Source organism: Peromyscus maniculatus, chromosome 9, assembly GCF_049852395.1.
Source record: "Peromyscus maniculatus bairdii isolate BWxNUB_F1_BW_parent chromosome 9, HU_Pman_BW_mat_3.1, whole genome shotgun sequence".
Lineage (NCBI taxonomy): Eukaryota > Metazoa > Chordata > Mammalia > Rodentia > Cricetidae > Peromyscus > Peromyscus maniculatus.
In genome coordinates, this window is record NC_134860.1 from 54,797,690 (window position 1) to 54,869,778 (window position 72,089).

At 46.7% G+C, this 72,089-nt stretch overlaps 1 protein-coding gene across 1 annotated transcript; it reads right to left on the bottom strand.

Moving 5' to 3' along the window:
• Positions 1–8,744: 8,744 nt before the first annotated feature.
• Positions 8,745–34,810, bottom strand: Gja3 (gap junction protein alpha 3). Its single transcript, XM_006988425.3, has 2 exons — positions 34,642–34,810; positions 8,745–11,289 (listed from the first exon to the last, which is right to left on the bottom strand). Exon 2 carries the CDS (start codon positions 11,273–11,275, stop codon positions 10,019–10,021), a length of 1,257 nt encoding a protein of 418 aa, XP_006988487.1. The 5' UTR covers positions 11,276–11,289; positions 34,642–34,810; the 3' UTR covers positions 8,745–10,018.
• Between the last annotated feature and the right edge of the window lie 37,279 nt (positions 34,811–72,089).

A 72,089-nucleotide genomic window follows, 5' to 3' on the forward strand; every position in this document is an offset into this window, starting at 1 on the left:
CTCCTATGTACCAGCCTTGGGATCATGGCATCTCTGTACCTTCTGGAGATTCTCAGGGAAAGGAGAAAAAATTCATAAGAGGAGCAAAATTATAGTTATGAAGTAACAATGAAAATAATTTTATGTTTTGGGGTCACCACAACAGGAGGAGCCATATTGAAGTGTCAAAGCTTTAGGAAAGTTGATTACCAGTACATTAGAGGCCACTTTGAGATTCTGGCATATGCTGAAGACCAGTTGAGACATTCAGCCTCAGTGAACCAATACTTACCATATTGTAGGATGTTCTGTTCATGGGTAGTCATTGTTGAATTAGCTGGACCACAGCCTATAAATCATTCTAATAAATCCCATATATACGTTATAAACTTATATTCATTTGATTCTGTAAATTTTATTACTCTAGAGAACTATGTCAAATACAGTCACCTAGGCTGACCTTGAACTTATGGCAATTCTCCTGCCTCTACCGTGGGATCATAGGTGTGTGCCACGACACCCCGTTTCAGCTTTATTATTTAGTTTGCTGAGTCTTTCCTTAACTCTGTGTCCAACCTACCCATTGAGTTTTCTTATGTAATCCGTAAGCTTTCATTCAGTCTTCATTCATTATTCCTTGTTCTCCACCTGCATTTCCAGTCTTTCAGTTCTTAAAACATATGCTGCATCAATAATTCTTACATCAAAAGTCTCTGTAGGTCTCTCCTGTTTACTCTCACTCCCTGGGCCTCATTTCTTTGTTCATAAGATAAATTTTCCTGAGAGTTGTGTAAAGATAAAAAAAATACAATTCTTGCTCCTGGAAGAGTTGCCTGAGGCTTTTTGCAGGTGGCTTATTGGAGATGGTGGAAAATGCTGCCTTCCTCTTTAAAGATTTGCAGGCATCTCTCCTGGTATATAGACACCTGAAACCCAAGTCTCAGCTTGGAAGTATTTTGTCCAGTTGGTGATATGGAGTCTGGATGCAAATTCCTGTGAGTGCCAGTCTATAGCAAAGTCACCTGAGCAGGAAGACCCCTTCCCACTCAGCACCAGGAATCAGCACAGATGAAGCTGGCTTGCAGTCCTTGGAGAGATTTCCAATTTTAAGCTACATCCTTTGGGGTGCTAGCATATTGAACTATTTGGAGGCACCCTGGACTGTACACTTGGCTCCTTGGGTGCTAGTGTTCTATGAGTCCTCGTCCACTGAAGTTCTAGTTCATCCTAAATACCCTTGTTTCCATTCATTGCTCACAGTGACCTTGACAGAACAGCAATTACCTCCAGACTCTGATTACTTCTTTGCTTCCCTTGGGCTAAGTAATCCTCTCCTTTTCTTTCTCTGCTTTCTGAGTGTGGTTGCAATGTGATCAGCCAGCTTCCTGCTTCTGCCTCTCGGCCTTCCTTGACTATTTCCATATCTTCCTCCCCATGATGGGCTCTATCCCCCTGAAGGTGCATCATAATAAACCCTTCCCCCTTTAAGTTGTTTTTATCAGGCTACTTTATTATTGCCACAGAAAAGTACCTAAGATAGAACCTCTCTGATTGGATCGTGTGGCACTCAGTTAGAAACTTCCCTCCTGGGACTGCTTTCACCATGACCCATACGTTTGGGTATATTGTGTTTTTGTTTTTATTTGATTTAAAGAATCTTTTATTTCCTCAGTGACCTCTCTATCGTTCAGTAGTAACTTGTGTTTTTGGTTTTTGAGACAAGGTTTCTCTGTGTAGCCTTGGCTGTCCTGGAACTCGCTCTGTAAGCTGGCCTTGAAGAGATCCGCCTGCCACTGCCTCCTGAATGCTGGGATTAAAGGCATGTGCCACAACCACCCAGCTCTTGCTTAACTCATTCAAGAGTGGTTTTATTCTTCCCTGTGGCCAGGTGGATGGTTTACTTTTCTGTTCATTCCAAAGAATCTCTTTAAGTATCTTCTGAAGAGGTTTCTGTGAAGCCCATGTTTGTGGAAAGCTTTCTTTTCTCATTACTATTATGATTGAGTCTGAGTCTTACCTTGTAATTGTGAATGGCCTGGAACTCACAGAGATCTGTCGGCCTCAGCTCCCCCAGTGCTGAGCTTAAAGGCATGAGTCACCACACCTAGCTTTATTTATTTTTAATGGCCCAATGAGATGAGGGGTGTGTGTGTGTATTATGTATACAATGTTCTATCTGCATATATGCCTGCATACCAAAAGAGGACCCAAGAGCTCATTACAGATGGTTGTGAGCTACCATGTGGTCACTTGGAACTGAACTCAGGACCTCTGGGAGAGCAGCCACTGCTCTTAACCACTGAGCCATCTCGCCATCCCATGACTCCATTTTGATCATAATTTCCTTCCATGACAATTGTTCCTTCTCAGAACAATTTTCTGTGAAGACATCACTGATTAACCCATTTCGTGGTTTGGTTTGGTCTGGTCATCCAACAAGGAGGGAGGCCCTTCCTGTTTGATCTGATCCCACGTTCTGTGTGTGTGTGTGTGTGTGTGTGTGTGTGTGTGCAGATATTCAAGGACAGAATGTCAAAAGCCTTTTATTCTTGGCCAAATTTAAGAGACTAGGAGTTCTAGAGAGTTCCAGAAAGAAAGGCTCTCAGGCTGGGTTTACCTAAAGTCTGCTATGAAATATTAAAGAATATTTAGTCTCTGTTGAGTGCTCGGTCTCCGAGGCTCAGGGTACTTTGTGGAGTAGGGGCAGAAAGAATGTTCCAAGCAGGACTGGTGAAGAGCACTGCAAAATGCTATCTTCAGGACATGGCATGTCTTTTTGTAGCAGACTATCAACATACTATGGCTACAGGACTCTCTAAGAGGATTCCTAAGCAAATCCTAGACCACAGTGGGGTCAACAGCACAGCACAGCCCTGAGCATTTACTTTTGAGCAGAATCTGGATCTTCAAAATGTTTAGACCTTTCACAATTTTGTTTGATTACAATTTACAATTATCAACGATTACAAGTAGACATAACCTGATGCACACACGACAGCCGTACTTAACAAGTAAAAGGATTTTCTGCTCAACCAGAAACTTAACTGCCTGAAAAAATTAATAGGAAACCCAGAGTATTAAATATTTATTGTTTCCTTTGTTTTGTGGTCCTCCAGGATGTGACTTATAGAATGCAAAGCTTAAAAAAAAAAAAAAAAAAAAAAGGGCTGGTGTCATCAAAACATTGTCGATAATGACAACCCTTTTAGACATGTTCCTAATTAGATCATTTTAGCTGTACTAGGCTCCATGGTACTGGGAGGTGGTGTGACATCACCCACCTAGCCCTCGGCATCTTTTTGCTCTCTGGTTATGCCCGAGCTGTGTCCTTCAAAACAAATCGGTGAAGGTGACTCATCTCTCTCCTGGATATGACAGCCAGGATAGAGGTGGTAGGATATGAAGAAGTTCTTCCTTGGGGTGGGGGTACCATTTCCAGACTGTCCTGAAATTATGTAGCACTGACTGGCCTCAGACTCACAGCATCTTCTTGCCTCAGCTTCCCAAGTTCCAGGACTACTTGAACGAGCCAGCATATCAGCAGGTGTCAACAGGAGGGCTATGTAGAAAGATCCAGGCTAGTTTGGAGTGAGGTCTAGTAAGTCATTTGGGTTGGTTTCCCTGTGGTTCCTGCAACAAACCGCAATGAGATTAGTGTAGAAATCTCTCATCCTAACCATTCTGCAAGCCAGAAATCCAACATCAGCACCGGGCTCCAATCAAGGTGTCAGCTCTGCTGGGCTCTGTGCTTCCAGTGGCTACTTGCCCTCCTTGGCTCTCGGCCTTCCTCCGTCTTCCAAATCCATCACTTCAATTTCTTTCTTCTTTGTGGATGTGTGGATGTGCATGCACATACATACGTAGCATGCACTGTACATTCATGCATCGCTCTCATTTCTGCTTCCCCAGTCACATGGCTTTCTCTTCTCTTCTGAGGACCCTTGAGATCATATGTCTTCCACCTTTAGAGCCCAGATCATGTGCCCATTCAGGAGCCTTAATTTAGACAGATCTAGGAAGTCTCTTTGGCAGTGAGATAACATTCATAGGTCCCAGGAAAGGGGATGTGGACACAATCCAGTGCTGTCGTGTTACCTGTTCCATTTCCTCACTCGGGAAGTCACTCTGAAACTCAAGGACGCGGATAAAGTATAAAAGAGGGGGCAGCAGCAAGGTTCCCAGCTCTGGGTAGAACGTCTTTCTCTAAAAAAGATGTATTTATATTACACAAGAGCATTTTGCCTGCATGTACGTATGTGGGTGCACCATGTGTGTACAGTCTCAGCCTCCCAGGAAGCTGGATTAGAGCCATGAGGCTCAGTTCGAATGCTCTGTTTAAAATAAAAGTTGCTGGGCATGTGGTGAGTCACCCGAGGAATGACATCCAAAGAGCTCTGGGGGGGGGGGGGGCGGTGTCTTATGTCAAGGTGAGAGGAGCCTGAGGGATGGCAGAAGGGGCACAGCAATAATTTCTTAAGCTTCTACAGGAAGCAGCTTTCTGCTCCTCATTTTAATAAAACGGAACTTGTTCAGGAATCCTGCTCAGGGAGTCTATTCAAACACCCTGCCCACTAGCAATTTAAACAGGGCACTTGTTACTGCTGGTTTTTAGAAAATGCTTATTTTCCAGTTACAGTGTAACCCAGGAAAGACAAAAGATGTGTTTTGACACAAATAAGTAAATTATTTTTAAAAGATTAAGAGTTTTGTAAAGATAGGATCAAATTGAGATTGACATGTGACTATTGTCTAATACTACTCTAATAGAATTCTCTAGAAGCAACTCGCTCTTTCTAGTGTCATGAAATTCCTAACTGGCCCAAGAGTATTAGTCAAAGGTTTTGTAAGGGAAAAAAAAAATCTTTTCAGTAGTAAGAAATCTCAGAGTGGACCTGAGGTTTGCAGTGTAATGCAGATACAGGAAGAGAGATTTTCTCCTCCATGGCTTTTTCTTTTGGTGCCAGGGTGGAGCATTCAGGCTTGTGCATGCCAGGCCGGTGCTAACCATCAAGCCACGCCTCCTCACCCCTCCTCCCTGACTGGAAATGCGTGATGCCCACACCTGGTATTTAAAGGATGTTAGACTAAACCCAAACTGTGGCAGAAACTTACTATCCTTTTGTTTCTCTGTGTAGCCCTGGCTGTCCTGGAACTTGTTCTGTAGACCAGCCTAGCCTTGAACTCAGAAATCTGCCCGCCTCCGCCTCCCAGATGCTGGGATTAAAGGCGTGCACCGCCACTGTCTGGCTAACTCATTGCTCTTTACTGAACACGTCTGCACTCTTAAGTCATGCCATAAGTTTTGAGTATTTATCGTGGTGGAGATCCATGAACTGATTAATAACAAAGATCAGAAGAAAGACAAAAAGCTCAAGAAAAAGGATTTTATTCAGGAATTCCCTAAGTGTTAAGAAAAATATTAATACTGACCGTAATGAGCTTAACTGCAAACGATACCTCAACCCAATCAGGTCAGCTTTAAAGAGGACAATGTTTGAGTTACTGTCTTACTGCTACTCTAGGTACTCCCTGTTCTCTCACTCCCTTCTCTCCATTCTGTTCTGATCTGTTTATTTGCTTGTTTTTGAGACAGAATCTCAAGCCAGGCAGTGGTGATATACGACTTTTATCCCAGCACTTGGGAGGCAGAGGCAGGCAGATCTCTGTGAGTTCGAGGCCTGTCTGGGCTACAGAGCAAATTCCAGGACATCCCAGGCTACACAAAGAAACTCTGTCTTGAAACACAATACTCGCACACGCACAGGATCTTTCTACATAACCCTGGCTGTCCTGGAACTCATTATGTAGACTAGGTTGGCCTTGAACTCAAAGAGATCCTCCCTCCTCTGCCTCCCAAGTGTTGAGATCATAGGCATGTGCCACCATTCCTGGGTCCCATTTTGCTCTTTTGAGACAAGGTCTCACACTATAGTTCAGACTGGTCCAGAACTCACAGTCATCCTCCTGCCTCAGCAGCCTCCCACATGCTGGAATTATGTGCATGTGCTAGCATGCTTGGCTCTAGGCACCTTTTGTAAAAAATTCTATTCTCTAAGGGCTGGGGACATAGCTCAGTTTGTAGTGTGCTTTCATAACAGGCAAGAGGCCCTGGGTTTAATCCACTGCATTTCGTAATCAGGGTGGCACACACCCATAATCCCAGCTTTGGGGAGGTAGAGTCAGGAGGATTAGAAGGTCAAGGTCATGCTTAGCTTTGTAGTGTTTTTGAACCATCCTAATGCTGTGACCTTTTAATACAGTTCCTCATGTTGTGGTGACCCCCAACCATAAAATTATTTTCATTGCTACTTCATAACTGTAATTTTGCTACTGTTATAATCATAATGTAAATATCTGATGTGCAGGATATCTGATATGTGATCCCTGTGAAAGGGTCATTCAACGCCCAACAGGGTTTTGACCCACAGGTTAGAATTGCTGGCATAGGGAGTTCAAGGCTAGCCTGGGCTAGAGACTCTATCTAAAACAACAACAGACCCCAAGAACCAATACTCTTAGCCAGATGTGGTAGCTCATGTCTGTAATTCTAGCACTAGGAGGTTGAGGCAGGGGAATGTCCATGAGATCCAGGCCAGCCTAAGCTGCAGAGTGAGACCCTGTCCCAAAACCACATATGAGAATGCATGTGTACACATCTCCTGCACTCTGCTCCACCCACTTACTTAGCCAGAGCCAGGATTTGCCAGAAGTGTGCATTGCTACCTGACCTCTCTTTTTCTTTTCTCTATTGGATTTAGTTTTATGAAAAAACAAAACTAGCTTAGTAAAAACAATCTTATAAGGTGGTAATATAAGGAATGTCTAGAATTTAAGAATGGGTTGTGTTCTGTGGCTATTCCTGTTCACATTTTATCACCCCTTAGCTTGGGCTCAGGGTCAACTGATGTCTGAGAGTCTAAATAGTTATAAGAAGTAGGCAGGGTGGTGGTGGTGGTGGTGGTGCATGCTTTTAATCCCAGTACTCAGGAGGCAGAAGCAGGTAGATCTCTGTGAGTTTGAGGCTCCTGGTCTACAGAGCAAGTTCCAAAATAGCCAGGACTACACAGAGAGATCCTGTCTCAAAGCAACAAAACAAGACAAAAAACCGCCGCCGCCGCCGCCGCCGCCGCCGCCGCCGCCACCACCACCACCACCACCACCAAAACCTCAATTTTTTTTTAAAGTTTCTCAAGACGGGGTTTCTCTGTGTACCCACCATGGCTGTCCTGGAACTTGCTTTGTAGACCAGGATGGCCTCGAACTCATGGGGATCCACCTGCCTCTGCCTCCCAAGAGCTGGGATTATAGGCATGTGCCACCACCACCTGGTCCCAAAAATTTTTAAAGGGACTGTGTTACATGGTATTGTTGAAACATATATGCTTAATTAAACATTATATGTAAATACAATAGCTATATATAAGCATATGCATTTTAATAAGCTTAGGAATTAAATTTTTTCTATTAAATAAAGAGAAAAACAGTGTTGGTAAAATCTCTAGTTCATGAAATGGCCAGAGAACATTTGTGTGGACTCTTGCCTACATAATCAATTTCTATTTTTATCACACAAGTACAGAGTGATCCCACACAGCCATAGGGGACAGGCAGCCCTGCCTCCAAGATACCATATTTCAAATAGCAACACCATGCAAGACAAGTCTTCTTTCTTCTCATGGCCTGCACACTGACCCAAGAAGAAGGCTGTAGGTAATGTCTATGTCAGATCATGCCTAATCAAATAATATTGGCATTTTTGTGAATGTTGTGTTTGAGTATGTGTATGTAAGGATTCACATGTATGGAGTGTTCTTCAGTTGCTCCTCACCTTAGTTTCTGAGGCAGGGTCTCTCACTGAACCTGAAGTTAGCCTATTTGGCTAGACTGGCCAGCCAGCTCCAGAGACCTGCTACCTCTACCTCCCCAGCTTCAGATTATAGGCACATGCCACCACAGCCCATTAAAAAAAAAAAAAAAAAGGTTCTGGGCACCCAATTCAGGTCCCAAAGCTGTCTTTCCAATCCCAGTCTTTAAATGTGAAAACTAAATAAATACTCCGTCAAAAATCAACTGTGGGTAAGCGCAGGGCTCATATGTAACATTTATTTCAGTCCAACTTGCAGAACTCAGGAAGCACCCACATCTATGTGCGACTGAACGTTAGCTCTTTGGTGACTGCTAATGCATTTTCTAAGAGAACCAGGTAGTTTGCTTGCTTGTTTTATCAGAATTCTCTAGCACCAGGATTTCTCATAGCCCTTCTCTCTCAAGAGAGAAGTCCGACTCCCCAAGTCAAAGACTGCACGTGCCGAGCTAGTATTTATGTATCTAGAATTTTCCAAAGGACTTAACTGTGGCCCAGGCTCTGTATGGAGAGTCAGTGTATTTTAAACAGCAATGATTGCCCATCACATTCTACAGCAAACCTAACGAACTATACATGTATGCACACAAAAGGCTCAGTCTTGAAGTTCCTCTCCACCCCTTTAACATGGGAGACAGAAAGTATGTGGGGTGGTGCCCCAAATTAATCATTAGATTAACTTATAAAAATAAATGAAGCGGGGGAAATACACGATGTTTGCTGAGTAAGGATGTACTACTCAGAGTGGAAGTGAGTCGGGTGGGGGCAGGCTCTGCAGGACCATTATTCACTGGCTTCTGACAAAGGGTGACAGCAACAGAGACAACGCAGTGAGAACCACAGAGGGATTCTGCCCTCTTCCTGCCCAGCCCAGTACATAAATAGCTCCCCTGCAGGACAGTACTTAAGTGGGTGGAAACAGAGTGGACACCCACAATCAGCCACACGCTCTTACACAGGCAGTCAAATCAAGACAATTTTATTTACACTTTAGAAAGCAAACAGGCACCAAAAAAACGGTTAGGGAACTTGAAGTGTTTTATTTTGTACTTTTAAGTGTAGGTCATCAGTGATTCATCTGTATAGATATTTGTCCTGGTTATAGTGGTGGAACCTCCCGTTCGGAAACTTTAAAACTTCAAGTATTCAAAATGCACGCGAATCCCCCAAGTTTTATCTAGCGTACATTCTCACAGTGATTAACTTATTATCTAGACACCCTCACAGTGATTAGTCAGATGACATGGAAGGTGAATTTGTTTTAAAGCAAAGTTCAAAATCTCAACTAATTAAACATCTTCCTGATCAGCAGTCATTTTAACAGTGCTATGTTTTTTAAATGAAAGATAAAATCTGTGTGTGTGTGTGTGTGTGTGTGTGTGTGTGTGTGTGTGTGTTGCAAATAGTTTTTTACCATTCAGGCTAAGCACAAAATGTCACCAAAGAATAAATAAATACCTACGGCATACCTGCCACACTGTGGTCATTTTCCTCATCTGCTGAGGGCTTTCCAGGGTCTCTGCATCTCCACCTGCCTCTACCAGTAATGGCTGTGGTCCTGCCCCCCAGAACCGCCCTCTGGAGGGCAGCTGCTCTTTGTCGATTTGCTGTGCAGCCTGCAGTTGGATAGCCTGGACCTCACAGGCAATTCCAGAAACTCAAATGGCACTAGATAGAGTCCCTCTAAATCTTTTTTTAGTACAGTTTGGCAAATATCCCAAATGAAATTCAACTCTAAGTTAAAAGTATCAAACCGAGATAGAGCTAAGTGCCTCTGCGACTCTCTGGGCTGTTTGGAGAGCTTAGGAATGGAAACCCAATTGTCTCCCCCTGAAGGGGCTGCAAACACCTGTTGCTTTATCACGGCAGAACAGTAACTGCAGATGGAGGAGTCCGAGAGCAACCGCTGCTGGGAGCATCTTTAAGAGCCAACGACCCCGCCCCCTCTCAATCTCAGACACGCTGGTGTCAGACCCACTCTATCCCACAGCGACAGGAACAGCAAGCATTAAAACAGACACCTGACTGGGTTTGTTCGGTGTTTCCGGGGACTCCAGCGCTGTCAGGGTTTCTCTCTCTCTACCTGCTGATTTGAAATGCATTTTGGTTTTGTTGCTGTTGTTTGTTTCTAAGGAGGGAAGGGAAGGTTTATAAGGCTGTCTGGAGAGACTATGGCTAGATGGCCAAGTCACCAGGTCTGGCCCGCCCGATGCTGGCCTTGCTGGACCTTCCTGGGTCCAGGAGGGCCAAGGGTGGGGAATGCATCTCCACTGTGGTGGCCAAGGCCTGCTCTCCCTCCTCTGGCGTCACCACCAAGGCACTCTCCTCTAAGCTGCTGCCACTGCTGTCCGTGAGCCCCTTCCGACCCTCAGGGCTGGACGCTGCCGAAGAGGCCTTGCTGGCTGGAGTCTGCCGCTCCGGCACTCGGCTGGTCCAGTTCTGCTCTGTGACTAGATGGTGGCCATTACAGTGCTTGACAGGGGGGTCTCTGCCTTGTGCATCATTCAGGGTTACCACTGTGAAGTCTGCCGGTGGTGGTGGTGGGCCCCCAGGGAACCCTGTGGCCCTGGCTTGTATTGGGGGACAGGCGGGGTGTGTGTAGTAAGGTGGGAGCCCAATGGAGGCGCTGGGCGGATCAGAGCTGGAGGCCTGAGGTTGGGGTTCCAAGGGCTTGTGTTTGGTTTCTGAGGCATCTGGGCTGAAGTGGTTGGTAACCCCCTGCTTGAGCTTCTTCCAGCCCAGGTGGTAAATCTCCAGCATGTTGAGCACCAGTGACGCACAGGCCACAGCAAGCATGAAGATGACGAAGATGGTCTTCTCCGTGGGCCTAGAGATGAAGCAGTCTACCGTGTTGGGGCAGGGCCAGCGGTCACAGCGGTAAAGTGGCTGCAGCTGGAAGCCATATAGAAAGTACTGGCCCGCGATGAAGCCCACCTCGAAGAGCGTCTTGAAGATGATGTTGAAGACGTAGGTCCGCAGCAGCGCGCCGGCAATGCGCACCTTACCGCGGTCATCACGCAGTGGCGGGTCCCGCGGACTCGCTGTACGCATCGGCTCGCGGCCACGGCCGTGCTGAGGGTTGTCTCTCCTCAGCAGCTCCTCCTCCCGCTCCCTCTTCTTCTCCTCCATGCGCACGATGTGCAGCACGTGGCCCAGGTAGATGAGGGTGGGCGTGGACACGAAGATGATCTGCAGCGCCCAGAAGCGGATGTGCGAGATGGGGAAGGCACGGTCGTAGCAGACGTTCTCACAGCCGGGCTGCTGCGTGTTGCAGGTGAAGTCTGACTGCTCGTCGCCCCACACCTCCTCGGCCGCTGCCCCCAGCACCAGGATTCGGAAGATGAACAGCACGGTCAGCCACACCTTGCCGATGACTGTGGAGTGCTCCTGCGCGTTCTCCAGCAGCCGCCCCAAGAAGCTCCAGTCGCCCATCGCTCCCAGCTAACCTGCAAGGGGAACATGGCTGTTACTACTGGGGAGAGCAGGACAAGGCAGCAGCATGCAGCATGCAGCATGCAGCATGCAGTGTGCTGCCAGCCCTCAGTAGCTTCGGGTCCCACCAACCTCAGATCCGAAGCAGGTGGAGGCCTAGGGTGGGGCCGCATGCCTGTAATCCCAGAACCAGAACCAGGGAGGCTCAGCTACCCAGAACGACCTTGTATTATTTATTATTATTATTATTATTATTATTCCTCCTCCACCTCCTCCTCCTTCCTCTTCCTCCTTCTTCCTCTTCCTCCTCCTCCTCCCTGGCAAAACTGTGCTAATAACCTAAGTTAGATCCTGGGAATTCATTTAGAAGAACCAACTCCTGAAAGTTGTCTTCTGATCCCTACACATTGGCCATGGCACATATGCACCTGTACTCACACACATCAGACACATATACACACCGTAATAGTAATAAATAAAGTAATTTAAAAATATTTGCTGGTTGCAATTGTCCTGTATTTGCATTTTGCTGTCATTATCCCCTAAACAACATAATATGGCAACAATTTCCACAGCATTTACATTGTATTAGATATCTTAAATCACCCAGAGATGACATGTGGTATGAAGAGGGATGAGACAGATTCTTTGCAAATATTTCGCCATTTTATAGAAGGGACCTGGAATCTGTGGGGGTCCTGGAGCCAGTGCAATCCCCATAGACACTGAGTACCAATCACCACTACGACTCAGCAGCCGTCACAGAAGGCAATTCTGGTTTAAATGACTTAACCGCCCTCCTGATCCCTCACTTCAGGGATGAGGAAGCCGGGGCACAAGGACAGAAATGCATCCCCTGCCTCTAACTCTGTGTCCCCTTCTCTCCAGAATGCCTCTGCATAGAGTCGGGGGACCTGGCTCAACTCCCGACCTCTGCCTTTCTGCGCCCATGGGATTACAGAACATTTGCCAAACTGCTGCCCTTTGGGGGCAACCATCTAAACTCTTGCCTTGCTGATCTACCACCTCACCCATTATTCATTTTCTCTTTCTCCACATCAATACTTTATATAATGCTAAATCTTAAATACAAGGCTCTTTCCTACTATTATACAATTATAATATTTTAATTATTATAAAAGCATTCATACCAGAAATAGATGGTAGCTTTAAGAAAAAATACACTGACACTACTCAGCAGGCAAGAGGACTGCCCAAAGTTCAGAGTCGCCTGGTCTGCCTAACCAGTTCCAACCAGCTAGGGCTCCATGTCAACAACTATCTCAAAATAAACAAACAAAATACCAATAACAGTATTATCATCATTATTACTATTATTTTGGCCAGAAGCTCTTACTAAACATTCTTGGTTCAAAAGAAAATCAAGAGGCTTAGAGGGGGGTGGGGTGTGTTGGCAAACACCTTAATCTTAGTACTTGATAGGCGCTAGAGGAGGATCAGAAGTTCCAGATCATCCTCGGCTACATAGGACATTTGAGGCCAGCTTGGGATAGGTGGGGCCTTATTTAAAAACATAAAATACATACGAACAAGCATGGGAAAAGATGTATCCTCAGCAAAGATGACTGGCTCCCAGATTCTTCACAGATGATAAAGCCACTGGGTGCTCGGCAGTGTGGGCCTTGCATAGAACCTATGTCTCCCTTCTGTACACTTCAAACCATCTCTGGCTAACGCTATCACACCTGGTACTCCATGATGCTATGCAAATGGTGGCTGTGATCGTTAATCTTCACTGCCAACTTGTCTAGATTTAGAATCACCTAGGAGTTGGGTGAGCCCCACTTCTGGGTATGTCTGAGGGTATTTCCAGAGACGATGAACTGAGTGGGCAAGACCCAACCCTGTACTCAGGCCACAACATCCAAATGGGTTGGGGGACTAGAGAGAGTGGGAAAAAGTGAAAGTGAGAAGGCAGTGGAGCTCGGGTGTCAGTGTGAGCCACTTGGCTCTTCCAGGCCCTCCCCACCATGATGCACTGAACCTCTGAAACCATGAGCTAAATAAATAAGTTGTCTTCCTGTTACCTTGTCATGTGATGAGAAAGATGACTAACGGTTACACCACATTGTTTAGGGAAAAACAACCAAGGTTAAAAAAAAACCCTCTGGTTGGGTCAGTTGGCTGGGAGTCAGGGTTGACTGCTAGTGTGGAATGGACACTTTCCAAGGCCACCATGAAGAAGAACCACAAGAAAGGATCAATTTTATCACCATTTCAATAATTAACAAACCACCTAAAATCACCTCACCTATCATGTATGAAATCTCTGTGGTCCCCATGGAAGCCCAGACTGGATACTTGGGCAACACTGGATGGGACAGCCATAGGCAGAGGCTCATTGGGACCTGAGCACTACTATGTACTCAAGAAGTACCCAGAGTTGGCTGTCCATGGATTCCTCCTTAGGACCAAGGCTCCAGTCCAACACAGCAAGGCCTGCAGCAACTAATCACTCAGTATCATTAGTGGGTACACAGCATGTCTTCAGTACTGTGTTGGCTGTCAGGGGATCACACACACAGCTGCAGTATGGGTATTATTATTGTACTAGCTAAAGGCAAGTGGGAGAGGCCCAGGGGCTTTGGATTTGGGGTGGAGTGTGGTGGGCCCAGACAGGGCTCAAGAAGGCATCTGGTGGTGCTCTGTCTGTGGACATCACTCCTGCAGGGCACACCCTCAGCAAGGTCTGTGGACAGGAGGCCTTCTCTCTCTGAGCCTGGTCACTGAAGGGCTACCATGATGGTTAATCTTGTCAAGTCAATGAGATTCAGAAGCACCATGGGAATCAACCTCTAGGCCTGTTTGTGAGGGAGTTCCTAGATGAGGTTAACTGAGGTGAGAAGACCCACTCTAAATGTAGGCAGCTCCATTGCACGGGCTGGTTTTCTGGGCTGAATAAAAAAGAAGGAAGAGAGCTGAGTAGTGGCATGCCTGACTGCCGATGCAATAGGACCAGCTCCTGGCAAGTCAGCCTAGCCAATTGGTGAGCTTTGGGTTCAATAAGAAACCTAGTTTAGAAACATAAGGTGGATAGTAACAGTGGAAGACATCTAAGGACTTCAGCCCCCACCCTGTATACATGTACATACATATACAATACTAATCTACTTAATTAAAAAAATATTATTTGGATAGGAGAGTTTGCTCAGTGGTTAAGACCTAAAGTTTGATTCCAAGCACGCACATGGCAACTCACAACCATCTGTAACTATAGTCCCAGGGGATCCTACACCCTCTTCTGACCTTGCAGGCTCCAGGCACTCACATGGTACATAGACGTGCACGCAGACAAAATTCTCATGCACATAAAATAATAAAATGAATAAATCTAAAACTTTTAAAATGTATTGATTTGGGTGGAAGTCAGGAAAGAATTCACAGGAGTCTGTTCTCTGCTTCCACCCTGTAGGTCGTGGGATCAAACTCAGGTAGCCCAGCTTGGCAGCAAGGCCCTTTACCCACTGAGATACCTTTTTAAAAATATTTTTCAATATTTATTTTATTATATGTGTATTAGAGTTTTGCCTGTGTGTCTGTGCACCACACGCATGCATGGTGACCTCAAATTCCCTGGAACTGGAGTTACAGGTGGTTGGGAGCCACCATGTGGATGCCGGGAACAGAACCCAGATCCTCTGCAAGAACAAGTGCTCTCAACAGCTGAACCATCTTTCCAGCCCCACCCACCCCCCATCTTACAGCCTCAACACTAGTCTTTCTGAATCAGCTTGGAATTCAATAAAACTTCACTTACTAGCAGTCTAAAGGAGCAGTTAAATGTTAACTCCACGCATGCTTCCAATGCTTGCTTATTGGGTTAAGAACGGGGATGAAATCTTACTCTATAAATTCCACACTCCGATTGTCCCCGCTGTGGCATGCTCTGCATCCTCTCAGGAGATAAAACATCATCCTTCAAAGACTTAAATCACTTAAAGCAGCCACTCTTCTTCCTGAGGGATGTAAGGGACCCATTCTAGCTCCCTCTCTCTTCTCTTCCAGTCAGCCCTCAATCTACCCATTCCTCAGAGCTGTCCCTGGAAAGAGGGGCGCTTGGCTGCCCCAGGCTATCAGGAAGGCACCTTGCCACGGCTTCAGTATGGTTCACCTGTTAGAGGTGTGGTTCCCAAGAGTGGTGGTATTGGGAAGCTGTGGGAATTCAAGTCCTTAAGTCACCGGGAGCATAGTCCTCAAAGACAGTGTGGGGCCGATCTGTCTCTTCTCCCTCACCCTCACTCTTACTGTTTGCGCACACACACATGCACGCTCGCACACATGTGTGCACACACGCATCCTCGTTCTCCACCATGACTATGGCAGGGAGAGGGACAGGGAAGGGAAGAGACGGTGGGGGCCCCACAGAGCTGAACTCACGCCAGTGCCTGCCACTGAGCCTCTAACACTGCCAGCGACAGAAACTCTTCCTAAGCACTTTGTGGTGTCAGGCCTGCGTCACAAGGGGGAAACGTCCACAGCTCTGACTTGTGTCTCGGCCCTTCTACCACCCTCCCTGGGGTCCCCTGAGACTGTGACACACAAGTAAACACGTAGGTAGCACTACACAGACAAAGTCACGGTGGTGGGGCTCCTCCCTGGGCCCTGGCCACAGTCCAGGGTACACTAAATTCCCGGAACCCCCACAAACTGGCCTGTGTGTGCAGTTTCTCCAGGGCCCAGCCTGTGGACCTGTCCTGGCCTCCCAGCCTCCTGCGCAGGCCCACACCTTTCTCCTTATTGACCTAGGACACCACAGTGTCCAGTCTCAAGACCACCAGAGGACTAAAGACTCTGTCCCCTTTAGTCCCCGCCCCCCCCCGGGGGTGGAGCCAGCACATACACCTTCCCTTGAGCCTTCTACGGCAGAACTGGGGCAAACACTGCTAGCCATGGCTAAGGAGAGGCCAGTGCACGTGTTTAAGTCTCTTCCAGGCGCTCATCTCCCAGAAGCACTCTCTGCTAGCAAACATTGACAAGATGTGCTGGAACCACGGGCCTGGGGTCTCCTCCTACACGGTTGATGGCACAGAGGGAAGGAAGGGACTTTTCTGCTTGAAATAGACTGGATACTGCTGCCGGCATTTCCCTGCAGGCTAGGGACGCCAAATGTCCCCGTGTGTGAGCTGACCTCATAGTGAGGAACTGATCCACCCCAGATGCCCATCATAGGCACCTGTTGAGGAACATGAATAGCCCAATAACTATCCTCCACTGGGAAATTGGTGGAGGAAAGGCATGGTGCCAGCGGGGGGGGGGGGGGGGGGGGGGGGGAGGGGGGAGGAGCTGGCTGCACTGCCTGTCACTCTGCTGGCTGGGTCCTCTCTAGAAGAGCCACCAGCTCCAGGCACTTACAACACGCCAGTACATGCTTCTGTGCAACCTATAAGAATAGCGATGTGCCATAAGTATCCTGTCTGTGCACTGGTCATGGCCACAGTTCAACCAAGTCATAGGGAGAGGCCAGTTCTCAAGCACTCTGTGTGTAGTGGTGAATCTTGATGGGAAGGAATTTGGTAACGTGAGAGACACACAGCAATGCAGTACCTTTGGCTGCAAATGAAATCCTCAGAGATCTTCAGGATGAATGGTGCTGAAACAGGTGCCTGCTATAGATGGCAGATAAACAAACAGAAGGACCCTGGTGGTTGCTGTGGCTGACATGGTGATCTGGTCAACCCAGGGTCTACTCTCATGTCTCTGGTCTACCTCTGACACCTTAGTTCTCTGCCCTCCCAGCCAGCCAGAGGGGACCAGCGAAAGGGGACTAAAATCTGCGCATGAAGATGAAGAATTCTGGGAAGTTCTTAGAAAGTTTTGATTTTCTTTTATTTTAAAAAAAATATTTTATTTTTAATTTCGCATGTACATGTGTGTGCTGTGTAGGTATGTATGGGTGCCCGGAGGGATCAGAAGAAGATATCTGGATCCCCTGGAGGTGTAGCTATAAGCTGCTGTGAGCCACCGGCCCCATGAGGGTGCTGGGAACTGGACTGGGACCCTGCCAAGAACAGCACGTGTTCTTAACTGTGAAGTGTCCTTCCAACCAGGGCTGGCTTTCTAAGAAAAGAATGGTCCTCGTGCTGACGGTTCCCCTTCCTCCCAAGTTGAGCACAGATGTGATGTCTGGAGCTGGGCAGCCACCTTGCAAGCATGAATCAGGGAGCCTGAAGGAAGGGTCAAGGAAGTATGAAGGCCATCTGCTGTCACATTGTGAGGCAGCTCAATCAACCCTGCCAGCTGCTCCCAGGGTTCTTACAGAGGAAAGTCCACTATTGGTTCAAGTTATATCTTTTTTCTTATATATAGACAAAGAAAAAAATCAATGCTATCGATATATTATCTTCAGTTCCTAAGAGAGTAAGGCCAGGCATAAATGAGAAATTATGGTTCATTCATAATTACTGAAAAAAAATTCACATGATCCCTAACTACTGAAATGCATACTAATAGTAAATATAATTTCAAGCATATTAATGACGCAGAGTAGATAGCATTCCTAAGGATGACACCAAGGTTATCCTTTGGCTTCCACATGCCACAGATCTTCTTGGGCCACATACACACATATGAGCATGTGCAACCATACATACATGAGCAAGAACTGTACATACACAAACATGCACACATGCACACACGTATAAAAACAAAAACAAAAAGCAAACCAACATGGCAAAGTGGCTCTTGCCTGTAATTCTATACTTGGGAGGCTGGAATAGGTAGGTTGCCATGAGTTTGAGGTCAGCCTGGGCTACATAGTAAGGTCCACACACTCACACCACCACTGTGGGAGCTGAGGTCACAGAGGCCCACCGCCGGTCCTGAGAGGTGTGGGTGACTGACAAAGGTCAAGACAGGCCCTGTTGCCCCTGTACCCACAGGGGGACAGAACTAGGGGAGAGCAATTTCCCAGCTACTCTAATCCTCAGGGGCAAGGTATATCCAGGACACCCTCTGCTGGGCCTCCATGCTGCACTCCTTGGTGAGGGTTTGGTTTTGTTTGGCAAAATGCATGTGTGATGGAAACTTCACCAGAGGCTGTTTGGAAGCCTAATAGTCTGGATCCAGGCTAGAGCCAAGCAGATAACTCTAGAGCCGACAGACGTGACCTTCATTTCCTTCACCATCTCCTTCAGGTGGCTCCAGATGGCACAAAAGCATTCTGGAGGCATCTTATTCATAGCACAATTATTTATTCTTATTTTATGAGCACTAGTGTTTTCGCCTGTTTTGTCTGCATGAGGGTGCCAGGTCTCCTGTCAGTTATGGATGTTATGAGCTGACCTGTGGGTGCTGGGAATTGAACCCAGGAGCAGCCAGTGCTCTTAGCTGCAGAGCTGTCTCTCCAGCCCCATCCACACCATTTTTTAACTCTAGCCCTAACGTGAGTTAGACAGCAGAGTCCGTAGGGATGAGTGGGGCACGCTGATTGAACAAGACAGCAGGGGCCACAGGGTGGCGTGCAGCAGGATGAGGTCCACCTGGACAAAGGAATCCTGCTGGGAAGAGGATGCCGGTGTTCCCGTGGTTTGCTCCTCCCCACCAAGTGTGTTGGGAGGCAGTGGGACCACAAAGAGGGGACTTGCCGGACAGTCCTCAGATAGACTCCGGCAGGCCCCTGGAGGGAACTGTGGGACGCCAGACTTTCTGCTTCCTTTGTGTAGAGACATGATCTTCCTCTCTATAGTTCAGCTGACATCAGCACCACACTCTTGAGACTAGCGCTGTGAGCAGTGCGCCTCAGATATAGGAGAACGTGGCAGACTGACCTCGAAGGCAGCCCAAGCTTATTCTTTTCATAATGGGAACTGCTTAACTCTGTGAGGTGCTTACAACTTAATGACAGGATACTGTACCCAGCATTATAATAGCACTTTAAATAGTCACGTGCTGCATAGCAACGTTTTGGTACTGCAGGGTCCCGTAAGATTGCATCACCTGGTGAGGACGCTCGCTTTCGTTTGTATGTGTAACTCTGTAGTCACACTGTGACAAAATCAACCTGTGGCAGTTGTCAGAGCAGGGTCCTGCACTGTTGGGACATAGGGGGAACTGATCCACAAGGTGGTAGGTAGTAGGGCTACATATTGCCTGGATGTGATCTTTATCCCTGTGAAATGGCACCTGATCTACTCAGTACATCTTAATTGAAAAAAATGGAAGGCCAGGCATGGCGGCACAGGCGTGTGATCCCAGTACCTGGGAAGTGGAGGCAGGAATATCAGGAGTTGAATGCCAACCTGGGCTACTTAGTGAGTCTGAGGCTAGCCCAAGGAACCTGAATTGTTTACTATACTGCTACTACGTCCTCCTGCAAACAACAGCAGCCCTTATCCTTACATTACTGAGCACTAAGCAGGTCTTAGGTTTCCAAAGCTTCTGGCAGCTTTCCTGCCGCTTGGCAGCTCCATTCTTTTTGACGGTGATGTAGTTTTTCACTGGGGCCTCGGGATGTGTTGGTGTTCCTGTCAGAGCAAATGGTGTGTTTACTAAAGCAGGGGCAGCCTGGGGTTCACTCCTGAACCCGGGTTTGTTGGACATGGTCACAGCACATCGTTTAAAATTTGTCTATGCGAACTCAGTAAGGTGGCACATATCTTCAATGTCCTGTAATCCTACCATCCAGGACACTGAGCAAGGGCCTGAAGTTCAAAAACAAAGTAGAGAGGGACAAACACACAGAAAAACAAGAGAAAGAAGAAAAGGAAAGAGAGTAAGAAAGATCTCTTTTTAAAATTTTTGTTTTATGTGTATGAGTGTTTTGTTTGTGTCCTGGCTAGTTTTATGTCAACTTGACATAAGCTAGAGTCATCTGAAAGGAAGGAGCCTCAATTGAGAAAATGCCTCCATAAGATCTGGCTGTAGGGAAGCCTAGGGGCATTTTCTTAATTAGTGAGTGATAAGGGAGGGCCCCAACCCATTGTGGGTAGTGCTACCCCTGGGCTGGTGGTTCTGGGTTCTGTAAGACGGGCTGAACAAGCCATGGGGAGCAAGCTAGTGAGAAGCACCCCTCCATGGCCTCTGCATCCGCTCCTGCCTCCTGCCGTCTGCCCTGACTTACTCTTTGTTGCTTTTGGTCACGGCGTTTCATCACAGCAACAGAAACCCTAACTGCAGGGTTTGGAGTATGGCCTCTGGATAGAAGAAAGCCAAGCCACAGGTGGAATGAGTGTGATCTGGAACGACACCACCAGATCTGAGGTTAGAAAGCAGTCACTTTCCCAGCTGTTTGTGTACCAGAGCCGACTGTGGACCGACTCCGCTCACTGCAGACTGCAGCCCAGAGTCGGTACTAACGAAGGAGTCACTGGGCTGTTCTGAGAGGCGAGAGATAGGTGAGAAGTGGAGTTCAAGAAAGAAGGGGCCTCAGGCAGCTGGCCAGGACTCAGTGTGACAAGCAGAGGAGGCCAAGTGGGCTAGGCGATAGAGGGGGCAGAACAGACCAGGAAGGAACCGAAAGGGACTATCTTCTGAGGACAAACAGAAGAGGATGTGTGTCTAAGTCAAGTCAGGAAATGCATTCAGGGTGAACCTCAAAGCCCGGCCTGAGGAGGTCACAGGGCTCTCTGAAGAGAAAAAGGTTTTGGCTGGGATGCTGAATACAGTCTGGAAGAAAAAAATGAAGGCTTTGCCTTCTGTGATGGCCTGGATTAAGTCATTGTGGAAGAGGCATGTGGCCACAGGCAAGAGGAAGCTGAGTGACCCCCAACTCCGTAAAGCCATACGCTCTAGCGAGAGGATATCGTACCCACATTACCGGGCACATTTCAGGTGCAGTCGTGCGCTGTGTAACATTCCAGGCAAAGTGGACTGAAGACTATGGCACTCCAGAGCTATTGCCATGGCCAGCCTGTGTATGCCCAGCCCGTCTGTCAGCATCAGGACCAACCAAGGTCCTGTGAAGAACGATGCCCTTTGAAGGCCCTGTGACCTGTGTGCGAAAGCAGTACTGGAGTCGGATGGGGTCGGGTAAGGGGCTAAGATGTACTGGAGATAAAGCTCAGAAGGGCGGCGTGCTGAGGACACCAGTGTCTTCGTGGTTGTAGACCGGATGAGGGTCTCCAGAGAAGTCACTGCATTTGGATTTCGAGGTCTTGGAGTCTACGCTCTGAGAAACTGCAATGCTTCATCTCTTGTCGTCATTTCCCTTCAGTCTTGTAGGAAGTCACTTCACAGCCTTTTTCCTTTCCCTTCTCACCCCCTCTCCTTCCTGTTTCTTTGATTTTCTTTCTCTCTCTCTCTTTTAAAAGGCCTTACTCTGGCCTGGCGGTGGTGGTGCATGCCTTTAATCCTAGCACTTGGGAGGCAAAGCCAAGCGGATCTCTGTGAGTTCGAGGCTCGCCTGGACTACCAAGTGAGTTCCAGGAAAGGCGCAAGCTACACAGAGAAACCCTGTCTCGAAAAACCAAAAAAAAAAAAAAGGCCTTACTCTCTGTCGGGGCAGGAGGGCAGAACTGGCCCCGCTCCCTGCTGTCTGCTGCAGTGGGAATGTAGTCGTTTAAAAGTGGCCAGGTATCTCTTGCAGGTATCTCATTTTGTCTAATGTCAAAATGGGGCCATCAGGTGGTACCAGGGAGGGGCTTGAGGGCAAAGGGACACTGAGGAACACCACTCCTGACTCAGAAGCCAGCAGAGGGCTTTGATGAGCCACGGCGTGTCAGTGTCAACGTTTTTCAGAATGTTCAACATGGGCGAAGCAAAGACCCTTTGATCTCGGCAGGAGGAGGCCACCCACAGTCCTCAAATGACCAGTCGAGCAGGAAGGTAGGAACAGCGAGTCTAATCAAGGGTTAAAAGGCGGCGGGCGGGGTTAAGTGGGGTATGGGGGAAGAGCACTTGGTTAATAAACACATAATTAAAAGAGAAGTCAGCACAGTCTCGGGCAGGGTCTGGGCCCCTTCAGAGGTGTTTCCAGGCCCTGGAAGCCATGGGTGGAGAAGTCATAGGAACAAGGAGGATGAGGACACCAGGAGCCTTCTTCCCCCACAGCAGTGGAGAGAGCAAGTGTGAGAGGAAGCCTTCCCTGAAGTGCTGACAAAACTCTTGTCAGGGAGGTCAAAAGGAGGTCGTCTCAGGGCAGGCCACGGTTCCCAAAAAGATGAGTCTGCAGAGAAGGAATGGGAAGGAAGGAAGGTCCCACCTTCTTCTCTCAGCCAGAGGCTGCAGCCATGGGCAGCCAGCCCTCAGCTGAACCTGCCCCTATAACACAAACCAAATGGCCAGATACAGAAGGTGGGCACAGGGGTCCATGGAGCCAGAGGGCAAGACACATAAGGCAAGGACATGGTTGTGAAAACCAAACAGAGGGCCTCAGCTGCAGGGCAGAAGACTCCAGAAGTGAGGGAGTATCCCTCCAGGCATGAAGGAAGAGGGCACAGCAAGCCAGGAGGACAGGCCGCAGCAGGAGGGACAGGTACCTGGTTCTCACTTATGGGAACACTAACACCTTTGAGGGGCTGAACAGAGTGACACAATTTGTCTAGAGCACTCCTGGGACCCCCTCTCTCTGTGTGTCCTGAATGTCCTAGAGGGGAGCACAGAACTTTAGAGGGTCTCCAATGAGGACTCCTGCTGCCATCTATAGAGGCCACTCCCTCCAGGATAGCTGGTAAGTCAGCTGAGCTCCACCGATCATGCTCCTGAGACATGCTGAGGACTGGAGAGGGTCAGGCAGGCCTGGGGAGGAGAATGGAGCTCGTGACTCCAACTACAGGAACACATGTGCTCTTTCCCAAGGTGGGCCATTGGCGGCGGAGGGACAAGTAGGGGAGACCATGGCAATTGTGGGTTCTATTTGGGACACATGAAGTTTGAAATGCCTGAGGTGGGCAAATGTCCAAGCTGGAGGTCTCATCTGGGGTTGTCACCAAGCAGAAGGTATTTAAAGCCTTTAAGCTGGGTGTGGTGGCACACTCATTTAACCCCAGGACTCAAGCTGGGTGTGGTGGCACACTTATTTAGCCCCAGTACTCTAGAGACTTAAGAGAGATGAAAAGTTTCAGACCACCCTGGGATATATGGGGAGACCCTATCTTAAAAAAAAAAAAAAAAAAAGTCCAAGTTGGGGCTGGAGAGATGGCTCAGCAGTTAAGAGCACTGGCTGCTCTTCCAGAGAAGTCTTGGATTCAATTCCCAGCACCTACATGGCAGCTTACAACTGTTTGTAACTCCAGTTCCAGGGGATCTGACACCTTCACATCAATGCACATTAATAAAAAAAAAAAGTCCAAGTAAAAATAAAAAAAATAATGAAAATTTCAGAGTACATGGAGATCTTGCAGGGGAAGAGAAGGAAAGTGGCCGCTGGCGTCTGAGTCTGGAGCACACTGACATCAGGAAGACAGCAGGGGACCTGCAAGGCAGCTGACCATAAGTCTTCCAGTTTTTAAAAAGATTTATTATTTTATGTGTCTGAGTGTTTTGTATGCATGCATACACATCAAGTGTGTGACTGGTGCCCTTGAAGGTCATAAGAGGGTGTCAGATTTCCTGGGACTGGAGTTACAGATGGTTGTGAGCCCCCATGTGGGTGCTGGGAGTTCAACCTGGCTCTTCTGGGAGAGCAACAGTGTTCTTAACCACTGAGCCTTGGGACATGCAAAATTTACTAAGACTCCAGAATGGTATCAGAGCCAAAAAAACTGAATGTGTAGCATTCTTTATTACCTTTTATAATAATATCTTAACTGCTTTTGTTAGTGAGAGGTAATATAATCTGGGGTGGGGTTAGGAAAATCAATTTTGTATGAAGTGTATGTAATGGCATGGAATACCACTCAGTGGAACTTTAAGGGTCCTATAAGACATACAGTTCTATGTTCCATTAGTAATGTCTGCTGGGGTTTGAAAGATGGAGGGGTGGCTCAGGAAGTAGTTTTTGCTGCACCTGATTTGAGACATCCTCCAAAGGGACCTGGTGGGCTGACCTTGTCACAGATATGATCCAGTGATAAATAGGCTGATGTGATGAACTCTTTATTCATGGAAAATGGAAAGACTTCCCCACTAACTTCTTGTATTCCTTATCTACCCATTTCAAGTGTCACTCCTGAGACAGTATAGTTAGGCTTCCAGACTCTCAGATAAGAAATAGTTTATAAATTGTGTCTACAATATACAGACATCTTTGTCATGATTTCCCAAATTCCACTTTATGGTGACTACCTACATCAATGCGATGTAAATAGTTGGGTACTAGAAGTCATCTAGATAGTTCAAGGCACATGGGAGGATGTGTGTATTGGCAACAATGCACATCTCACATATAGGACTCGAGCATCATGGACTTCAGCAAGGGTGTGTGGGTCCTGGAACCCCTCCCCAATGACACCCAGGGATGACTATACCGGATATCCAGCACAGGACTCCCAGCCTTGTTCTCCAAATCTGTCTTAACTATTTTTGGCCGTTTATCTCTTCAATATGAAATTTGAACACAGTAGGTCAGTTTCACAAAAAGGCTAACTATGGTATCCAAAGGAAACACATTAAATTTGTATTTGAACTGAATTCAGTTCCTTACCATGTCATTCCTCTGCAGTAAGCACAGCCATTCTCTGTCAACACAGACATTCTCTTGACCTTGACCCAGAAGGGCTTGCGTTTATTCTATTGTTTGGTTTATTTCCAGATGCTTGAAAAGTGTTCTACATTTTTTTTCTTCTAAATAGTTTTAAATTTCTCTGATTGGTTATCATTAGCACTTGGGGACATGTACTATTGGTTTGTTTAGGGCAGTGCTGTGGACACAACCCAGAGCTATATGTGTGCCTGGCAAGCTATATGTACAGCCGGCCTGGCTGTTCCTGTTCTATACTAATCTTGTATCCGATAGTCTGTTAGGAATCCACGAACAGAGGTGCCAGGAGATCACTTAGCGTTTGCCATCATTCAACTCACCTGCTATTAAACACAGATTGTTCTTTTCATTCTTCCTGCTGTTTGTTTGATACCACGTTTACCTCTTAGCTCAGACTTGCCTGGAACTTGTGATTCTCCTGCCTCGGTCTTTTCCCTCTTCATTTTTTTAAACTATATTTTACCCTTGTATATCTGTGCACCACGTGCATGCTTAGTGCCCAAGGAAGGCAGAAGAGGGTGCTGGATCCCTGGAACTGGAGTTATAGACAGTTGTAAGCTGTCATGTGGGTGCTGGGAATTGAACCTGGGTCTTTGGGAAGAGCCGCCAGTGCTCTGATCTGCTGAGCTGTCTCTCCAGGCCTGTGATTCTGAGTGCTGGAACCAGAGCTGTGAACCACAATATCGAGCTTCCTGTTACTTCTTTTTCATTTGTTTGGTGTTGTTAGCAAGTAGACCAGGTAGCATTGTGGCATCTACACATTTCTGACTTCAACACAAATGTTTCTAATGTGTGATTAGTGTTTCAATTATTTTCATCTTTTTTTTTTTTAGAGCTGAGGATCGAACCCAGGGCCTTGCGCTTGCTAGGCAAGCACTCTACCACTGAGCTAAATCCCCAACCCTTCATCATTTTTTTTTTTTGAGACATGGTCTTATGTAGTTCAGGCTGACCTCAAACTCACTACGTAGCTGAGCCTAGCTCTGAACTTCTGATCCTGCTTTTATTTTCTAAGTGTTGGGAGCACAGATGTGCACTAGCATTGTTGGTGCACATCTGTCTTTAATTTCACTGTGTGTTCATTTTTATCAGGCTGAAGGAGCTTCTGGTCTTGGCTGGCTACAGGCTCCATGCTTCCCTTTATTCCTACGTTATCACTGAGTACTAAACTTAATACAGCATTTTTTTCCTGAATATATTTGAGTTTTAGCTGGTGATCACTGCAAATGTGTCTTCACCAAGGCTTACTTTTAAGATCCAAGGACACTCTATATTCTATCATTTTACTTTAGATTTATTTATTCATATCTCAGATGGACTGTTGGAGCCCACGGAGGTTTCCTAGTGGCTTTACCCAGTAGGACTGTGTAAGAGGATGATTAGGCCACTAGCCTGGGTACCAGGTGTTTGGAAGGGTCTACACTTGGCTGTATCTAACAAGGGGGAGGTCTTTTGCCCCTCCTCTTGGCATTGACATAAAAATCCCTTTTGAATAAAGTTCTGGGCTGGTGGGTTTTGACCCAGGCCCTCCCGAGGCTATCTTGTGTTTCTGTCTGTCTCTCTCCTCTAAATTTCTATCTATATATTCCTCACTTCTCCCTACTCAAGAGTGCCCTGGTCATAAAAGTGGGGGCTGGTCCCCCACAATGGACCACTGTTTGCACTATTGGTATATTTTGGCATATAAGTTAGTAAGCTGGAGAGATTAAGTTCTCTGAATTATCTCATATAAGAAAGTCTCTTACGGGAGTTTGGGACTAATGTCTTTTCCTGAGGAGGTGGCGGAAGATCTGGATAGATCCCGCTTCATTAATAGCTCTTGATATGTGTAAGTTTGCTTTTTCTTTTTCTTTTGGGTTTTCAAGACAGTTTCTCTGTGTAACAGCTCTGGATGTCCTGGAGCTCTCTTTGTAGACCAGGCTGGCCTCGAACTCACAGAGATCCGATAGCCTCTGCCTCCCAAGTGCTGGGATTAAAGGTGTGAGCCATCAATGCCCAGCAAGTTTGCTATTTCTTGAGTTAATTTTGTCTTTCAGAAAAATCTCTACTTCCTGTGCATTTAAAATTTATTAACAAATTATTTGTAACATTAGCTTATGATTTCTAAACTCAGTGGTGGCCAGCCATGGTGGAGTACGCCTTTAATCCCAGCACTCAGGAGACAGGCAGGTGGATGTCTGTGAGTTATATAGCAGGTTCCAAGCCAGTGAAGGTTACATAGTGAGATCCTGTCTCAAAACAAAACAAAACAAAAAACAACAACAACAACAAAAACCAAAAAACCCCAAACAAACAAACAAAACAAACTACCAGGCTGGACGGTGGGAGTGCACACCTTTAATCCCAGCACTTGGGAGGCAGAGGCAGGCAGACTTCTGGATACCAGCCTGGTCTACAAAGATAATTCCAGAACAGCCAGGACTACACAGAGAAACCCTGTCTCAATAAACCAAACCAACCAACCAAAAAAACCAACCACCAAAAAACAACCAACATCAACAACAATAAAAAACTAAACTCAATGGTACTTGTACTGAGGTTCATATTTTAAAATGCTATGTCTTTCAGAAGTTTTATTTTGGCTTTGTTTTCTTTTTTAGAACCAACTTTGGTATCCTTAAAAAAAATGAGTAGTGAATAGATGACAATTTTAGTATTTACCAATATTACTGTAGAATATCTACCAAAGGGCATTCTTTATTTTAATGTAAATGTGTTTATTTATTCCAGTGGTTTCTAGCCCTTATTTTAAGTGAAAAAAAAATGCATATTTTTATCAAACTTGTACTTTTTTTAAAAGATTTTTTTAATTATGTGTCTCTGTGTGTATATGTGTAGAGTACAGGTGTGTGGGCACCAGAAGAGGGCTTCAAATCCCCTGGAACTGGAGTTATAGGTAGCTGTGCCTGGCATGGGTGCTGGGAACTGAACTCTGGTCCTCCAAAGAAGCAGTACAAGCTCTTAAAACACTGAGCCATCCTTTCTGCCCCTCAATGTAGCCCATGAAGGCCTTGAACTTGTGTCAATGCTCTGGCCTCCTGAGTGCTGCCACTCCTGGGTTTTTACTTGACCTTCAAACACTCCCACACTCTTCAGAAAAAGGCCACTCTCTCCCGGAATTCACGATGTAGTGAAATCATAAACAGTTCTTTCTCCACGTCTCTTTTAGTAGCTCCCAAGCACTGTCAGAATATCATCCTAATGTCCAAGGGTAAAGCTCGAGAAAGAGAAGACTATCTTTAAATCATATTTTTAAAATTCATGCTATATACAGTTCGCCTCCTTCCACCTCACGGTGGCGATCATACTCGGGGTCAAGTGTACACCAGCTAAGCACTCAACCACTGAGTGCAATCCTGGTCCTGAAGCCATTGCTTATGAAATAAGAATGCACAGGAAGCACCTGTGACAGTGGGACTGTGTTCTCATCTTGCATCTTGCCATGTGGGGCTCTTGCTCATTTATGAAGGCCTGGGGAGTTGATGCTCTAGTGGACACCCAGCTACCTACAGGAATCATGGGATGACACATCACCTCTCAGAGGGAACCATGAACTACTTTTCTTTTTTGAGCTATGGGGATGTAAAGGCCTAGTGAGAACTGCTTTCAATCTTATTTATATGCGCGTGCGTGTGCATGTGCGTGTGTGTGTGTGTGTGTGTGTGTGTGTCCCAGAGGACAGCCTTGGGTGTCACTCCTTTGGAGACAAGAGTCTCTCCCTGGTGCCCAGGAAGGAGGCTAGACTGGCTGGCCAGCAAGTCTCGGGTATCCTCCTGTCTCTGTCCACAGTTAGGATGTCAAGTGTGTGCCACCATGTTGGACACTTTTTAATTATTATTATTTTTTTTTGGTGTTTAGTGTATGCCTTCATGTGAGGGGGTGGACACACATCAGTGCATGATGTACACACAGAGTACACACAGAGAGGATGTGGTTCTTGTTTTGTCATGCTCCCCTTTACTCCCTTGAGACAGGGTCTCTCTCTGAACCTGGAGCAAGCCCCAGGGATTCTCTGTCCCTGTCAGGTCATGGGCACGCTCATGGCCACACCTAGCTTCTTATGTGGCTGCTGGGGACTGAACTCTGCTTCTCATGCTTGCACCGCAAATGCTTTTCCCGACTGAGCTACCGCTCCAGGCTCTTGCCTGGCCCTTTTACACAGGGTCCAGGTACAAAGGCAAGCACTTGACTGGATGATCTCTCCAGCCTTCGTTTTATTTTTTGAGACAAGGTCTTACTGTGCTGTTTAGTCTGTGTTGTGGAATATTATTTTAAGGTGTGTTACTTTTGTTTATGTTGCATGTGTTTAACTCTGTGAAGCTGTGTTACTGTGCCTGTCTAAAACACCTGATGGTCTAATAAACAGCTGAATGGCCAATGGCAAGGCAGGAGAAAGGATAGGTGGGGCTGGCAGGCAGAGAGAATAAATAGAAGGGGAAATCTGGGAGAGGGGAAATGAGGAGGAGGGACTCCAGGGGCAGCCACAGAGCTACACAGCAAGTCACGGAATAAAAATGAAAGTAAGATTTACAGGAGAAGGGAAAGGAAAAAGCCCAGAGGCAAAAGGTGGATGGGATAATTTAAGCTAAGGAAAGCTGGCCAGAAACAAGCCAAGCTAAGGCCAGGTATTCATAATTAAGAATAAGCCTCCATGTGTGATTTATCTGGGAGCTGGGTGGTGGGTCCCCCAAAAGAGTAATAAAAAAGCCAACAAGTCTGGCTTTGAACTCCTGTGCTGGTGTGGTCTTGCACCTCAGCCTCCCCAGTAGCTGGGGCTGCAAGGGCACCAACACCACACCTGGCTACAGGGAGAGCTAATTTCAATTTGTAAGGAATGGAAATGTGTGCTCATTTAAATATAAAGGTCTTGGGGCTGGAGAGATGGCTCAGTGGTTAACTACTTGTTGCTCTGCAGGGGAAGGGGGACTGATTCTTAGCACCCACAGGGTGGCTCACAACCATCCATAATTCCAATTCCAAGGCATCTGATGCCCTCTTCTGAGCTCCAAGGGCACCAGGCATGCATGTATAATGCACATATATACATTCAGGTAAAGCATGCACACACATTTAAAAAAAATCTAAAAAATGTTTAAAAACAAAGGTCTTCACTGCTTTGTATGGAAGAAGGGCAAGTTAACAATACATTTACGTTTTTATTAAATTCTTTCTTCTTTGGATACTTGAACAAAATAAATATTCTCTCTGGAAATAAGTCTTGAGTGGCCCTTTGTGCTGTGGGATGTCTTTCTGTACGCTGTGAATATGTGTTACTCTGATTGGTTGATAAATAAAGCAGCATTGGCCTATGGCAGGGCAGGACAAGGTTAGGCGGTACATTCAAACTGAAGACTAGACAAATAAGGGTGGAGTTGGGGGAGAAGCTAGCCCGCCACCCAAGGAGCAACAAGATGCCAGCCGACCGGTACTATAGATCAATAGAAATGGGCTGAGTTGGGAGGCAGAGGCAGGCGGATCTCTGTGAGTTCGAGGCCAGCCTGGTCTCCAAAGCGAGTTCCAGGAAAGGTGCAAAGCTACACAGAGAAACCCTGTCTCGAAAAACCAAAAAAAAAAAAAAAAAAAAAAAAAAAAAAAAAAAAAAAAAAGAAATGGGCTGAGTTAAGTTGCAAGAGCTAGCTAGTGAGAAGTCTGAGCCAATAGGCCACGAACTTGGTAATTAAGATAAGCCTCTGTGTGATTATTTTCTAAGCGGCTGCCGTGTGGGGCTGGGCAGGACCGGAGAAACATGGGACCATGGGGCCGGGTGGGACTGGAGACATTTACAGCTACACCGTTCTGTGGAGTTCTAACATCTACAGAAAGCTGGCAACTGGCTGAACCTCGGGATGCCACAGGGAGATGGTGACAGCTTCCAAGGCCTCCATGCCACACCAGACCCTTTGCTGTCCAGGGCTCCCCTCTTTTGCCCTGTCCAGCTCTCTGGTTTCCTCTGCGGGTTACTGAATGGCGAGGCAAGTCTTTTGAATGACTTCTGTGAATGAGCCACAGTAGAATTGTCACTTCCCAAAACAGTTACTAAACATCACTTGTTAATGAACTCACTTCAGCTTCTTCCCGCAAGCATAATAACTAAACAATGAAAAAGTGCCTACCTCCAAGTGAGATGGGACTTAACAACACTCTGGCAAAGTATATTGCAGTAAAAAAAATTACCGGGGGCTGGAGAGATGGCCCAGCAGTTAAGAGCACTGGCTGCTCTTCCAGAGGCCCCGGGCTCAATTCCCATCACCCACATGGCAGCTCACAACTGTAACTACAGTTTCAGGGCTTCTGACACCTCCACACAAATATACACGTAGGCAAAGTATCAATGGACATAAAATAAAAATAAATTATATAAAAAAGGAATTGTGGGATGTTTTAACATACTAGAGATCTCAACAGGCTCTTGGTCTGCCTAAAACGCCTAAGTCAGGCAGCCTGAGTAGCTTTTCTAGCTCCGGCCCTGTAAACACAGTTAAAAAGTAATTTCCCTGTATAGACTGAGTGATGTCATCAGAAGTCATACTAGCTGTACCTGGTATAGGGAAACAGCCCTGTGGCACTAAGAACCCCTCGGACGTGTCAGGTTTATCTTATTTACAGACCCGGAAGTGGAAGCCCCGAGAGTGTCCTGAGATTTGCCTTACGCTGCACAGCCCAGAGTGCCAACGCCAGCAAGGAACCTCACTTGCCTCTCTGTCACATTCCCCTTGCACATGCCTTCAAATGGGTAAGCAGCAGGCACACTGCTCAGGTTCCAGCAGCTGCCCTTTGCATCAAATCACATTCTACACGCTTCAACAAGTATGTTAAGACAAACAGGTCACATTGTAAGCTTTTGTCGATGAAGAGTGGCTAAAGGAGCATTTCCAGCTTCCATCAACATTCCCAGGGGCTGGTGGGATGGCTCAGCAGGTAGAACACTTGCTGAACAAGCCTGGCCACCCACCGTCAACCGCTGCACTCCGCATAAAGTCAGAAGGACAGAACCAACTCTCCAGGCTCCCCTCTCACTCCACATGTGCTATGATCCATGCCTGAGCCCAAACACACACGTATGCACGCTCCCTAAAAGGCATTAAGGACAGTCCAGTGACCTCGTCCATCACATCACTGGAAACATCATTTTAAATGCAATATTTCTACTCTTAGCAAACAAACCCCATACCTCCATAGCTGTGGGGTGTTATTTTCCACTTTTTAATGAACAGAAACTGTATGGTCAAAAGGTTTTCAGCTTAAATTGGCAGGGAACTCATTAGGGAACCTAGGCTGTCTTCAGACCCATGGCAATCCTCCTGCCTCATCTTCCCACGTGCTGGAATTATAAGGCATGAGGCACTATGCCCAGCTAAAAATTCATTTTTAAATTAACAAGAAATAGATTTTCATGAATAAGGCTAGAACTAATTTATGGAGACAGTGGGGTGGCCAGAAGAAAAAAAATAAGCAATTTTCACAGCTAGTACCGTTAGTTTGTAAATGGTTTAAATAAACCACTAATTCTTCAAATAAAAGAATGAAGCGCATGAACCAGGCCTGGTGGCACAGGCCTTTAATCCAGCACTCAGAAAGTTAAAGCAGGCAGATCTCTCTTAGTTTGGAGTCAGCCTTGTCTACACAGAGAGTTCTAGGCAAGCCAGGGCTACATAGTGAGACTCAGTCCCCCAAAACAAAACAAAAACGAAGTATAATGTGCACAAGTATAAAAACAAATCTCTGCAACTATTCACACCTTTGAAGCTGTTGCAGTTAAAAAAAAAAAAAAAAGCCAGCTGCAGATTGCTAATCTAATTACCACGAGGGAAAATTTCCCACCCCGAAACAATGACAATTTAGACGAAACTTTGTTTTCTTGCCTTTATACTTTATACTGAAAGCACAGACAGACTGTTTTCATAGACACACATGTGTTTCTATGACCCCATGAACAATAGTGGATGCCTTTCTCTCTCCAGGAAGCATGAAATCTCTCCTGTGTGCAGAACTGAGCTATATGTACTGTGAGCATTCAAATAAAAACAAGAATGTGTTCCTCACCTCGGGAGACAGGTTCGCAGACTATGGAAGAGGAAAATGGGTAGAAGTATATGCCCTGACTGCCTAGTCCCAGGGACCAGTAGAGCAATCCAGAGGGCCGGACAGACAAGGGTGCGTCGAGCACCAGCTGAGCTTGGCTGGTTTCTTCACACTCATATCCTGGGGCCAGGCTTTCTGCACAGGTGAGAATCTTCCCAGGCCTTTCAGCCCTCATATGTGCTGGTAAGTTACTAAAGTATGTGTTTATTAAAGTGCTGTAGGATTGTGAAATGGTGAAGGTAGATCCTGCGGCTGTGTGTGTGTCCTAGGTACTGTTAGGCATGTGTTCAGGCAATGGAGGCTGTAGTCCCAATCTTCCACCCGAGCCAGGCAGCCCACAGCAGCCATGAGACAGTTTCAAACCCATCATATCATTTTAACTATGAAAAACGAACACAAGAACCTAAAGCATCAGTATCGTTCAGGGAAACTGGGCAAAATTCTCTCCTCATCGGCGAAGAGTTAACTTTTATTTCCTCCCATTTTTAAACGGGACCGCTTTCAGCCATGTGCTAGTCAGCAAAGTGCACTGTCTGTCCCCATGGGACCGTGTGTGTGTGTGTGTGTGTGTGTGTGTGTGTGTGTGTGTGTGTGTGTGTACCGCTTCACACTATGGGGCAGAGCACTGTCCTCATTTGATGCTTATCTCAACAGAGGCCAAACTGCTGAGCCAGGCGCGTTTGTGCCAAGCTAGCTCATTTCTACTTTGAACACACTGATATTTAGAAAAGTCCCTCCCTTACTCCACTTTAATCGCTCCATGTTTGTCTTGCAATATATTTCACGGCACCACAGATGGGCAGTCCGGGAAGTGATGCACACATTACAAATCGCTGTAGTTTTTAATTCTAAGGGAGAGCCAGTGCACAATCCCCTTCCCGGTTGTTTTATACAGCTGCTGTTCGATGGCACATTTTGGAGGCATCTTGACAAAACGAAAATTGGAGTGCTGAAGTCCCTTTCACAAATATTCAGGAACCAAGACGGCTGACCAGGAGGGTGAATTCCTGCCACCAGTGTGACGAGTGGACAGAAAACAAACAGCTGCCCAGCCGCTGCCACTACAAGTCTCTTAATTAAAGGATTCTTGTAGAACGCAGCTAAGTGCACGCTTCTGAATATGTACATTCCTTACACGTGCGCATCAGCACGTGCGCACAGATCAAGAAGCTGGGTACAGATCAAGATACTAATAACTAAGGTATTTAAGAAAAATAAACTTCAGAAAGTTTCTTAGAAGGAAGGTGAGCCCACCTTTGTTACTCTCCAATCCAAACACTACGAATGCACAAGGACACTTGCAGGCCACTGCCTGCAGCTGGGGTGGCTTGCTAACATGACCTTAGGATCCCTGCTGTGGGGGGCAGCCTTGCTTTCCCCAATCCAAGGGCATAATATCTCCAGGAAAACCATCTCGACCGAGCCTTGGTCATCCATCAAGGAGAGCAGGCGCTCCGCCCAGGTCTTTAGGAGCCTAGCAGGAAGAGCAATCATTCCCAAAGTTTATCAAAGTCTCCCGAGGCTCAGCTCCCTACCCCTACGGCGCCCCGCAACTATCCTAAGGATCACTAAAGCCTCCCAGGATCTGAGCGCCACCCGGCCTGGCCCAGGGGTGGCAGAGCCTTGTCCGGCCGCCCCGGGTGCTGTGGGTCCCGAGTGTGGCCCTGGGGCGCCCAGTCCATCTTACCCCGCTCTGCCGCGGCGGCACCGGCGCTCCTCGCCCAGCGGGGCTCGGCCTGCTCTGAAAAGGAGGCTCCCTCTTCACTCGTGCGGCGCCCCTTCCCACGAGCGCCCCGCGCCAGGGTCCGGCCTCTCCGCCCCGGCCGCCATCCCCACCGCCGCGGTACGCGCGACACTTGGCGCGCCCCAAGCTGCGGCCCCGCCGCCCGCCACGCCCTCGCCACCTCCCACCCGGGCCGGCCGCGCCTCCCCGCTGGGGCCTCGCGTAGGCCACGCCCCCGCGCGCCCCTCTGCATGTCCTCTCCTGGAAAGCGGGGCACCTGCGCCCTCTTCGCGCGCCCGCATCCTCCAGCGACACCTGCACCCCACTGCGCACCACGCGCACTTCTCGCCCGGGCTCCCGCAGCTCGGCCGATCCGCGGGAGGAATAGGACGGGGCTCCCTGCCGCAAGCACCCCACGACCGGGTCATGGAGGGCTGGAGTGGAGAGCCCGGTAGAGGCAACGACCTGTTGCCGGGGTGGTCTGGGCGCTGCGCGCGTGGGCGTCGGTCGGGCGCGTCGGGCGCGCCCGAGTGTCGCCGCCTGGGGATGCAGGCTTGTTCCCGGTGTGAGCCCCGGCCGGAATCCCTTCTCGGCCAGGCGGGTAGAGATGCCCCCGCGGGCAACAAGCTATAAATAGCGGCCGCCAGCCTGCTTCCAGGAGGACCCAAATTAGCAGACAGCTCCACAGGATTCTAATTTTTTCAAATAACTTGTTCCAAGGCGCTTGAGACTTGGCATGGCCTGAAGTGTTGGGGAAGATGTCCCTGCGGGCAACTTGTTCCAGCTGGTCTTGGGGATGAGATGCCAGAGTGTGGTCCATCTAGTCTGTCCGTAACGGGGTGAGGCTTTTAATATGTCCAACCCTCAGGGTTTCTCTCTTTGAGAGTCATAGGACAGAAGGCCAGAGAGCAGGACAGAATCCCAACCCTGTCTATTGTCTCAATATCCGATAGGTCTCGTGTTCCGTCTGGCTCCCTAAGGTCTAGCAGGGGGATTGGACAGCAAAGACAATCATTAATAAATGATAGTTCACTGAATTTTCGTGGCAATTTTGAAAGTTGATACCAGCATTCCCTTTATGATTGATGGATTTCTTTCAGGAATGAGGCCAAAATTCTGGTTGTTTTACGGTCCCTATGAAGCCTCTATTGCATGACTCAAGTTTGACTCTGCTGGGATTAGCAACCAGCCCACTTTGACGAAGTCACTCATTCTGTTCAGACCAGAATTTGAGCGTATTCCAAAGAGAAAGAAAACAAAGCCTGTAAAGACATGCGAAGCTTCCTCTCTCCTGTCGTGGAGCTTCATGTTTGCGGTTTTATTTTATTTCATTTTGTTTCTTAGACAGGGTCTCCTCTAGCACGACCTGGCTGTGACCAGACCCTCCTGCAGACACGTGTGCTGTGACTGCAGGCCTGCACTGCACATCTGCCTCAGTTCTTTTTAAATCCAGAAATACTATTCTAGAAGCTTTCGTTTTCCCGTGTTTTTATTCTCCTCGGGAAGTACCAGAATGTACTCCCCTGAAGCATCAGAAGTATTAAAAGACTTGCCCCCCACACACACTCTAGTATTGTATAGGTAAAGTCAGAAGTATAGTACAATGATGATTTACAACTTTTCACTAGAAATAAATGTAAAATGTATAACTCCAACCAACATTTGCACACCCATTTCATAACGTTATTCAACAGCTAAAAAGTAAAAGTAATCCAAGTGTCCCCGGAAGGATGGATGGAGTCACAGATGAGGCTTATACACGCTGTAGAATATTGTTTGACCTTAAAGAGAAAGGAGCATGAATGTCAGTTACAATAGTAACAAATACAGAGTGTTTTAATTTACGAGAAGTTTATGTTGTCAAATTAAAGCCAGGCAAATATTTATACTTCAGCATTTGAGAAGGCGACGTCAGTTTGGTGGGACTATGGGGCCACCTTGAGGCATAGTTGGAGACTTTGTTTAAAAAACAAAAGGACCTTAAGGTGGTATGGAAGTACACACCTGTCGTCCTGGCACTTGAAAAGTGGGGGCAGAAGGAGCAGGAGTTTAAGGCTAGCCTGGGCTAGCCTGGGCTGCCTGGGATCCTGTCTCAATAAGAAAAGTATTAAGTTCATCGAGACAGAAAGTGAAATGGTGGTTGTCAGGACCCACAGAGCGGAGGATGGGGCGGGAGAGGTGGGTATGGAGTTTCAGTTTGAGGACAAGAGCTCTAGAAACAGATGGGGTGGCACTTTTACAGCAGTGTGGGTGTGCATAAAGCCACAGGAACTGTGGCCTTAACATGAGAAAGATGATCCATTATAAATGGCATCTATTTATTACCGTGAACATTTTAAAAGATATATATGCAAAGACCAGAAGGACTAAGGAGACAGTGGCTCCTTACGCCTGTCCTAGTACACATTTTCTAGGTGACAGCTAACACGCTAACTATATGGTTTAATCTTTAGTTGTAGAAGTTTGCTTCTTGTTTGATTTTTAACAAAGGCTGTATTTAGGGTAATTTGAGGAGTAAATATATAAATATTCATACATAAGCCAAACTAACTAGACAGGAATTCTCAGTTGGGCCACATTTCCATGTTCTAGCAACATTTCTAGTGCAGAAAATACACGGTGTGGCTCTTTCCCAGAACTTGATGCTGAGAGAGCTTCTCCCCATTAGCCACCAGAGTGAAAATGTGTTTGTCTGTAGCGTCCCCTGGTGGTCAGGACAGTAATTGCTTCTCTGAGCGAACCTGGGCTTGCTGTGTCTGATGAAAATTCAACCCCTATTTGCCAACTGCGTCTGTTTTTTCTCAGTGTGACAGCTCAGAGTAATACAGCAATCTTGTGTTTGATCTTATAGGACAGAATTTAATGGGTCTTTTCTTTAAGCACCGGAAGTTTATGGTGTGTGAAACCTTCTACTTGAGTTTGTTTACAAGCAGGGTAGGCAGCTCTGTTCATTAGCTGCTTACACTAGTTGGCAGTGCGCAGTGTCTCGTTACTTTGTGGGATAGAAATGCCTGCCTGTAGTAGCACATCTGTAACCAGTCCAGTTATTTATTGAACATCTGCTCACACAGGCTTGGACTGGTGTTGGGGGAGGTGAAGATTCCACATTCTGTGCTCAAAGCATCCATTGTGCCGAGCTGTGGCAATCTCTGTCCGACGACGGATGGACATCTGTTTATTCCGGATAATTACAGACTGTGAATTCACAGGCACATATAAGTCTTGATGAGACAATGGTAGTCAAAGCAGGCCTGGTGGCACAAGCCTTCGTACTTGGAAAGCTGCAGCAGAAGGATTACTGTGAGTTTGAAACCAACCCAGGCAAGATCCTGTCTCAATGGGAAAAAAAAGTAAAGGAAATAAAAAGAAAAGAAAGGAAAAAGACAAAAGCCCCGCTTCTGGCCTCCAGCACATTACATACTTAGGACGTGTGTATAGAACACGGCGACCATGGCAGGAGCAGGTTAAATCACTGTGCTGTAGGTGCAGAGACGCTCTCAAGAGGCGGTGTCCTGGTCTGGATTCCCTTGGGTTCAGTCTCCAGCACTATGAAAACAAGACAGAGACATCACTGTGACTGTGTTGATTCTCCTGCTCTACTTCCCAATGACCAGGATTCCAGGCATAAGCCACCAGTCCTGGCCCAAATGTGGAGTTAGTGATGGGCGTGGGATGGACGTTTGGGATTAGCTAGGGGCATCAGGAGAGCCCATGGCTGAACGCTGGAGGTGTCTTGTTTGTTTTGCTTAGTTTAGATTTTTAACACAGGATCTCACTATGTAGATCAGGCTGCCCCCAAACTTGAGGTGATCACATGCCTCTGTTCCAAGTTCATGTTCCTCCTCTGGTGGCTTCCTAAGTGCTCTTGCCTCTATGGTATGATGGCTTGTGTCACCAGATTCTGCCAGCAACACTATTACTAGATGTGGCCTCTATACCTTTGATTAGAATCACCATTTGTTCTTGTTATCTGCCCTGTTTGTGGCACCACATGCTGGGCATTAGGAACCAGTGTTCCTGCAAGACTGTGAAACTCTTTCTTAATTGGCACTTCTTAATATCTAGGCACGAAACTTGGGTTCTCTAGAAGGAGAGCAAGTAGTCTTCCCCGCCTCCCCCAGCCCCAGGAAGGGCTTATCCAGCCAGTGTATCAGAGCATAAAGAATGGAAAGAATGAACTGGCCCAGACTGGTTTTGGGTGCATGCCCAATAAGAGAAACTGTGCCCTCAGGTGGACTTGTAGGGAGACTCCCCTACTTACCATCTTCTGCCAAGATATAATTGGGTAGGCATATGACTAAAACCAGCTGAATTATGGGAAGGGACACATGCAATAGAAGAAACAATTATATGGTCTAGTCTGCTACCCAAAGCACACCCTTAGTAACCAGCCCCTCCTCCTCCTGAACGCCCAGCAGCAGCGCCAACCAATGACACCTCAGCTCCTGTGCTCTGGGACCCTTTGCAGTTATGCTGAGCTGTCCTCTATCTTTGCGTCAAATACCCTTTCCTTACTTCTGCAAGTCTATGTAGGTTTTCATTTGGATTCTTTGAACAAGAAGAATGGACATACCAGATCCCACCTGTGGTGCTATTGTATTCCCCAAAATATTGTGTTCCCTAATAAATTTATCTGGGGTCAGAGAACAGACAGCCACTAGAGACAGAGGCTAGAAAATGGTGGCACTCACATCTTTAGTCCTAGCATTCCAGAGACAGAAATCCCTCTGGATCTCTATGAGTTCAAGGCCACATTGGAAATGGCCAGGCATGGTGACTCACGCCTTTAATCCCAGGGAGTGAGCCTTTAATCCCAGGGAGTGATGGTAGAAGGCAGAAAGGTATATAAGGCATTAGGACCAGAAACTAGAAGTATTTGGCTGGTTAAGCTTTTAGGTTTTGAGCAGCACAGTTCAGCTGAGAACCATTCAGATATGGGGACACAGAGGCTTCCAGTATGAGGAAACAAGACCAGCTGAGAAGTTGGCCAGGTGAGGTTAACTATGGCTTGCTCTGTCTCTCTGACCATCCAGCATTTCACCCCATTACCAGGCCCGGATTTGTTTTTATTAATAAGAACTTTTAAGATTCATGCTACATCCCACCCCAGCCATTTTTGGCTGCGCCAACAGGGGACAAGAAAACCCATCTTTTCCCATCTTGCTGCTAAAAATGTCCCTCCCAACTCTCTACCTTTTCATTTTGATGTCTGTGGCTGACCTGCGACTGAAGTCACCTGTGTGGTTGGAGAGCCGTGGGCTGCAGCCTCTCCGCTCCCCTGCTTGGCCAGTGAGCAGCAGCTGTTACGTGTGTGGGGGCAGTCAGGACCCAGAACATTCCTGGAGAAAAGTGGGCAGCTGTGGCTGGACTCCCTGAGCCAGCCAGAGAGCAAAAAAGGGAGCAAAACAAGATGCAAGGTTAAATCCCCTACAGTCCCTGCCTTCTACAGTTGTTTCTTCTGTCTGGTCTAATCTCAAACTATTGCAGCCACCTGAGGCTTTTGTAAGTTTTTTTTTTTTCTTCTCTCCTGCTTTCCTTTCTCTACATTTCCTTTTGGTCTCAAATGGATCTGGGTTAATTCTGCTTTACTAGTCCTGAAATCAAAGTCCTGAGTTTCCACATCCCTCTGGGATGGTTTCTGCTCTCTTGAGCAGAACCTAACTTGGCTGAAATTTGGATTATAAGAAAATGTCCCCAGAGATGGGTTCCTTGACAGTTTAGCCAATCCTAAATGTCAGCCCTAAATAATACCTGTGCATGATAGCATGTGGAGCAATAAAGAAGTCATGAGTTTGGAAGGGAATAGTGAGGAGATGGAGGAGGAGAGGAAGATGGGAATGGTGAAAATCCAGTACTCATTTGAAACTATTAAAAATGTTTAAATAAAATCAATTTTCTCCCCTTTAAATTTTCTTCAGCTCTCTCTTTAATATCACATGTATCTAAGTTGTAAGATGTCTACTTGTGAAATTCAAACATTAAGAACATGATTCTTTTTTCCCCTTGTTTTTTCAAGACAGTGTTTCTCTGCATAGCCCCAAAACTCTCCCTGTAGGCCAAGCTGCCCTCGAATTCAGAACTCAGGGATCAGCCTGCCTTGAGTGCTGGGATCAAAGGTGTGTACCACCATTGCCCAGCAAGAGTGCAGGATTTTTCCTCGAGTGGTTTATATGCTTGCTTATGGAGGTGAGGGGGTGGATTTTTCCCTTGAGTAGTTTATATGCTTGCTTATGGAGGTGAGCAGTGAATGAAAGGTAAAGAAACAGACACAAGGTAAATGGAAGAGGGGGGGACCACGCGTACCAATCTAGTCGATGTTCAGAACACACTCATGCAGCAAGCCTGATAAATCCAACAGTGCAAACAGGAAACCCCGAAACAAGGTACATTCGCTTCCCCATCCTCCACCCCCACATCTTCTAATATTGTTTCTGCTCTCCAAACCAAAAACGTTTTAAAGTCCTGCCCCCCCCCCACTCTCCTTCCTTCTTCTCTTGATTTTTCTCTGGTCTCACCTGAATCTGAGTGAGACCAGCACATACTTGCAAGAACTAACCAAGGTAGCAGGCAGTCTTGGACAATAAGTTGTCTTAATGAAAGAGAATGGAAACCCAGAAATCTTTATAAACTCTTGTGTTGCTGGCCACACGGAACCTCTGTGAGGTAAAAGGGAAAACCAACCCTACCTCTGACCCTGTTGCTGAAGAAAACCGAACTGCTCCTGCCCATGGTAGCTTCAGATGAGCGTGGCCTGAACAGCATCTAGCTGGAGATCAAACATTTCCACCCTTCTGTTTATATAAAAAAGAAACACACAGAGAAGGAGACAGCGGGTGTCATGGGGTGACGGGTGTAGTATTTTCACCATGAACTGCTTACTGCTGGGTTGGGTCATCATGGGGTTGAGGCCTTTCCATCTTGGGATGTCTTGGTTGGAAACAATTATCTGCACTCATGGGTCAGCAAGCTACTGCCTGTGTGAGTCCATGTGGCAGGCTGTGTGGTGGTCCGGAGGAATTGAGCTAATGGGTTAAAAAAGAGCCTGAGAATCAAAATGGTTGTTAAGGAGGTGACAGAGAGGTCTCTCTGAGCCAGGAGGCCCATGGGGGCTTTTGAGACCACCTGTCCCATGACTGGTACCTGATGCCTGATTCCTGAGGCACAGTTGCCCGCCCCTTTCTGCCTCTGACCAGGCCAGAACTTGTTTACTCAGAAACAGCGCTCTTTTCATTAAGGAGGCCAGGTCTCCCCTTTCTTTTATCAGGAGATGGAACCCCCTCTCCCATCCTTTCCTCTTTTGGAGTGTGATTGATGGCTGCTAAGGACTCTAGCTGGGTCTGGATGTTTTGTGGAGGCTTTCTTATATGCCTTGGGATGAGGAATGCCAATTAGTCACTGTCTCAGTCATTTTTCTGTTGCTGTGATAAAACACCACAACCAAGGCAACTTCTAAAACAGTGTTTAATTTGACTTACCATTTCAGAGGGTTAGAGTCCATGATGGTGGAGCAAACAAACATCTGAGAGCTCACATCTTGATCTACACTCATGATGGAGAGAGAGGGAGACAGAGAGAGACAGAGAGACACACAGAGACAGAGACAGAGACAGAGAGACAGAGAGAACACTTCAAAGCCTTCCCCCAGTGGCACACTCCCTCCAACAAGGCCACATCTCCTAATCCTTCCCAAATTGTTCCACCAAACATCTGCGCCTATGGGAGCCATTCTCTTTCAAACCACCGCAGATACAGAGGCAGACTGAGTGGCAGACTCCAGTGCTAATGCCCACTGTTATTCCCAGGGCCATGAGAAGGGACATAAGAGTGGAGTTCTTCTCATGTGTGGCCAGTTAAGGGGCTAGGAAAGCATCGCTGTTTAGGAGCTGCATGTGTGTGGATAAGTATGCTAGAGTGCAAGTTCTAGTCCAGTTAGCAGGGCTGCAGAAGCTGCTGAGGCACCACAGAAGAGAATGCTGTTTGAATAGTTGGGCATCAAGGTGGAGGGAAAAGAGCTGGATTTGCTTTCAGACAAAGAGAAAATTGGCTGGAGCTGACCCTGCCAGGCGTTCAAGTGTGGCAGCAGGGAGGGTGGGTGTAGGTTAGAGTTTGAAGCATTCAGGATGAAGTGTGTGTGTGTGTGTGTGTGTGTGTGTGTGTGTGTGTGTGTGTGTGTGTAACAGAAGGAAGAGGTGTTAGAGAAGGGAGGATTCTTTGTTTTTTATAGGTTCCAGTGGGCTCCCCATCTGTTGGAAGCCATGGGAAAAGGGCAGACATTCCCAGTTGCACAAAGTCCTGGTGGCATCCGAATCATTGGGTAGAGCTTGAGAAATGCAATGACTGAGGGAACCTCTCATTTGTGGTGGGTGAAACTTAGTAGTCACCCCAATGGGAGAAGTAACTGGAGGTGGCCTGATAGTAGTAGTGGGACTAGAAAGAGGAGGCTAATTGTTCCCTGTAGATGTAACAGACTTATTAAATAAGAAACACAGAGCCAAATGCAGAGTTAAAAGCCCAAGAGGTCAGAGCAGTAGCTGAGAGCTGATACTAAACACCTTTTCTTACCCTTCACTGCCGCTGCTGTCCTTCCCCTCTGAAAGAGACCTACTTCCTGTGTGTCTGTCTTTTTATTGACTTTCTCTTCTGCCTTCTCATTGGTTGTAAACCCAACCACATGACTCCTCGTCACTGCCTGTCTATACAGACCTCCAGGTCTTCTATGGTTGGTATTGAGATTTAAGGTGTGTGTCTCCATGCTGGCTGTATCCTTGAACACACAGAGATCTGCCTGTCATGTGATCAGGATTAAAGGTGTGCACCACCACCACCACCACCACCACCACCACCACCACCACCACCACCGCCTGGCTTCTGCTACAGCTTGCTATTGGTTCTGACCCCCAGGCAACTTTATTAACATGCAAATAAAATCACATTTCAGTACAAATGAAATATCACCATCGTTGCCCCTGCGTACTTTAAAGAAACACTGTCTGGTAGAGCAGAGAGGAGTGTGGACTAGTAAAGAGATGTACGTGATCAGGGGTCCAGTGTTTGTGACTATTGGCCATAGGTCTGGGAATCTACTTGACCCTACTGCCTTCTCGAAGTCTCCATGCAGAGGCTGGCTCTTTAAAGTATTTTGATGGATGGATAGAGAGAGGGCTCTGTGGTTAAGAATGCTTGATGCTCTTTCAGAGAACACGAGTTCAGTTCCCAGCACCCATGACAGCTTACAACTCCAGCTCCAGGGAATCAGGTCCTCTGGCCTCCAGGAACCTGTACTCATCCCACATAATTAAAGATAAAATACATATTTGTAAATATTTTGATTAATTTTCACAAGTTATGGACAAAGCCACCTCCAGAATCTTTTTTAATGTTCACAGGCAAAATTCTTACCTGTTCAAGTTAGATATTGTGTTACTCACGGACAAAGGATCTCTTAACAGATGCATTATCTTCAATTCTCAACAGAATAAAGCCAACTGTGAATAAAAAACTACGGTTCATTCATAATTACTAAAAAATAAAATCCATATGATGCCCAACTGTGAAATGTATACAAACATAAACTATGTTAAATGTAATTTTAATCACACTAATGCCGCAAAGATACACTGGTGCTATAACTAAAGTCTCACACAGCAGTTTGACTCCAGTCATTTTACTCACACGATTACAGCGATCTCAACCTTCCTAATGCTGGACCCCCTTAACACAGCTCCTCATGTTGTAGTGACCCCCAACCATACAATTATTTTCATTGCTACGTCATACCTGTGACTTTGCTACTTTTATGAATCATAATGTAAGTATCTGCTATTTCCAGTAGTCTTAGGCTACCCCTGTAAAAGAGTCATTCAATCCCTGAAGAGGTGGTGACTCACAGGCTGAGAATCACTGGGAATTATACAAGTGTATAATGCATATGTGCACAGACATGTTCATGTGTGTGCATAGGTGCTTGTGGTGTGTTGATGATGAAGACAAAGTCAGGTGTCACTCTTGGGAATATCACCCACCTCCTTTGAGGCAGAATCTCTCATTGGTCTGGAGCTCACCAGGTAGGCTAGACTGGTTGGCCAGTGAAGCCCAGGGATCCCTGGTGTCTGCCTCCCAACGTTATGCTCAGTACTCTCAACATAGGTCCTTAGGGACTGAGCATATGCCCTCATGCCTTTGAGGTAAACATCACTGAGTAAACTCTTCTACAGACTTTATCTCTTAATGCCAAGTCTTACTCTCTCTCTCTCTCTCTCTGTGTGTGTGTGTGTGTGTGTGTGTGTGTGTGTGTGTGTGTGTGTTGTGCAGGCTGGTTTTGAACTCCTGGGCTGGTACAATCCTTAGCATCAAGCCTCTCCGGAAGCTGGGGCCACAGGTGCACCATCACACCTGGCTGCAGTGAGAGCTGATTTTATTTTGCAAATAATGAAAACCTGCTCATTTAGAAACAAAGATCTTCACTGCTTTGTAGTGGAGAAGGGTAACACTGACACCACACATCCCTTTTAGTCACTTCTTTCTTGAGATACTTGAAAAAAACTCCACAAATATTCTCTCTGGAAATCAGTGCTGAGTCACCATTTCCTCACGTCTCTCATACTAGGTCAGAAAAAAGCAACCGGCTAAGACAGTCCGATCGACAAGGGCATGTGACAGCCCCAGGACCCACACATGGCACACCAGACGCTCCTGTCTGAGGCTCTTCCTCCTCCTGTCTTCCCGGTTTCTTCTGCCAGTTACTAAACAGCATGGGAATCTTTTTAGTGACTCCTGTGGAAGACCTGTGACATCTACTAGCCATGCCACACAGCCAAACGTTCTACTAATCAGTATTTAGTGAACAGTGATTTGTTAGTACAGGTGGGTTTCCTTCAGTGTTTGTCCGCTGAGAAGGATTTTCTTCCTCTTTCCCACACGACCGTTTCGACAGGGACAGTCAGCTCACTGCTCTCAAGCAGGTGCCAAACTGCCGAGGCAGGGGAATTTGTACCAAGTTAGCGGATGTTTACCTTGAACACACTGGTATTTAGAAAAGAAGGGCCTCTTTCTCCAGGGAAGGGGCTCGCTGGTTACAAATCTCCTAGCTGTGAATTCTAGGGGAGAGCCAGTGCATAACCCACTTTCAGGCCGTCCGTAAACAACCTCTGTTAAATGGCACGTTTTGGAGGCATCTTGATAAAAGGAAGCTGGGGTGCTGAAGTCCCTTTCACAAATATCCAGGGGCCGAGCTGGCTGACTAGGAGGGTGAATTCCGTGGACAGAAAGCCAACAGCGCCCCACCATGGCAATTTACTGCCATTGCTAGTCTCCCAATTAAAGGATTGCTGCAAAATGCAGTTCGGATTTCCCACTGAACATGCGCCTTCTTCACGCGGGCACCACCAGGTACGTACAGACCAATAAGCCGTATCATGGCTGAAGCATTAAATTTTTTTCTTAAAAGAAACTAGTTGAACTCTATTAATTCTAACTAGTTAATTTCTAACCAATTCTAACTAATCCTGCCACCCTATCACAGCTTGAGACCATGCACCTGATGCCACGGCCTGGAGATGGGGTGTCCGAGCCATGCAGATCCTGACCTCCACCCGCAGAGGCACAACATCTCCAGGCAAACCACCTGGACCCAGCCCTGGCCATTCATCAGGAGATGGCTCAGCTGTTAAAGAGCACTGGCTGCTCTTCCAGAGGATCCGGATTCAATTCCCAGCACCCACACGGCAGCTCACAACTATCTGTGATTCTAGTTTCAGGGGACCCGACACCCTCAAACAGTCGTACATTAAGACACAAAATGCACATAAAATAATTAGTTTAAAAAAAAAAAAGGCAAGGACTTGCCCCAGGCCATCGTCCCCGCTACTGTGGCACGCCCTCGCCTCTGCCCACCCTGCCGTGCCACCCTTTTCCTGGAGTACCCCCGCTTCTGAGCATCCATTGGAGGTCCCTCCTAGAGTTTGCAGGCTCCTGCATCCCTCACCAGTCTCTTGTACCTGCATCCCTCACCTACATCCTGCACATCCCCCCGACCCGCATCCCACACCTGCACTCCCCTCACGCTCTGGCATCCTCTTCTGGTGCTGACATCTCACTTGGAACCAAGCTTTGGCCTTCCTGAGACGTGGCCAGGACTTCTGGGCATCCGCCTGAGGGGACAGGGTGGAGTTTGACTCGAGCCTGGCGTTGGGTGTGAAGCGCGCATGCGCCCTAGTCTAGTCGCTCCCGGCTCCTGCCTGACCTCTCCTGGGCTCTTAGAGCATGGCGGAGGAACCAAGCCATAAAAAAGCACATTAGAATCAGGTCACTGTCCATGTCGCACACAACTCAATGTCTTCAGGCCTCTTGATCCCTCGGGCTCCCCAGGGTCGATCGGTGGGATAGGCCAGCAAAGGATATTTAATAAAAAACAATAGTTGGATGCATTTTGGTAGCAATTTTGAAAATGATACCAAAATTCCCTTTGCGGGTGATGGATTTATTTCAGGAATAAGGAAAATTCAGGTCTCTGATTCTTTTGCAGTCCCCACGGAGAAACCTCCGTTGTCTTATTAAAGTTTGGATCTACCTGAGTTAGCAATGTGCTCCCTTCTCCGGAAGAATTCATTTCTGATCCAGTCTGAGTTTAATGCCTTCCAAGGAGAAAGACACCGAAGCTGTAAAGGCACGTGAGGCATCTCTCCTCTGGAACTCACAGCTGCACGTATGCACGGTGTCCTGGTTGTGTGACTTGGCGCTTTTGTTTTTTTAATGTAAGGCAGAGTCTCTCGGGTCTCAGTCTGGCTTTGATGTCCTGATCTTTCTGCTCATATCCCCCCAGTGTTGTGATTACAGGCCCGCATCACCATGTCTGACATAGTTCTTAGGTTGAGAAATGTTGGTCTGGGATTTAAGAACTTTAGTGTCTGTCTTATTAGACCAGAAGGACTAAGGAGACAGTGGTTCCTTGCACCTGTCCTAGTACACATTTTCTAGGTGACAACTAACACGCTAACTATATGGCTTAATTTCTAGTTGTAGAAGTTTGCTTCTTGTTTGATTTTAACAAAGGCTGTATTTAGGGTAATTTGAGGAGTAAATATATAAATATTCATACATAAGCCAAACTAACTAGACGGGAATTCTCATTTGGGCCACATTTCCATGTTCTAGCAACATTTCTAGTGCAGAAAATACACGGTGAGCCTGACGCTGTGGCTGTGCCCAGAACTTGGATTTTGAGAGAGAGCTTTTCCCCATTAGCCACCAGAGTGAAAATGTGTTTGTCTGTAGTGCCCCCTGGTGGTCAGGACGGTAATTGCTTCTCTGAGCGAACCTGGGCTTGCTGTGTCTGATGAAAATTCAACCCCTATTTGTCAGCTGCGTCTGTTTTTTCTCAGTGTGACAGCTCAGAGTAATACAGCAATCTTGTGTTTGATCTTATAGGACAGAATTTAATGGGTCTTTTCTTTAAGCACCGGAAGTTTATGGTGTGTGAAACTTCTACTTGAGTTTGTTTACAAGCAGGGTAGGCAGCTCTGTTCATTAGCTGCTTACACTAGTTGACAGTGCGCAGTGTCTCGTTACTTTGTGGGATAGAAATGCCTGCCTGTAGTAGCACATCTGTAGCCAGTCCAGTTATTTATTGAACATCTGCTCACACAAGGCTTGGGCTGGTGTTGGGGGAGGTGAAGATTCCACATTCTGTGCTCAAAGCATCCATTGTGCTGAGCTGTGGCAATCTCTGTCTGCCGACGGATGGACATCTGTTTATTCTGAATTATAAAGTATTAATCCACAGACACATCTTTATCTTAATAAGACTACAACACAAATGTAGTCGAAGCGGACCTGGTAGTGCATGCCTGTAACCTCCACATTTGGAAGGCTGAGGCAGAAGGACGGCTGTGAGTTCAAGGCCGGTGTGCTCTGCATAATAAATACAGGCCAGCAGAGAAACACAGTGAGTCTCTGCCCAAAACAAAACAAAATGAAAGAAAATAAAACAAAAACCTTCCTCTTAACTTCCCAAAGGATGTTAACTGGCCTCCAGCACAGAGAGAAAGGCTCGTTACCATCATCTGGTGAGTGCTCTCCTGCTCATCAGGCACTGGCCAGGGGAATTACATCTATGACCTTATTCAGCCCTCAAGAAAGGTTCACAGGATCTCTGGCTTCCCATTAAGGAAGCAGAAGCTCAGAAAGTCTACTGAAACTGGCCCAAAGCCACACAGCAGGTAAGGACACAGCCAGGGCATTGGCATGAATTGCTGCCCCAAGCCTGCTTGGCACTGGCCATATGCATGCAGCCTGAGGAGGGCATTTTCTGAGAACTGGGCCTTTAGGCAGTTCCTTCATTGTGCAAACCTCACGGAATGGACCATCTCACACCCAGGCTCTATGGCATTGCTCACTTTTCCTGGGCCGTCGGAGGATGGAAGTACTTATTTGTGAACATATCTAGACATAGAAAAGGTATCACGGCAATTCTTAGTTGTTGGGATTTTCAGCTCCACGATTGTCATATGGAGCTGCTGTTGTTGTATGGTCCATTGTTGATTGTACTGACATTCTGGGGTGTGAGACTGCCTGCCTACAAACAGAGGGGGCATGGATCTGGCAGTATGGGCTTGAATTAGGAAACTTAGACTAGGAGGATCACAACTTGAAGACCTGCCTGGGCAATTAGTGAGACTTTGTCTCCATTTATTTTTCTTTTTTTTAAAAAAAATCAGCCTATATTAATTATAGTAATAGGATTCACTATGACATGTCTTAGGGTTTCTATTGCTGTGAAGAGATACCATGAGCACAACAACTCTGATAAGGGGAAACATTTCATGGGGTGGCTTACAGTTCAGAGGTTCAGTCCCTTGTCATCATGGTGGGATATGGCAGCATGCAGGCAAACGTGCTGGAGAGGAAGCTGAGACTCCTACATCTTGTGCAGGCAGCAGGAAGTGGTCTCTCCCACTGAGCGTGGCTTGAGCATAGGAGACCTCAAAGCCCGCCTCCACAGAGACACACTTCCTCCAACAAGGCCACACCTACTCCAACAAAGCCTCATCCCCTAACAGTGCCGCTCTCTTTGGGGGCCATTTTCTTTCAAACCACCACATGACATTTCCATAATGTAAATAATACATATAGATCATATTTACACATATACCCTCCCTTACTTTTTCTCCCCTCTCATTTTCCCTAATTCCCTTTCGCTACCCTATTGGCCCCTCCTCTGCTTCCATGTCTTTTTCTTGTTTTGTTTTTTGGTGATGAAGTGAGCGCCATTAAGGTTGTTTCTAGGAGCAGTGGCTACACCATGCAAGGGAAGGTCTGTCCCTCCTCCCAGCAACCAATAACTGTGTAGAAACCATTGGGAGGGGAGCTTAGGAGGGGGCCCAGTAAGCCCCTCCCCCTCCCATGATGACACAAACGTCTCAAAGAGCATATGTGAATCAATACAGTTGTTACAGGGTCAATCACTTGACAAGGCTCAGTGTAGCCTGGTACATTTCTCTCCAGCTCCCTCCAAGCCCCGCCACTCCCGGAGCCCACTTATAAAATAAACACACCAACCCTTATATTATTTAAACTGCTCGGCCATTAGCTCAGGCCTACCATTGTCTAGCTCTTACTCTTATACTCAGCCCATTTCTGTTAATCTATATGTTGCCACGTGTTTCGTGGCTTTACCTGTTGCCTCTACATGATGCTCCCTGTAGGGCAGCTGGTGTCTCCTTCCTCTGCCTTCCTCTCCTTTTCTTTTCTCCTCTCTGTTAGTCCCGCCTATACTTCCTGTCTGGCTACTGGCCAATCAGTGCTTTATTTATACAGAGCAATATCCACAGCAGCTCAGGATGAAGAACTATAAATATGAGACACAAAGCTCCTGGTTCTGGTCATGAATTTGGGACAGGTCTCACGATGGGCTCCATGCTGATCATGAACTCTACTTTCCTTCTGCCTCAGGCTTCAGTGTGTTAGTGTTACAGGTGTGCACCACTATACCCAGTGCAACAGTTAGTCTTTACTGAGCATTTGATGTGTGCCAAGCACATTTCTGGTTACATTAAATGTATGTGTTTCTTTATGGTTTATCTTTGCCCTTGTAAGGAAGATGTAGAGGCAGCATGAAGCATTACTTAACTCGATTTAGTAAAGGCACATGTAGGGAATACAAAGATGAAGAAATAGAATCGTCCTCATCAACCAAACTGCAGCTGTGGCCACCCAGGATCACAAACAACACTGTGACAGTCACAGTGACTCTATCCACCCTGCTCTTGCTGGAGCAGGATGTGGACTTTTTGTCTATTACAAATACTGTGACCACAAGCCTTTTGTTCACATTTGCTACATTTCTTCTATAGGGATTAAACTGCTGACCAGTAGCCTTTGTATGTCTTTCGATTTCTTAAGCGATGACAAACTGCTCTCTAATTATGTTCTGCATGTATTTATTGCATCAACAGTTTATAGGGTCCTATTCCATATCTACCATTTCACATTGTAATATGCTTTGTCATCAATTTTTGTGTATTTTTAAAGTTACATTTGTGTGTATGCATGTGCGCATGCACACATGTTGTGCACGTATATACACATGCATGAACTATGACACTTCTGGAGGTCAGAGGGCAACTTTTCAGGAACTGATTCTCTCCTTCCACTGTGTGGGGTTTGGTGATTGAACTCAGGCTGTCAGGCTCCACAGCAGGTGCCTTTACCAGTAAGGAGTCTTTCTCTGTCCCACCAGCCAGTTCCCAAATAATGACATGGAGACTTCTTATTAACTATGAAAACTTGGCCTTAGATTAGTCTTGTTCTTAACTAATTCTTATAACTTTAAATTAACCCATATCTTTTAATCTATGCTCCTTTATGTGACTCGGTTACCTTTACTCTGCACTGCCCATCCTGCTTCCTCTCTATCTGGCTGGTGACTCTGCCTTCTTCTTCCCCTAAGTCCTCTCTGTCCCTGGAAGTCCCACCTAACCTAGCTATTGACCATTCAGCTCTTTATTAAACCAGTCACAATGACACATCTTCACACAGTGTACAAATATCCCACAGCATTTACCCACTGATCCATTTTCCTTGTCCTTTTTGTTTGTTTATTAATTAATAGTGAAGTTGAATACCACTTTCTAAAAAAAAAATTTTAAGATGGTCTCATGTTGTAGCCATGGATGGTCTAGAGCTCGCTATGTAGACCAGGCTGGCCTTGAACTCAAAGAGATCCACCTACTTTTGCCTCCCAAGAGCTGGGTTTAAAGATATGTGCCAACACACCCAGCCCATTATTTCTATTTAAAAAGATTTTTTTGTTTGTTTGTTTATGTGTGTTTGTGATGCTGCAGGTGGTTGTGAACCACCTGATATAGGTGTTGGGAATCCAACTCTGGTCCTCTGGGTGAGCAGCACGTGCTTTTAACTGCTGAGCCATCTCTCCAGTCCCTGAACACCTTCCAAAGTATTAGGTTTTTGGTTTGTTTGTTGTACCAGGGCCTGGCACATGCATGCAAGGCAAGTACCCTGCCTGCTATTGAGCTATGGCCGTGTGTCCTCTTCTCCAAAACACTTGCTTAAATATTTGCCAGTTTGTATTTGTATTGCTTTTCCCTGATGTACAGCAGTTGGCACATTGGCCTTCTTTGTTCATGTGAAGCATTGTTCTAGCTCAGTTTTTCACCCTGTGTTCTCTTTTGTTGAAGTTCTGCAGTATGAAGTATTGAAGTCTTCAAATGCTTATTTATTTATTTAAATTTTTTTTTGGGTGTGTGTGTGTATATGGGTGTTTTCCCCACATGTATGTCTGTGTACCACATGTGTGCCTGGTGCCCTCAGAGGCCAGAAGAGGGCAGTGGATCCCCTGGAACTGAAGTCACAGATGGTTGTGAGCGACATGTGGGTGCTGGAAGAGCAGCCAGTACTCTTACCTTAGTGCTCATTTTAAGGAATTTTCTTTGAGATGATGAAGTTTTATTCCCCCCTGTGTTCTGTATCAAAATCTTTCTACTTTTATCTTTAACATTTAGATGTTTTGTGATGACTGCATTTCTTTCCATAGGGAAGGGCTCAGTTTCATTTTTTTTCTCTTATAGGTATATCCACTTATTCCAGATAGGTTTATTTCTTTTTTTTATCCCAATCAGCTTTTTATTAATAATAAAGCAACACATTTTCACAGTGTACAGTATTATTCCAAAGCATTTTCCCCCTTTTGTCTAATTAAAAAGGAAGATTTTAACCTTAACATAGTAAAACTATATATAGCAAAAGAGTTATCAAGTAAAAATTACCATTACAAAATCCAGTCAATTTGTATTTGACAAAATTAGAGAAAATATTCAATTATATTTCTTATCTGTATGAGTCTAAAGTTTTGCTACTAATTTACCTGTTTATCATAACTAAGGAAAACTATAATTATAACTGTCTAGTCCTCAACTGCATCAAAGACCTCAGAAGGTTATAATAATATATGAGTAAGCAGGAAGTGCTTTTCAAGTGACTTCCAAAAATTGAGAGAAACAGCTGCCTTCTGGACAGTCACCCAAGTTTCTCTGTAATGTTCAGGAATCATTCCTGCCTACAAGCCTAGAATATCTGACAGACTTTTAGAAAAGCAGCGAATTTTGAAGTGATAGGTTTATTTCTTAATACATTTCACCATCCCTGAAGACATGGGTACTACCCCTTGTTTCTGGATCCGTTTTTTTTTTTTTTTTTTTTTTGGTTTACTGACCAGAAGTTATTTCCTTCCATGTTCTTGGTACTGAGTTTATGTGAAGAAGTTTTAGCATTTCCCCCTTGTTCAGCTCTGCAGTCTTTTCTGGGGGAGGTACCGTTAATATCCATCTCAGAGGTATTTACAATGGTGTTCGCTTTAATTTGTTATTGACTCTAATTTTCATCACATTTATTTACTTGTGTGTGTGTGTGTGTGTGTGTGTGTGTGTGTGTGTGTCTGTGTGTGTGTCTGTGTGTGTGTCTGTGTGTGTGTGTGTATGAGGTGTATGTTTGCCATATCACATGTGGAGGTTGTAGGGCAACTTGGGAGACTCGGTTCTCTTTTTCTACCATGTGACTTTTTGCGGACCAAACTCGGGCGGGCGGGGTGGGGGGGTGGGGGGGTGGGGGGGGGCGGACAGCCTTGGTTGGTGGCCGTGCCTGCTGAGCCACCTCTCTCTTGTTTCAGCACAGGAAAGGCCAGAGCAGCGGGGTGGAATGCAGAAGGAAACCTGCAGGGGTCCGGAGAGAACTGCAGAACACAATGCTCTGTGAGAGAGCTTCCAATGCCAACCGGGAAGGATTCTTCCAAAACCATGTTGCTTGTGACTCTGGAGAAGACCAGAGCCCCTAAGGAACTCAGCAGGTCCCAGCAGAGGTGCATGCACCATGTTAGTAAATAGAGTATGGCAATGGGCTTGTCTCTCTGGCTGCCACCATGCTAGCAGCTGAAGACTGATGGGTGACACCTCCGGAAACTCTGGATATACTATCCTGTCTCAAAAAAATTCAAAAGGTTAAAAAAAGCATTAAAAAAAGAAGAGGGTGGTGGGTAGGGTGATGACATCATAGCCAAGGCCCTGGTTCAATCCCCAGTACTGCAGAAAGGGAGAGAGAGAGGTAAAGACCTTCGGTTTTTGGGATGCTTGGACAAGCTGCTGGAGAATGGCCCTTGCTTCAGTCCATGGCACATACCTTCTCAGAGTTTTCAGAGAGCCGGTTTCCACACGTAGTCATGGTCTAACCGGAAGGTGGTAGAGACAGCCAGGGCCAGGAAAACACATCTGTGTAGAGATGGAGAAGACAACTTTTAGAAGAAAGGGGTGGGTCTAAGTTTATGTTATCATTATGATCATCATTATCTTTATTTCCATTCATGCAGGATCTTACTCTGTAGTCCAGGCTGGCATGGAGGGCACGCATCATGTAGCCCAGGATGTCCTGCAACTTGTGTTGAACTTCCTGCCTTTCTTTCCAAGTGCAGACTATGGGTGTGGGCCATCCTTCTCAGCTCAAGTTCTGGATTAATTAAGGCAGGCTATTCTCACAATGTGCTCAGCCTTAAACACCTATTGGGCGACCCATTTGATTTTAGAATACTGTCAGGTACAGAGCCATCTCCTGCAAAGTGTAGGGGAGGAGAAGGCTGTCTTTGAGTCACCTACTTGGGAGGCCTGAGGCTCTGTAGGTGGAGCTGACTCAGCCCAGGGCACCAAAGAAGACTGCTAGGAAGGGGTGAACCCTGAGCCCTGATTTTGTGCCTGAAGCAACCTTTACCACTCCAGGAGGCACAGAAGAGGAAGGAGACAGCCCTTCACCCTGTGCTTGGCTCAGAGAAATTGTTGCTCACATTGTTCATTACCACACTATGTTCAGCGATTGCTTCCTCTGGTCCCTTTGACTCTTGAGTTTCTCGTCTTCTATTGCTATATTTTCATCCCCACCCCCATGTTTTCTAGATCTTTCCTCATGGATAGTGTAACCACACTGGTGAAGATAAGTGCTCCACCACTAAGGTAAGTGCTCCACCATGAAGGTAAATGCTCTATCATTAAGGTAAGTGCTCCACCACTAAGGTGAGTGTGCCACTACTAAGGTGAGTGCTCCACCATGAAGGTAAGTGCTCCACCACTAAGGTAAGCACTCCATCACTAAGGTGAAGGTAAGTTCTCCACCACTAAGGTAAGTGCTCTACCATGAAGGCGAGTGCTCCACCACTAAGGTTTACCACTAAGGTAAGCACTCCTTCACTGAGGTGAGTGCTCCACCACTAAGGTGAGTGCTTCACCATGAAAGTAAGTGCTCCACCACTAAGGTAAGTGCTCTACCATGAAGGCGAGTGCTCCACCACTAAGGTAAGCACTCCTTCACTAAGGTGAGTGCTCCACCACTAAGGTGAGTGCTCCACCACTAAGGTGAGTGCTCCACCACTAAGGTGAGTGCTTCACCATGAAAGTAAGTGCTCCACCACTAAGGTGAGTGCTTCACCACTAAGCAACACATCAGCTTTTTCCTGGGAACTTGTAGAGCAGCTTGACATTATTGTGACATTCATATGGTAACTTACAAAAGTTTTAGTCTTATGAGGTGGAGGGGGACCCCAATATTTTATTACTGATCTCATTTCTTTTTCTTTGTAAAAACTCCTTGCTGTGCCACTGGGTCATCAGCAGATTCCTCAAATGTTGAAGGAATCTGCTGCAAATCAAGCCTCCTGCTTAGTCTAGGGAGGGAAGAAACAGATTGAAATGAAAACCAGTTCCCAGAGCCAAGAGTGGCCCAGGACTCGGGAGGCAGAGGCAGGTGGATCTCTGAGTTCGAGGCCAGCCTGGTCTATAGATGTGAGTTCCAGGACAGCCAGGGCTACTCAGAGAAATCCTGTCTCAGAAAACAAACAACAAAAACAAAAAGAAAGAAAGAGAAAGAAAGAAGAGAGAGAGAGAGAGAGAGAGAGAGAGAGAGAGAGAGAGAGAGAGAAAAGAAAAGAAAAAACCAGCTCCCAGCCTCCGCTCCTGCTTGCCTGTGGGGACACCCATCCTGCTATTTAGTCTCGCCACTGCTAAAGAAAAAATATGTGCTATTGGGCTCAATCTGCCCCTGGGCAGTCACACTTGATGGACCCAGACCAGGAACTCCAAGTCCCCTCCAAGAAGACACACCCACACACACACAGAGTTTCTCAGTGTAGCTCTGGCCAGCCTAGAACTCGCTCTACAGACCATACTGGCCTCAAACTCAGAGATTCCCCTGCACAAGAGGACACGTTTTATTTTCTACTCATCAGAGTCATCTTACTTGACATGCAGGGACGGCCTGGTTATAAATAGTTAGCTACTATTACGATTACAGAAGGACGTTCCCTTAATAGACAAAGACATCAGGTCTCCGGGGGGAAGAAACTGGCATCACTTTTGGATAGGATTCCCCTTTGTGGCGTCCTCACGGCACAGCATGTTTGCCTTACGTGGATTTCGGTTTACAGAAGCCTTCTGTTGACAAAGGCCAGGTCATTTGTTTACCAAGGAAAAGAAAGCGAGAGCTTTGCCAGAGTTCTCAGAGACAGGACTCACATCCTTCTTCCTCCAAGAGTGAAGCAAGGTAAATCCTTACGCTGATGTCGCCCAGCAAGCACAGGCCAGCGAACACTAGATGTTATCCAGCGTAGCGATTGTTCGGTGGGTGTGTCCAGTGCCGCCTCAGGAAGCACAGTGTATTATTCACTAGTTTATAATTCATCGATATGGATTGCCATCAATCAGTCCCTAGCAATTCATCAAATACCTGCTGAGCACAGAGGCCTGGAGCGAGGCCCTGGCCCCTGTGGTCTTGGATTTACAGACGACTGAGGCATTGCTGCAAATAGGGTAAATACAGCACACACATACCATGTTTCATTGAAACCAAGGTATTGTTGATCATAAGACATACTGTAGGGGGCAGGTGTGGGCATGCCGAGGACCCCAGAGACTCAGACTCATGGAAAAATGGCAAAGCTCCCTTCTCTCCACCCCCAGGGTGAGGCTCAGAGGAAAATGGCAAAGGTCCATGTGTGGATTTGTTAGTGTGTGCAGAAAATGTCCACAATAACACCCCCTCCCAGCTTTATGGATACCCACAGTCTGAAGACTGCTCCACTACAGAGGCTGTTCCTACTGACGTTAGCTAAACCCATCCCCCTGTTCTGCTGTAAATCACAAACCCCACCTCCTTGCTGAACGGGATACAATAATCTCGCCTCTCTGTCAACTGTATATAATGAACACACTGAGCCTGCAGCATGCCGTGGTTTCTCCACCAGATGGCCTAGAACACCGACCCAAGTTCTCCCATCTGGGTGTCGCTTTCTGTTCTTCATTCCCCTGCCACCCCAGTCCTGTCTGTCCCAGAGGCCATACACGGATGAGGCGTGACATAGCACCCTTCATGTGCCAGCAAATAGACGCTATGGCCGTGGTCAGGCATCATCAAGTCTTCAATTCTGAGACTCGGCTCTCCATTTTCACAGTGCGAAAAAACCTCTGTCAGTCTCGCTGTGTGTGTTGGGGGTCGCTCAGTGGATAGAATACCTGCCTAACACCCACGAAAACCGGATTTCCACCCTCACCACCTCATAAGGCAGCTGTGGTGTGTCACACCTGTGATCCCAGAACTTGGGAAGTGGAGGCAGGAGGAACGTCGGGGTTATCCTCTGCAGAGCCAGTTTGAGGCAGGTCTGGGCTATGTGAGCCCTTACGCCCCTCCCCACAAGAAGAGTCTCAAAGAATCTCTGATCTCTGTGTAAGAATTAACTTAGAAATAAGCTTATTATGGGTCACGGTGAATTTTTAATAAATACTTATTTTAAAAATTTTATGTGTAAGGGTGTTTCGTCTGCACATATGTCTGTACACTGTGTGCATGTCTGGTGCCTGCTGGGGGCTAGAATTGGAGTTGCAGATGGTTGTGAGCCTCCATATGAGTGCTGGGAATCGAACCTTGATCATCTGGAAGAGCAGCCAGGACTTTTTAACCACTGAGTCATCTCTCCATCTCCCCATGGCAAATGTTTTAAAGATGAAAACCATCCCAACACTCAAGAGGCAAAAGGTTGAAGGATCACACAAATCCAAAGCCAGCCCACCTGGTCTAAATAAGCAAGACTTTGTCTCAAAAAAGAAGAGAGGAGAAGGAAGAAAATTGTAATATTACAAGAAAAACTGAGAAAAGTTTATCTTTAGGTGCAGGGCGCAGTGGAACCAGAGCTCAAAGTGATGGGAACAGCTGTGGAAACTCTGGAGGCAGGAAACGGAGGTGGGGTTGGGATGATTTGACTCTCAGGAGGAGAGGGAAGACCCAGTCTGCCTGGTAATGCAGGCCTGCCATCCACCTTACTGAGGAGGCTGAGACAGAGCTGTGAGTTAAAAGCCTGCCTGGGCTACGGATGAGTTCAAGGCCAGCCTTGATTTTTTTTTTTTTTTTTCGAGACAGGGTTTCTCTGTGTAGTTTTGCGCCTTTCCTGGGACTCACTTGGCAGCCCAGGCTGGCCTCGAACTCACGGAGATCCACCTGGCTCTGCCTCCCGAGTGCTGGGATTAAAGGCATGCGCCACCACCGCCCGGTAAGCCTCGATCTTAATGAGACCCTGTCTCCAAATTTAGAAAGTGAAAAGAGAGCTCGGGATAGTGCTCAGTGTTAGAGCGTTTGCTCAGCATGTGTGAGACCTGAGTTCAATACTTAGTACAAAACAAGACACACACACACACAAACACACACACACACACACACACACACACACACACACACACCAACAAAGGAAAAAAGGATGTACAAAGCCCAAAGAAGGGACAGCAAAGGCGAAGGTCTAAGCTGAAAATTCATCTTCCAATAATTCATCTAGCTTCTCAACGAACTTCTCGGAGGTCTTCCGGAAAAGGCAGAAGAGAGCTGACTTCGAGACTCCCCACAGAGCTGTCAGGACAGTGTGGTACTGGGATAAGAACAGACATTGGGACTAAGGAAACAGAATAGGGCCCAGAAAGAAGCCTTTGTACACACAGTCACATGACTTTGGTGGATGACAAGACTGTTATCACCCGGAGGAAAGGGCAGTGTTTTGAACAAATGGTGTTATTACTAATTGTGACAGCTGTTCTTGGTTGTCAACTTGACCATATCTGGGATGAACTACAATCCAGAAATGGAGTCCACACCTGGGAGAGAGTTTCTGCTTGGTTTAAAGTGGATGAATCCACTTCTAGTCTACACTTTTGAGGTGGGAAGACACATACTTTCGATCCTGATCTTGGGAAGACACACTTTTTATCTGGGCTACACCTTCTGCTGGAAGCCTGTAATAAGGCCGCAGAAGATGGAAGGTTTTGCTTTTGGCCTGCTTTCCCTTGCCTTTCGAGCACATCCATTCCTTCACTGGCATTGGAGCCTGCTTCTTCAGGATTCCAGCAGGTACAGAAGACCAGCTGAGACACCCAGCCTTGTGGGACTGAGCAACTACTAGATTCTTGGACATTTTTTCACAACTAATCATTGTTGGATTAGCGGGACTGCCTCCTGTAAATCATTTTAATGAACCCCCCTTTTATACACACATAGGGATTCATTCCATAAGTTCTACGACTCTAGAGAACCCTGGCTAATACACTAATGTTGGAAATTCAGATGCAAAAAAAAAGGTCAAAGGCTTGAAACAATAGTGGGTTTTTTTTGTTGTTGTTGTTGTTGTTGTTTTTGAGACAAGTCCTTACTATGTAGCCTTGGCTGGCCCAGAACACACTATCTAGACCAGGCTGGCCTTGAACTAATCAAGATCTGCTTGCTTCTGCTTCCCAAGTGCTGGGATTAAAGTCATGCATCACCATGTCCAGTTACAATATAGCAAAGCTGGGCAGTGGTGGCGCACGCCTTTAATCCCAGCACTTGGGAGGCAGAGGCAGGCAGATCCCTGTGAGTTCCAGGCCAGCCTAGGCTACCAAGTGAGCTCCAGGAAAGGCGCAAAGCTACACAGAGAAACCCTGTCTCGAAAAACCAATTATATATATATATATATATATATATATATATATATATATATATATATAGAGAGAGAGAGAGAGAGAGAGAGAGAGAGAGCAAAAAATTGACAACATTGGCTTTGACAAAGATTTTTCCAACGTGACACCAAAATATAGGAAACAAACCACAGACTAAACTTTGTGGCAATGAAAACACTGGTGCTTCAGTGGACACTATTAACAGGAGCGACCATGAAAGGCCAATATTTGTAGGTCAACATCTGGTTGAGGGTAGGAATCTCAAACTGTAAAACACTAAACAATGGGTGAAGGGGACTGGGGAGACACTCAGGGGACAAAGCACTGGCCGTACAACCCGGAGGGCTGGAGTTCAAATCCCCAGCACCCAGAGAAAAGCCGAGTGGGCGTGGTGTCCCACCTGTGACCCCAGTGCTCAGGAGGAATTGGCAGGAGCTGGAGAGTTGGCAAGCTCTGGGTTCAGTGAAAGCCTTATGTCGCTAAATAAAGAACGACCAAAGAAAATATCTGATATCAACTCCTGGCCTCCATATGCACACACACATATTCCCATGTGTGTCCCTACACATGTGAAAACACACACACACACACACACACACACACACACACACACACACACATGGGCAAGAGATGTGAATAGACATTTCTCCAAAGAAGGTCTATATACGGCCAAGAAGCACAGAGATGCTCAGTTCACTAATCATTAGGGAAAGGCAAATCAAACCCACAATGAGATACCACCTCTCCCTCAGAAGGATGGCTAGTGTAAAACCAAACACAAACAAATGACAAAAAATAAAACCAGAAAAAGGCAAGTGTTACTAGAAATTAGAGAAAATTAGAATTTTTGCCCAGCATGGTGACACACACCGGTAATACCAGAGGTAGGTGAGTCAGGAGTTCAAGGCCAGCCTTGGCTATATGAGATCCTACTGAAGAAACAAAACATTAAGACAAATAGGAAGCCTTGTGCACTGTTAATGGAAATATAAAGAGTAAAGTGATGGGAAACATTCAATTCCTCAAAAATGTAAATATAGAAAGAATATTATATATATATAATTGTTTACCATATATGTATACATATATATTCAGAAGAATAAGAAAGAACAGGGTCTCAAAGTGATATTTGCTCACCCGTGTTCATAGCTTATTCAAAGCAGCTAAAATGTGGAAGTAAACAATGTGCTGGTTTGAAAGAAAAATGGCCCCCAAAGGGAGTGGCACTATTAGGAGGTGTGGCCTTGTTGGAGTGGGTGTGGCTTTGTTGGAGGAAGTGTCACTGTGGAGGCGGGCTTTGAGGTCTCATATATGCTCAAGTCACACCCAGTAAGACAGTTCACTTCCTGTTGCCTGTGAGTCAAGATGTAAGAACTCTCAGCTCCTTCTCTAGTACCATGTCTGCCTGCATGCTGCCTTGCTTACTGCTATGATGATAATAGACTAAACTTCTGAACTGTAAGTAAGCCACCACAGTTAAATGTTTTCCTTTATAAGAGTTGCTGTGGTCATGGTGTCTCTTCACAGCAATAGAAACCTTGACCAAGACACAAACCAAATGTCCATTGACTAAAAAATGGACAAGCAAAAGGTGAATTGGATCCATAATGCAACACTACCCACTCTCAAAAAGGCTGGAAATTCTGAGACACTGTGTCCTAGTTAGGGCCACTATTGCTGTGATGAAACACCATGACCAAAGCAACTTGGGGAGGAAAGGATTTATTTGGCTTATGCTTACAAATCACTATTCATCACGGAAGGAAGTTGGGACAGGAATTCAAGCAGGAACCTGGAGGCAGGAGCTGATGCAGAGACCATGGAGGGGTGCCACTTACTGCTTGCTCCTCCTGGCTTGCTCAGCTTGCTTTCTTACAGAACCCAGGGATGCCCACAATGGTTTGGGCCTTCTCCCGTCAATCACTAATTAAGAAAATTCCTTACAACCGGATCTTATTGAAGTATTTTCTCAGTTGAGGTTCCTGCCTTTCAGATGACTCTAGCTTGTGTCAAGTTGACATTGAAGTAGCAGGATATACTGTAATGTACATTATATTAGAAAATTGTTGTGTGCCTTTTAAGATCATGAGAGCTGACTCTGAGCAAGGAGACTGTATCTTGTATCCTTCGAACATCCTCGTCCTGGGCCAGGCTGACCCTCTAACTCCATAACAAGAGAAAGGAAATTAGCAAGCAGCAGAGGGTATTGAAGCATGATATGGTTGACTCATAATAGGTCAGAGTGCCATATACAAATAACTCTGAGTGCTCAAGAGTAGTTGGGTCATCTTTATCAACTTCACAACATCCAAGGCTTAGGAACTTCATGGAAGACGATGGTAAAAGGGTAAGAACTGGTATGTAGAGAGGAGAGCTATGAAATGCTGACTTCTAGGCATGACAGACAGTTGCACTCACCGACTCACAGAAGCTATGGTTTCTTGAGCAAGACCTGTACAAGACCAAGCCAATCAAAAGTCCAGTATGGATGGAGAAAGGTCCCCTGAGGACCTACGCCTACTGGAGGACTTATTGGCAGTCGAATGCTGCTGAGGAAGGCAGAGTCACTCTCTTTTGGGCACATGGGCACTGGTAGATTGCTCATACCCCAGTGGATGGGCACACACCCATGGGCAGCACTAACTGGACTTGGGGTTATTAATAACAATAAAAATAATAAAATAAGAAGAGGACATGAATTTGGGAGTGAGATGGGGTGGAACACTAGGGGAAGTTGAGGTAGTGGTAGATGGATCTGATCAATATACATTGTATAAAGGTATGGAATTTCCAAAGAAGAAGAAAATATTATTTAAAAACTGTCTAAGTTGAGAACAGCTAGAAAGTAAACTATTTCCAACAGGGCTTACTGATATTTATGTAATAATATGGAAGTGTCTGCAGTGGAAATGGGAAGCTGTAGACTTCTCCATGGAGAGGACGGCGAGGACACTATCAGGGACCCTCTCATTTGGGAACTCCACCTGACTAACTCTGATTCTCCCGTTAGTAGTTCTGCAGGATCATTTTAAGAGCCTGATTTGATGATGTTATCTATCTGTTGCTTTTTGTTTTTAGTTTTAGATTTATTTATTTGTTTATTTGTTTGTTTGTTTATGTGAAAGACTTACCCAAGAGGAAACTCTGCCTGGCCTGGGAAGCTCAATCAGGAACTTGACGGGCCTTCTACGGTTTGTTTCTGCTGGATGTTTGTAAGCCCTCAATTTGACAGTGTTATCTTTTGTTTGCTGTCTCAAGTGGGCTACTCCAGTCTCTGCTGCATGTTGTAAGTGCCCAATTCGAAGGTGGTTTACCATCTGCTGAGTCTATCTGCTACTCACGTTTTAGTGTTTACTTTGTCTTGCTATATACTTCATAAACTCACTCACTTAAAAACATGGTGATCATAGATCATTCTATGGACCTTATAGACCACGCATATTGCAACATGGGTGAACTCTGAAGATGTCATGCTAAGTTAAATGAGCCAGTCACAAGCCAAATACTGATTCAACTCATATGAGTTACATAGAGGAGGGAAAAAAAATGTTCTTATGGAGCTTCTCTCTAGGAAGATGAAATGTTCTTGAGCTGGATGGTGATACACACACAACAAATGAATGTGTTTAATGCCACTGCCTGGTACACAAAATAGCTAAGGTGATGAATCTAACCCTAATCTTCACTCTGACCCTAATTAACACATCCACTGTGTTGATATTGTGTTCCCCAAAATATTGTGCACCCTAATAAACTTATCTGGGGTCAGAGAACAGAACAACCACTAGATATAGAGGCCAGAAAATGGTGGCACACACGCCTTTAATCCTAGCATTCCAGAGGCAGAGATTCGCCTGGATCTCTGTGAGTTCAAGGCCACACTGGAAACAGCCAGGCGTGGTAACAAGAGCCTTTAATCCCAGGAAGTGATGGCAGAAAGCAGAAAGGTATTTAAGGCGTGAAGACAAGGAACTAGAGCTGGTTAAGCTTTTAGGCTTTTGAGCAGCACAGTTCAGCTGAGAGGCATCCATTCTGAGGAAACAGGATCAGCTGAGGAATTGACGAGGTGAGGTGGCTGTGGCTTGTTCTGCTTCTCTGATCTGTCAGAATTTACCCCAACACCCGGGTTTGTTTTTATTAATAAGACCCTTTAAGATTTGTGCTACACACATAAGATAGTGGGAATGTCCATGGGCCCAGCAGTGAAGGACCTCACCCAAGAAACAATGAAAACATGAGTTTGGGGCTGGAGCGAAAGCTCGCTGGGTAAAGGCACTCGCTGATGAATGTGATGACCTGAGCTCAATCCTGGGACCCACATGGTGGAAGGAGAGAACCGCCTCCTGCAAACTGTCCTCTGTCTTCCACACATATGCTGTGGCATGTGCCCCCAGTGAATGAATGAATGAATGAATGAATGAATGAAAGAAACAAGTGAAGCCCTGAGAGTTGATGGGAGATTTGTTTTTCAAATGAATTTGCAGCATAGACTGGGGCCAGAATGTAATAGGCTTGGGAGGAGTGAATTTATCTTCTAGGCAGCAGAAAATTCTGGAAAGATTCTCACTCTCGTGAATATCCAGGCTCCAGAATTCCCCGAGGAGATGAGCTGACAGCTGGTTCTCTCTCTCCCCTTCTCAGGTCTAGAAGCAATACAAGCAGCAGGGTCTGGCTACAGCACTCATGTACTGGACCCCCGGCCTTCAGGACTGTGAGGCTAGGCAGAGGTCACCGTCACAGACTGTCCCAGAGGGACGGAGCATCTTTCCTGATTCCCGGCCAGGAGCAAGTGCAGCAAGGCCAGGTGAGGAGTGCAGATGTTTCATGTCAGAGGCTGAGGGACCACCAGGGTGTGAGTGCTCGGGGTGTGGGAGGAGGATCAGATGGTGCTAGCGAAGGGGGTGGAAGCCATGTGCACAGAATTCCTGAACTTGGATGGGCATTTGCCATGGGACAGTGGGAGCCTGGGGCTGTGGTTCATGCTTCGGCTGGTGTCTTCCCGGGGGACTGCTTGTGCAAACGATGCCGGGAATGAAACAGCTTTTAGGTTTAATGTTCCACGTTGTATGGTCAGAACCATCTTAGATTTCATTTGAAATATTTTGGTCAGAGAATGCAGGGCACAAATCCCTGGGAAACTGGAAAATGGTATCCAAAGGTCAAACTGTCAACAATGAGCTGTTAATATGGGCGGCAGGTCACTTTCAAGAGAAAAAGTAATGATCAGGTCATTTCCTCAGTGCTTTGCCCAGGGCTGACCTCAAGCATCTGTTGCTGGAGGGCTTCTCTCCAGGCTCCACCAAGCCCCGCAGTCCCACAATCCATGTATAAAATAATCATTCAGACGCTTATATTACTTATAAACTGTATGGCCGTGGCAGGCTTTTTGCTAACTGTTCTTTTATCTTAAATTAACCCATTTCTATAAATCTATACCTTGCCATGTGGCTGGTGGTTTACCGGCATCTTTACATGCTGCTTGTCCTGGCGGTGGCTGCAGTGTGTCTCCCTCCTTCTTCCTGTTTCCCCAATTCTCTCTCCTTGTCCCGCCTATACTTCCTGCCTGGTCACTGGCCATCAGTGTTTTATTTATATAAAGTGTTATACACAGCAAGCATCCCTTCCTCTGAGCCTGTTAAAGGTGGCTCTGGAGGCTGGTGACAGCCAGGGGCCATGTGTTCCTGTACTGTATACGGGGATCTTGGCAGGTCATCACATAGCATCAGAGCCTCCACCATGGAGGAGGAAGATCAGGGGCTTTCCAGACATGGTCAGTTTGAAGTTGGGTAAATACAGGCACCAAGGAAAGTCAGGAGGGTCCCAGGGACTATCTTTGACATCAAGGGAGGGTGTGATGTCACTATGAAACACTGACCGCTGCCTTTGAGTATGTCTGGTGGATAGGGGTAAGCTCTTAGGGGGGACAGGAACCAGAGAGAGGCCTGAGGACTTGTGGTGCTCTCTGGATAGGCTGCTTTACTCGCCAGGCATGCTTGGCTGGCCTCAGTCAATTTTGCTCTTCCATACTTAGCATCCTTTCTGACTGTTTTGGGAACATTCACACCACTATGAAAAGTTTCCCAGGCACCCGGAACAGAGGAAATCTCTGACTTCTTTGTTCTGTAGGTGGAGACGCAACAGACTCAGTGACCGGAAGGTATGCGGGAGCTTTGTGGGTTCAGAATTTCATTCATGCGGATCCAAGCCAGGGTTTGGTGGCGAGGGCACCTTTCTGTTGTAGAATGCCTGAATTGAGTGAGTTATAAAGAAAAAGATGTTTAGAGCTGGATGTGGTGATGTACACGTGTATTTCCTGCACGCAGGAGGTTGAGACGGGAGGGTTGCTGTGAGTACCAGGCCAATCTGAACTATATGAGAAATACACTAACGAAAGAAGCAATCTCTGGTGTGGTAGTGCACATCTTTAAAGTCAGCACTTGGGAGGCAGAGGCAGGTGGATCTCTGAGTTTGAGGCAGCCTGATCTACATACTGAGTTCTAGGCCAGCCAGGGCTACACAGCGAGACCCCTTACACACACACACACACACACACACACACACACACACACACACACACCTAAAAATAAATAAATAAAAAGAAAGAAAGAAAAAGAAAAGGTTTTCTTTTGGTCCATGAAGTGAATGCCGGAAAGTTCAAGATTAGGCACCAGTATCTACTTGTCTTCTGGTGAGGGCCTCCCCCAGGGGAGGGGGGGAGGGGGGAGCGGCGATAAGTGCTTGAAGAAGGGGGGAGGTAGACTCCATTGGCCACTAACCCACTTCCATGAGAAAAACATTTATTCACGATAGCAGATTTCTAAAGGCCTCACCACCTCTCGGCACCGCCACATTGGGGTCAAGCCTCAGCACAAGTTTTGGAGGGGACAAGCCAATATCCAACTTTAACCAAGCTCAAGAGGTAGAACACGCAGAGGTCACACGCAGGACAGGCAGATGGAAACCTTGCAAGCTCCGCTTTAAAAAGACAAAATAAGATGGCTTCATATTATTTGAATTTGATTGTTTATTTTTATGTGACCGTAATATATGTGTAGTGTGTGTGGAAGCCAGCGATTGAAGGACCAGAAACAGTCTCTTACTAATCTTACTGATTGGCTAGGCTGGCAACCAATGAAGGACCAGAAACAGAGTCTCTTACTAACCCTGGAGCTTACTGATTGGCTAGGCTGGCTGACCAATGAGCTCTAGCAATACCATCCAGTGCTGAGAATACAGACAGGTGCCACAATCTGTGGCACTTTTAATGTGGGTGCTGGGGTCCAAACTCAGGTCTCCATGCTTGGGCAGCGAACCCTTTACCAAATGAGCCATTTCCTCGGTCCCTGTTTTACTGTTTTTTGTTTGTTTGTTTTGTTTGTTTTTTTGAGACAAGGTCCCACCATCTAGCTCAGGCTGGCTATAACCTTATGACCCTCCTATCTCGGCCTTCCTGAGTGCCAGGGTTGCAACTGTGTGCCACCATGGCGGCAGGGAGGGGAACTTTTGATGCCTCTTTCTAAAATAGATTAACTACTTATTCATAGATTTTGTTCTTTTCCTAAGGATGGACCAAATGCGCCCTGGGCTTGAGGGTAGTGCCATCCGGAACAGGGTAGAGGGTATGGGCTCTGCAGGCCAAGTCTATCTCCCAGATGGAGAAGAAAGGGGGGTTGCAGGGTGGAGTTGGGAGGGACACAAAGAAGGACATGCATAGGGCTAGGGCGCCATCTGAGGCAGAGGTGTCATTTAATCCCATGGGATGGGAAGGGGACAGGGGCATCTCTTTTCATTTTGGAGACTCCTGGATCTTACATTCTCTAATGGCTTGACTAAGGGCTGGAGTAGGACATGGGCTGTGTGTTTCCTTCTGGTCATGGCCCCATGGTTCCTGCAATTTTCTTACACCCCATGTCACCCTCCTCTTGGTGGCCTGGTCTCCAGCTGTCTCATCCAGGCCCTGTCCCCTCAGCTCATATTCACGTACCTTGGCTCTGTTTGCTTTGGCCTAGTCAGTGCTGGCCCAGGCCCCTCAGGCCTGAGCACCTGTGATCTTGTGCCTGTCCACCTCTCACCCCCTCCCAGCTCCTCCTCCTCCAGTGTCTGAAATGTTACCGTCCCTTCTGTGTCCAGAGACTCGTGTGTTTCCTCATTAGATGTGGGAGGGAAGCGCTCAAGCCCCACGACAAACCAGTCCTGACCCCGTCTTGGCATCAACTCAGAGAGAAGTCAGAAGCTGAATCACCCACACCAGCCCAACACCCTGGGACTGTCTGTAATTATGGTCTCTTTTCCACACCTTGAATCATGCAACCCCAAGTCTGAAATGAGGGGTGTCCTGGTGCCTGCTGAGACTTTACAAGCAGTGTCTCCCTTTCTTTGGAACTCAGGGGTGCCTCCTGCTTCTGGCTTCTGTTGAGGAGGAAGTAATGCGTATGGATTACTAAAAGATCATTTTCCTGCTGTTTGTCTTGGCCTCAGTACTTCAGAATTCAAACACTTGTACTCTTGACCCTGCGGTGGTGGCAGGTTTTGAGTCCACTCCCTGTCTGATTACTAAAACACGACCTCTCTAAGGAGCTTTGATTGAAGTCACTGGCCTGATACCATTTAATTAATTGCTATTACTGTTTTTTTTTCAGTGTTGGGGATGAAGCCCAGAGCCTCTTACATGCCTGGCTGGGGCACTATACCATCAAACCATTTCTTTTCTTCCTTCCTTCCTTCCTTCCTTCCTTCCTTCCTTCCTTCCTTCCTTCCTTCCTTCCTTCCTTTCTTTCTTTCTTTCTTTCTTTCTTTCTTTCTTTCTTTCTTTCTTTCTTTTTCTCTCAAGTAACCCAGGCTGACCTCAGTCTTCCTATGTGGTCAGGATGACTTCGGGCCCTCCCTTCCATGAAGCTGAGGTATATAGGTATGCACGGCCACACCTGCCGCCCTGCTACCATGCTGAACTCAAGGAATGCACGTATCTACAGTTGAGTGCTAGCTGTTGAAATACTGGAGACGTTTAAAATAATTTGCCAGTTACAAAAAAGCTTTCTTGGGCACACAGTCCAATTGAATCATAAAACACACACACACACACACACACACACACACACACACACACACACACACACACACAAGAGGCACAGGTCTTTCAAATTCCAGCTTGGTGGCTTGGTCATGTCTTCTTTGGACAAGCCCTCTGGCTCTCCTCAGTCTGCTTGGCTGTAACCCAGGGAAGGCCACGCCCACTTGATGGGCGTTCTAGAGATGTCAACACTGGCAAAGAGAAGGGACAATTAAATTCACGGAGGCCCACATGGTATGTCAGCAACTCTGCCAAACACTTTCTTATCTCGGTATCATTTAAATTAGTTTGAACACTTAGAAGGTTGTGTGAATGTGGGTGTCGAGTATTAGAAGCTGTTTTGTATTATTTTAAGTAGTATTCCCTCCGGGGAAGTGAATTGCTCTGAGCTCAGCCTCTTTATCTGTGAACCTGGGGTAATACCTCCAGACTCAAATGGCTGTCCGTCACAGGACTTAGCTATGAAGGGGAGGGCCGAGGCAAAAGTCAGAGCTGTTTCCAAATATTAGACGCTCCTAACTGATGTCCACGGTAAATTCTTCAAATTGCTCTGTGATAAAGATCTTGGGAGGCTTTCCCAAATGGCTATCTTTCCCATCAGGGCTGTCTGTCCAAGTTAAAGACAGCTTACTGCAATATTTCTGTATCCTTTTATCCAACCTAGGATTTAAATATACCCTGTGATTAGATCACAATGTCAATTAAAAAAAGGGGGGAGAGGCTCAGAGCCCAAACGCACACTGTGTCGATCCTGGGGGTGGGCATTCTAAATTCTGGAAAGGAGGCTCTCTTTCTGGGAGGCTTTTTGCAGAGTTTTGTTTTTTTGCGTGGCATTTTATCTTAAGAATCCGAGTGGTTGTGTAAGAAAGCAATGAGGCTACTGTTCAGGTGACCTCTTTCTGCTGTGAAGAATTTTCACCACATGAAGTGAGTTTACAAAATCCTGAATAGCCTCAGCATACCTGAGACCCAGTGCAAGGTGAGGCTTCTTGTCCCCCAAACAGGAGGCATTTACAGGAGGAGGAGAGGCTGGAGGAAGGGTCACCCAGGCGACAGGGATCGGGCACTTGGTAGGAAGCCTTATTTACTCCTTGGATGTTGACAGAGAAAAGCCAACCACATACCTACCTTAGCGCCTTCACTCATGAAAGCTGAAGCAGGACCATGCAATCCTTCCCTCCAGCTTCTCCCATCTCCACCATCTTCAAGAGGGACCCCAAGTGGGTGTTGTGTACTTGACCTTCACTCAGGTGCCTAAGCCCCCCACACCCACACACTCCATGGACTCTGTTGACTGAGTTAGCCTAAAGTTGGTGTGAGGAAATGTAACATTTAATACTGTGGGGCTGGGACACACAGATAAACTGCCATGCATTGTACTAAGAGCTACTGCTGCCTTTCAGTCACCTGACCTTGGTGGTGACTGAATAAGTGACCTTGGTCTAAAACAATTGCTCCAATGTTCTGATGCTCGGAGTAGGTCACTGCTTGTGGCAGAGCTGATGTTTTCAGGCTGTTGCTGGGGGCAATGTTACCATTAGAGATATTTTTTTTTTCAGTTTGCCTTTTAGTTCTAGATAGGGTCTTATTATGTACCCCAGCCTGGCTTAGAAGTTGTATTTATTTTTATTCTATGTGTATGAGTGTCTTGTGTGTGTGCATATATGTGTACTATGCGCATGCCTGGTGCTCGAGGAGGCTGGAAGAGGGGGTTAGATTCCCTGGAATTGGAGTTAGAGAGAGCTGTGGGTCACAACGTAGATGCTGGGAACTGCACCCCGGTCATGGACTGCCCTGCTGCTGATGTTGTCCACTCAGCACTGCCACCTCTGGCTCTGTTCCTGTTCCGATTAGGGAGCTGACGGGGATGGGAAGGTATTGCTCAACGGCTTCCAGCTCTCTGGGAAAGGTTACACCAGGGCTTCTGCTGATAGCTGCTGGCTGCATGGACAGGCTGGAAGGGGCAGGGACCCTCCATCTGGTCTGTATCCCAGTCCCCTCCGAGGAACCCTCTGCAGAAGCAAGCAATCTTGTTGCTTCATACATCTGCACAACCAGAAACAGAACGGCCTTGGAGGTGTGGAGAGCAGGGCAGGCTGAGACAGCTGGTGCCCTGGGCCCTGTGTGTGGAAGAGCTGCTGCCTGGGGGGGGGGGGAAAGCCTGAATGTCCCGTGGTTGGTCTCAATCCTTGAAAGCATAGCTAGGGTACAGGTAAGGGCCAAGAGCATGGAGCACAGCCAGGCTGGAGGTGAGCATGGAGCACAGTCAGGCTGGAGGTGAGCATGGAGCACAGTCAGGTTGGTGGTGAGCACAGAGCACAATCAGGCAGGTAGTGAGCACAGAGCACAGTCAGACAGGTGGTGAGAATGGAGTACAGGCAGGCTGGTGGTGAGGAAGGAGCACAGTCAGGCAGGTGGTAAGGATAGAGCACAGTCAGGCAGGTGGTGAGGATGGAGCACAGTCAGGCAGGTGGTGAGGATGGAGCACAGTCAGGCAGGTGGTGAGGATGGAGCACAGTCAAGCAGGTGGTGAGGATGGAGCACAGTCAGGCAGGTGGTGAGGATGGAGCACAGACAGGCTGGAGGTGAACATGGAGCACAGTCAGGTTGGTGGTGAGCACAGAGCACAGGCAGGCAGGTGGTGAGCACGGAGCACAGCCAGGCAGATGGTGAGCACGGAGCACAGTCAGGCAGGTGGTGAGGATGGAGCACAGTCAGGCAGGTGGTGAGGATGGAGCACAGTCAAGCAGGTGGTGAGTGCAGAGCATGGCCAGGCAGGTGGTAAGAATGGACATGGACAGTGAGGTCCTGCTAGACTTCTACTC

Excerpts from the sequence above, each read along its gene's own strand:
- Gja3 (XM_006988425.3), bottom strand. The coding sequence starts at position 11,275 with ATGGGCGACTGGAGCTTCTTGGGGCGGCTGCTGGAGAACGCGCAGGAG.